Genomic DNA, 55,115 nt, shown 5'->3' on the forward strand with positions numbered 1-55,115 from the left:
ATCTGCTTTTAGTGTAGTCTTGAGAGCAATATCTTATTCGTGATGTGTTTGAACGCCTCAGGTATGCATTTTAGTTTCTTCTCTTTCTTTTCTTTTCTCTTATTTGTAACATACTTGGAGTCTGATGTCTTAACCTTTGACATTTCCACTATGTCTGATATGTCGTCTACAACTTTGCTCAATACTAATACCAAATTCTGTGACCGAAATGCATCTCTTTTACTATTACAGCCACCTTTTAACACATTCATTAAACAACAGAGACATGCACGCACAACATGATTAGCTTGAGTTTGAATTGAACTTCCATTTGTCCGTGCCATTTGTTACAGCACCTAAAAGGATTTCTCTATTTTTAGACGTGAGTAGAAGAAGATCCCCGTCCGAAAGGTCGATGGAGAGGCGAGCAGGGTCTCTGTGTGTTCGTGCTGTCCTCAACAAATGGTTGGGTGTAATTTAACACCAATATGATAGTATACGTCAATGGGAAACAATCGGAGTCAGCTGGGAGTCAGCTGGGTGGGACATGTGAGATTCAGGAATAACTTTGATTAACCTAAAACACTCCTGATGGCTACCATATTTCTGAGTACATCTACAGGTATATTGTACAAAGTGTCTGAGGGCTCAGGCAGAATGTCATACCGTGTTTATTTACAGCATCCTACAAGCACCATCTATAATTTAACACTAGATTTAATGAAATATTAAAGTGTGATATTGAAACAAACATAGACTTTGACTTGTTAATTATTATTCTCCACCTTCACTGCATCTTGGCAGTGGAATAAAAGCAACATAATGTAAACACCATTAAAATAAATAAAATAGAGAATTGAAGAACTTTCCTCAAACACACACCTCCACAGATTGTGATCCTTTTAGTCTGTTTCTCAATCCTTATTCAACCATGGTCCCCTATAAGAATATACTGAATATATCCCCTCATATATGTCCTTTGGAACAATTTGACGTAGCCTATTTTTTTACACTATTATTGTCTTGAGTCTGTGAAAGAACATTACAAGAGAAATGTATTAGAAAGATATTCTAAATGTATTAAACATATTTGCAGAGTAGAATGTAATATATGAACTATTATACTGAATAGATTTAAAAAATAAATATAGTATTTGTTGGCATAAGAAGCCTTTTGTAATATATATTATTATTATAAAAACTATATCATGATAATTTAAATTCATGTATCTGAAACTTTTCACGGACCCCACTTTGAGATTCACCGCCTTGCAATAATTTGACGTATAGCCCATTTTTTACACTTTTATTCTTCTTTATGTGATAGAACAATACAACTGAAATGTATTAGAAAGATATTAGAAATGTATTAAAAATATTTGCAGATTCTAACGGTTATGGATTTGTTAGATTAGAACGTAATCTATAAACTATAATAGATTTAAAAATGAAAATGTTATTCGTTGGACCATGAAAGCCTTTGGTAAAAAAAAATAATTATATCATGATAATTCAGCCTAGTCGCATAGCAGTACATGAAATAGTCACAAAATTTAATGTATTGATTTGTGTACATAGACGTGATGATCAGCACAAAATCAATCTGTATGTAATGCACGTAATTGTGAACCTTGAAGTATAAAGACTGGCGAACACCATGTAATGAAGAGGTTGAGGTGGATGGGTGGGTCAAAAAATTAGGACTTTTTCCCAGGAGACCGGTGTTTGTGTCCCGTGTGAAACCAGAATTCAAAGTTGATTTAATTGTCACGTAACTTCTATACTTAAGTTATGGCACTTATAAAATTATTTGAACCCAAATCACAATCTTTTCCTAAACCTAACAAAGTAGTTTTATTTTGAAAAGACTGGAGCAGAAATTGACACGTGCGTCACGTGTTGCTGGACATTCGTAGGAAAAAGCAAAGCAAGGAAAAATACATTGCTGAAAGTCGTGCTGAGCGTCATAAAAAAAGGGAAATTCATGTCTATGTACACGAATCAAATAGATTAAATTGTGTGACTATTTCAGGAACTGCCTTGAGACTGTGTTGGATAATTTAAATTAATGAATCTGAAAACTTTTCACGGACCCCCTGGCAGAGTGCTATGGACCCCACTTTGAAAATCACTGTGTAGCAACTACACATATATCAGACATCTTTTTATTTAAAGGCATTGTTCAAAAAAGTATATCCATTCTCACTCAGAAACCATGTCTCAGGATATAACGACTATGAGCAGTTAGAAAACAAACCAACCACAATTCTCACAATAATTGTGACTATTTTTTACAAAGGGATAATGAGCACAATTTTGCGTAAATGCTCAGAATACGTCTCATCTTAAACCCCCACTGAATGCCACAGATGACCAACATGTGGGTGTACAAATTGGTGATTAGCCAGCAGATCACAGCAGGTCACTGCAGAGTAGATCTCACATGGCTGCGGGTATATATGGGTGATGTGTGTGCAATTATTTTTGTGCACTTTGTGGGTAGGCGTTGGAAAGAAGGGAGGGATGTTTGTATACGCCAGTGTGTGCTTGTAAATCTAAATTTGAACCTGAAGTCACATGTGTATTTGCATGTGCATCTGCTGGAGGAACATTGTTCTGTTACACAATGCACGCCTTTGACATTCCAGCCCCACCTGTCAGCGCATACAAAAGCCTTTCTCCCGAGCTTTGACATGCGCGAATCTGCTGCTGGCCGGCAGAGATAGCAGAGTCCTGTATAGGACATGTGTGGGTGGACAGCCTGCAGAGTCCTGCCTGACCTCCTCCGTGATCTTTCTCTCACGCTGCGTAACTTAGACTGGAGCTCAGTGGAAAACAACACTAAGCAGGTATCTAATACTGAATCAGTGCCCTCTCACTAATAAAACAATCTGACATCTTGTCCCAGTGATTAATGACTCTGTCAGTGTGGCAGTAAGATGTATCGCTCATCTTCATCCCATTAAAATGTGACTGCTGATGCAGGTAATCACAGTACTTAAAATTTTAATTTGACTTTCAAAATGAATCAGGTCAAACAGTGACGTTTTTTTTTAACATCCAGAACCTAAACCAACATAAAATCTGCATTTTCAAGAACAACATAGAATATTGTGAAGATTAACGGTGCTAACAGTGAAAACAATATCAACAGTGCTGACAGAGCTAACAGTGTGAACCTGGGGGGGAACCAGAGGGTGGGTGCTACACTTCTACAACGGCGCCGTCAGTCGGGATGGTGTTATCAGCTGTAACCGCCGTATGAGAGCAGTGCAGAGTGGCGGCCGTGAGCTAGCCAGTGTGGCACGCTCACATGAACTAAAAAGGCACGTGCAGTCGGCCCGGCAATGTCAACAAAGCACGGAGAAGCTCAGATTACAACACACACAGAGGAAGAGTGACTTCATTCTCTGCTCAGGTAGACATTACTCCTCTATATCTTTACATAGACAATAGTTGTTTGCTGCTATATTAATGCTCTGGATATAGAGAACCTTTAAGTTTAGACAACTTTTACTCTTCAGCAGTGATTCCCAAACAGGGGTTCTTCTACCCCTGAGGGTAGCCTACTTTTACAGTTGCATATCAGCGATTCCGAGTGCATGAAAACTGGGTAGCAAGCAAGAAATCTCAACAGTTGTAGCTTAAAACTGTTTGAAATTGCTTGCTTAAAGTATTACCTTTAAGGGAACAGCGTGTAACATTTAGGGGGATCAGCAGAAATGGAATATAGCATTAAGTATAAGTATGTTTTCTTTAGTGTATAATCACCTGAAAATAAAAATTTTGTTTTTTCGTTAGCTTAGAATGAGCCATTTTTATCTACATAGGGAGCCGGTCGTCTTCAGGGAAGCCGGCCAGCATGTTTCTACAGGAGCCCGGAATGCACAAACCAAACACTGGCTCTAGATAGAGCCATTCGCGTTTTTGCATTTGCACTTTTTCATGTAGACTACCAAAGTTCTCCTACACGATTGGCACATGGGAGAAGTTTCCTTCGATTGCACTCTGCATCCTCACCACTAGATGTCACCGGATCCTACACACTATTTCAGCCGTTTATAAACCACTCCAAGTGGTAGAAATGCAAACTTGACCAAACCGACTAAAACAGAAACCAAAAAAATAGTCTACTTTTATAAAATCACACAATACAAATTCAATTAGCAACGTCTATTCTTTTATGGTAAGGGGTTGAATTCGGCTCACACAATTTATGTCAAATTACACACATTAAAACAGTTACTTATCCTACATGTACAATGAAGGCACAGAATATAAAGCATACTTACATATTGATTGACGCACATAACCTCCTGTACAACCAGCAAGACAACCTTTATCCCAGAACATGTGCATCGAACTCACTGCAGTGAACCAGCAGATCAAACTAAACTAAACGAGCCAATAAACCACTTAACCAGTCCAAGCAGCTGATTGGCTACCGACATGCTTGTACACATGCTGTCCAATGAAATCGAAGGGGCTGCAGAGCCTGAACTTGAGGAGTGGGCTGTGGAGGATAATCAGATTTTAAAAAAGGTTGGTAACCACTGCTGTACGGTTTGGCTACGGTGAGGGAAAGGATTAAGGAACACTTTGGTTAAATCTGAATATGTAGCCCACATTTCAGTTGAAAGTTGAACTCATGTAAGAGTTGAGAGCAAACATATCCACCCATCAACCACCCAAACCTCCAGGCTACCTGCTGCTATCAATACCTTCATCTTCTTCTTCTTCATATGCCCCATTTTTGGTGGGTGAACCACATGCACATGACATTATGCTCATTTCATAAAATATCACAAAATAAGACTGAGCACAGAAACACAATCTTGACATAAATCATCCCTCCAGGCACTGACATGTGAGACATTTGAATTAAATAAGTCCAATTTTAATTACAGCTCCCCTACTGTGCCAACTATTGTATTTCTAAAGATTGTTCTATTTGTGCAGCCGGCTTCATGTCACTCAGACTAATGGTGTAGGAGTTGAGACCTTTCAAACTGTGAAACTTTAACCTTTAGATAAAGTAGTGCCCATTAAGCCAATTCAGAGTGCACTTTTAAAACATGGGACAGTGTGAAAACGCAGCGTCCTTTCATCAAAATAAGAGCGGTAAATGCATTAAGACACATTTTACAGGCAGACACTGCCTATTGATATTCCATAACCTGCTGCCCTGATAATGCAGGATGAATTAATGAAAAGAAAGTCCCCATTATTGATATTTTTTATTTATATTCCCATCAGAAATCCTTCTTTCCCACTCAGACTTTCAGGTTAGCTGGCCTGCACTGTGAATTTTGAAGTTTAATAATTCAACCACTGGCAGTGTTGCTCCTTTCCCCTTCGCCCACAACTTGGTGGTCAAGTTATTCAGCTGGACCTCCGGGGAGGAGCAGAGTGGTGACGGCTGCTGCAACATTTAAGCCCATTTTAAAAGGAGCGTGTCCTGCAGCCAAGGAAGCTTCTGAAGTCCCCGGTGTTGATTACACGATCCTATCTGGAGCTGCTGCCTCGCTGCCTTTACCATTCCTGCACAGGAGATGGGTTTTATATCTGATATAGGACCACACAATCATACAGAAATTACACCGAAGGTCACCAGCAGAAAGAGAAATAAACTGCCCTGATGTGCAATATGTTGCTTTTATATTCTCTACCATACCCATCACCTATAGTCTCTAGTGTATCTTTAATGTCTTTAAAGTCACCTCATTGAAATGTATGGCATTATAAGTCTCCATCACTATTAAACACCAGCAGTTTTCCTTCAGTTTTCATACCCGTACACCCTTGACTATATTTCTCTTATCTCCTGGTGGAGCTACCAATCTTTATTGTAAAAAAAACCAAACACATTCATTGTGATATATATCTGTACAGAGGAGGAATAAGCTACAGTGCAGTCTACAGTATGAGTGCGAGGATTGGGGATGGGGGTCGTTATATAAGGAGCCTACTGGCTGTTCAAACAGAAGCTCTACAGGGAGTCACTGCGCCAAAAGGCACAGCTCATCAAGTCAATATCTCACACACATTGTGTCCCTTTAATAGGCGCGATTCCTCCAATGCATTAACGGTCCTTGGAGAGCATTACTGAACACCGTCCTGTGGCTATTTACAATCTCCAGTCATTAACCCTGAATGGTTAAAGGGACTGTTTGTACCTTTTTACACATATAAATCTACCGGGTCGGGATCCCATGCTCGCATATGCGCGCTCGCATATTGTGGTTTTAGCTGACGTCTGTCACCTCACTGTTTTGAGCGATGCTTGTTCATGTCAATGCAGAGCGAGCACAAGCGCGAACCCGACGCTAACTTCAGTTGACTTAACGGCCACAGGTGTCGCTGTCAACAAGCATTTCTGAAAGTTACAAATAGTCCCTTTAAGTTTGAATAAGTCAACATTAATTTGATGTTTTTGTTGTTTTATCTTTTCAGATGCCTTCAGTGTTTTCTGAGATGAAATATTCAGTGGCCTCTGCTGTGCTCTCAAAGCTCGTGTCCATGCTGGGAGTCTGGATCTCTGCAGCAGCTCCTCTGTAATCCTTCAGTAAAGGCATGTATACTGTATCGCTGTGACAGGAGCGCATGGCATTGTCACAGACCCCTGCTGCGCCACAAACATGTTTTTTATGCGCGCCGGGTGCAGCCTCCTCCAGCTCTCCATCATCTCCGGAGCGCAGCGTCATCAGTTCAATCTCATGCTTGGCAGCGGCCTCCAACACCTGTTGCTTGTTGTAGAACAGAACGAATTTGTTGATGATGGGGTGTATGGGCAGCGCAATGGCGATATCGTTTCTTTCCCTGCTTCAGCCCCAGAGGCTGAGGCAGGAAAAGCCAACACTAGTATTAGCAGTGATTCACAGAGAGACCTTCGTCAGGTCAGCCAAACTTTACTGCCAAGCAGGGGAAATATATAGTGATATAGTGGTTTTAGCTGACGTGTGTCGCCTCACTGTTTTGAGCGATGCTCGTTCATGTCTATTTAGAGCGAGCAAGCGCGAGCCCAACGCTGACTTTAGTTGACTTAACGGCCACAGGTGTCGCTGTTAACAAGCATTTCTGAAAGTTACAAATAGTCCCTTTAAGTTTGAATAAGTCAACAATTAATTTGATGTTTTTGTTGTTTTATCTTTCCAGATGCCTTCAGTGTTTTCTGAGATGAAATATTCAGTGGTCTCTGCTGTGCTCTCAAAGCTCGTGTCCATGCTGGGAGTCTGGATCCCTGCAGCAGCTCCTCTGGGATCCTTCAGTAAAGGGATGTGTGTGTCGCTGTGACAGGAGCGCATGTAGCAAACATGTTTATGCGCACCAGGTGCAGCCTCCTCCTCCTCCTCCACCTCTCCATCTCGCAGCGCCATCAGCTCGATCTCATGCTTGGCAGCGGTCTCCAACACCTGTTGCTTGTTGTAGAACAAAACAAAATTGTTGATGATGGGGTGTATGGGCAGAGCGATGGCGATCACTCCGCACAGAAAGCTGAGGGCCGCATTACACCGACCTAAAGTGGTCTTTGGATACACATCTCCATAGCCCACCGTGGTCATGGTGATCACAGCCCACCAGAAGGACTGTGGGATGCTGGTGAACAAAGTCTCCGGGTGACTCTGCTCCATAGTGTAGCCCAGTGCGGAAAACAAAAACACCCCCACGCCCATGTACATGAGGAGCAAGCCGAGCTCTTTGAAGCTGCTCTTCAGTGCAGATGTGAGCGTCTGGAGTCCGGCGGAATGACGCGCCAGCTTGAAAATGCGCGCAATGCGCATTATGCGTAAAGCCTGCACCGCCTGCTGCACATTAGCCAGCTCCATCACACCTGTGCCAAATTGTGTCAGAATGAGCACCACGAAGAAGGGCATGATGGCCATGAAGTCGATTATGTTCATGAACGCGAGGAGGAATTTGACTTTATTTGGAGAGGAGATGAAACGCAGGATGTATTCAATAGTGAACCATCCGATGCAGATTGTGTCGATGACCTCTAAAGTTGGGTTTTCTGTGAGATTACCTTCCGAGTCCTCCACCTGCAGGTCTGGTAGTGTCCCCACGCACATCACCACGGAAGACACGAGGATGAAGATGAAAGAAGCTATAGCGATGACACGCGCAGGCAGCGAGGACTCCGGCTTCTCCATCAGCCTCCAGATGTACATCTGGATGCGCTGCCATCCAGATGCGGACGGGTCTCCTCCTTCTCGGTCCACCAGGATGGTTTTCACTTTCTCTGCAATCTCAGCCAGTTCATCCTCCACTTCCTTCAGGTGGTATTTGCAACAGTCGTCTAGGAAATCAGAGTCGATTTTCCAGAAGTCCATCTCCTTCATGAAACAGATTGGACAGATGCCTCGTTTCATGTGGATCTCTCCATAATAATACAGCTCGATTATGCATTTAAATGCTTCAGGGTCTCTGTCGAAGTAAAATTCTCCTGTGTCAGGGTCGTAGTCGTCACATAATGAGGATATTTCCTCAGGAGATTTGAGGGAACAGTCTACCAGTTGTGCCAAAAGAGTGTCCGGGTATCGGTTCAACACGTCTCCATATAACACCTGTTTCACTCCTCCGATGTTCACAACTATCTCCGTGTCTTCACTGGTTTCAGAGCCGCTGCAGTCCGCGTACCGAGTCCTCCACATTATGATGCTGTCAACAAGTCCAACACAAGAAAACAATTCTGTTAAAGTGAAACACAAGTCACAAAGAAAGCCCTGGCTGCTGTGCGTAAAAACATCCAAAAATCCTCAAAATGTTGTGTTTTAGTTATAAAAAATGCATGTGTTTGCTCAGTGTTCTCAGCTCAACACAGAAGACGTGTTTGGAGCAGTGAACAGTGAACAGTAAATACGCCTGTGCGCTCCTCACAAAGTTGGTATTGAAGTGCGCGTAATGTCAAGTTAGACACAAACCACAAGACTTCCGGTGATAACTTTCAAATAAAATCCTTTACTGACCATTTTTTTTTGTTGCTACACCACCAAACACATTATTATTATTATTATTATTATTATTATTAGTAGTAGTAGTAGTAGTAGTAGTAGTAGTAGTAGTAGTAGTAGTAGTATTATTATTATTATTATTATTATTATAAATGTAGGCTATATGTGTAATTATACTTTATTATATATATATATATATATATATATATATATATAATTACCCATGTATATATATAATATATATCTCAATATAATATAATATATCTCAATTATAATTATTATAAATGTAGGCTATATCTGTAATAATATATATATATAATTACAGATATAGCCTACATTTATAATAATAATAATAATAATAATAATATATATGATATATATATAAAAAATCAATAGGCATATGTATCACTCAAATGACTCAAATAATGATTTAATATCATAATAAATTAATATCAATGAAATAAATTATATCTAGGCTCATTCAGTCATATTGGCAAAAAAAAATTAAAATACTGCCCAAATATCAAGATGTATCACTCAAAATAACTAAAAGGAGGAAAACAATAAGATTAAACAAATGTAGAAAAATTAAATGAAACATATTATAGGCCCTGTAAATCAGATGTTTTAATTAACAATAATGTAGCACAGCCCCATGCTTTTATTTTTGAGGCCATCTCCATGTGTTCCTGTCTCTCTCTGTCTCTGTGTGGTTCTCTTTACGCAGCGCAGTGCAGCTCAGCAGCACATCATAAATCTCCACTGCATGTCATGAATTGTGAAGTAGCAAATAGGGAAATCAGGAACACGAGCTCCTGCTGGCTTTTCATGGCAGAAGAACAACAAGTAGTTAAAAGGTAATAGATCAACAGGCAGCACACTAGAAAAACCTAAATCATCATTTTTTTTACAACAATAGCCTAGAATAATCTTGTTTTCATGCCCCTAGACGCATTATCCATCATCCATTTTGAATGCATTATCACCAAATAACCCAGAAGAGGAGACGTAGACTGAGTAATTAACACTTAATTTGGGAGATAATATAGGCTCTTTAGATGTTAAACCTACATTATATGCCTCTTTAGTGATGCCAAGTGCTAGATGTTCCTATTTTGTGCCATCAGTTGGAGCATTACAGGAATTTATTGTGTTTTCTGAGGTTTTACTTTAAAATATAAATCTGCAGAATCAGATTTAACTGATCAGTTCTGCAGCAGCTCCACTGAATGATTGATTGACAGACAGACAGCATCTCTACAGTACTTTACCTTGTTGTTTGTCTCCACCTAGTGACACAATCTTCACACTACAGCAGCAGCATTTTTTAAATATATATATATATATTTTTTTTCTGCTTGCAACAATGGTGCAAACCATTGAGGGTAGGAGTCCATTAATAAGTAATTTCATAAAAATCAATGTACTGTACAATAAAGTCCAGTGTTATGATAAGTAAAACCTGCAATGCAGTCTTGGAGTCAAGTCAAACTTTTGGTTGAGTGCCTTTATACAGTAGTGTTTTCATGTTCTTACAATATTATAATGGAAGAACATCATGTAGGCTTTCATTATTGGATTTAAATACATCATTTTGTATTACAAGGACTTTATTTACTTGAGAAATAAAAATTTTGTTCACATTAACTAAGGACATGTATTGTACATTTTGCTGTATCTATAAAAGTTATCAGTGGCAGCTTGATATTAAATACATTTTCATGTAAAAGTACAAGTTTGAGGTACTTTGCATGAGTGTTTCCATTGTATGGGCTACCAATTTCTACTCTACTACATTTCAGAGGTTAATAAAATGCATTTTTCTCCACTGCAATTATTCGACTGCTGGTTACTTTGCAGACTAAGATGAGTTTATAAACTACAGTGATGGAATGTAACTAAGTACATTTGCTCAAGGACTGTACTTAAGTACAATTTTGACATACTTGTACTTTACTTTAGCAGTTCCATTGCTACTGCTATACTCTCTCCTTCTACTTCACTACATCTGAGATGTAAATGTTGTACTTTTTACTGCACTACATTTTACTTGACACTTACAGTTACTAGTTACTTATTAAATGATCAGATTATAGGATATGATGCAGTACTATACTACTAATCTACCCAGTAGTAAACAAAGTATAAAAAAAATTGGCTCAACATTGATGAGTCACCACTGACTGATCACTGACCACTGATTAATAAGAAGGGTTAGTCCTGTTGTCACCACAAACTGTCTCCTTACTCTTTATTATAGTCTAATTTATCCCTATCTTTCATATTGTAATATAGTTGGGGCGAGTACTTTTCCTACAAACCTTCATAACACACATCTCCTCTGCTCCTCTATTCCAGAAACTCCAGATTCTTACTATTTATGATATCAATATTTCTCAAATATGTGTTTTTATTTTTATAATATTCTTTCTGGTGGGAATATTCCTGAGCAGTTCAAGACCTATTTTAAAACAAATTCTTACTCAACCCGTCAATCTCTAGACCTTCCTCCTCCTAAATTCCTCACTAGTAGAGGTCAATTTTCGATAAGATTTAGAGGAACCAAATTATGGAGTAGCTTTTCATTTCTATCAATAAACTGTTCATCTGTCAAATGCTTCAAAAGTCGCTTAAAGGGTCATTTAATTGCTGTCTTGTAATTGCTTTTCCCCCATGTTGTCCATGTATCTGTTTTTAATTTTTTTTTAATTTTTCCCACTGGTTACGATTGCCCAGAAGTCTTTATAGATATTTAAATCAATATCCTCCTCACAAACACTAACCATACACTTCCACGCAACACACACACACACACACACTTGTCTTTTTTGATATATTTACTGTATTGTTATTGTTGTTATTATATATATCTTGTTCTAATTTGTTGTTATCACTATTATGTAGTCATATTATTTCTTTATATTAATCTTGTCTCTATACGTGGAGGCTTCAGATAAGCCCAGTGTTTTTTTTGCCTCTTCCTGCACTATATATTATTCATTTTATTATGTTGTGTAGTCTTAAATTGTGCAAAATAAATAAACAATAAACAATGATGCATTATCAAAGATTAAACTACCCAACCGTCTATAAAGCTAGCTCATCTTCAACTGGCTACAACAATAAAATACACATTACATTACACATTATTGCATCAGTGATAATAATAATTCAGTGCACACTTGACAAAGGACAATTCTCCTGTGTATAACTACTACTTTCTACTTTTAATACTTTCAATACATTTTTACTGATAATACTTCCTGCCTGCTTTTCTGTCTGTATTTCCTACTTGTTTTAGTCCCTATATATTGTCATGTTTATTTATTGCATCTCCTCTATGATGACATGTAGCCTCCCATCTCCTCTATGATGACATGTTGCCTCCCTTCTCCTCCACTTGTCTTCAGTGTATCGGTCTAAACTTACACGGCGCACTCTGATTGGCTGAAGCGGAGCGTCACCGCCTCGTGGACCAATCAGCGCGGGCCACGGTGAGCTCGTTCCTATCTACTTCTTCCTGCAGCAGCAGTCTGTGCAGAGTGTGTGTTGCTAAAACACAGAAGGAGACCGATCACAGAGCATCTAACACCATGGGATCGCTTTTACTTGGTGAGTGACAAAAGCTACAGCTTTTCTACATTTATAAAAACATAAATTTTGTGTGCATGTGTTAGTATTAGGTGTATTTACACAGCCTTACTACTGTAGTTAGCTTGGATAGCTCAGTTAAGGTGCCAGGCCTCTATTGAATCAATGCATTAATAAACCTCACTTTCACTTGCTTGTAAGCTGTATTTACATATTCTTATGATGTCATTTCACTGCTTACTTTAGCTGCTTTTTAGAGCATACATTTGATGCATGTTGAGAGTAAACCTTTTGTGTTTTTCTTCTTCAGGAGTGCTGGGCTGCTCCCTGCTGCTGCCTGTTGTCCAAGCCTTTTACTCAGCTAGTGATGATGTTGTGGTGCTCACTCCATCCAACTTCAACAAGGAGGTGATCCAGAGTGACAGTCTGTGGCTGATTGAGTTTTATGCTCCCTGGTGAGTCCCACATACACTTTGTTTTGGTGGAACATTATTCATTCAGTGTGCAACAAGTGTCCTCAGATCAACCCAAGTAGTGACTACAGGTGTACAGTTTCCATAACAAAGCAGCTCACATGTGGGAGTCATGTGTTTTGTAAAATGCTCCTCTAGGAGGAAAACATGCACATTCTCAAAATTGTTTGTGGTGCTGGCAGTAGATCCCCTCCAATATGTACTTTTAAAAAGAAAGTACTTGCTCTCGCACACACTTTTCTCTGCTTTATTAGTCTGATGAAGGTCTTTTGTTGAGCGAAACGTTGACTAAAGTAAAAAAATGACTTTATTAGTCAACGTTTTGGTCAACAAGGACAAAAAGCTAAAAAAAAAAGGACCTTAATCAGGAGGTCAGAAGGTCCTTGTTGACGAAACGTTGACTAATAAAGCAGAGAAAAGTGTGTGCGGGAGCAAGTCATTTTATTTGGATATGTAAATACTCCTCACAGAAACATCAACCTTTATGATCTGAGATCTGAAAAGGAAGACTGGTGACTTGCATGCAAAGCTGGTAGTTTCTCCTACCACTTTTGTAGAGCGCAATCACATGTAAAAGTAATTCAAAGTGCAGGATAAAAAACAATTTTACATATAGACACACACTTAACACAACAAATAGCTAGTTAAACAGAAAATGAAATGAGTTTCTTCTACTAAAGTGACCAGATTTTGATTGAACAGGCCTTTATCTCAGCAGACACGTTGAACTTGTCATAGCAGGAAAAGCACAGGTGTATTTAATGACATTAATGATGACTACATACATTCCACTTAAGGGAGGTGCTCGTGTGTAAATGATGGCTCACTTTCATAGCTTGCAGGGAACTGTGCCAACGTTAATTATCTCAATTTCACCAGCCTACTATGAAGTGTCAAAATATGTCTGCTGTGAAAAAGGTCTGTTTTTAGAGAAAGCTGAGGAATCTGCCAGGTCAGTTAACTTGAAGCTAGGGCTGTCCTGAATGCCATCTTTTGGGCTTCGAAGCTTCGCGGAGCGGCAGGCTGATATGTTTTCTCTTTCAGTTTCCGCAACAGCGCTGGTGCCACACTGCTGTACACACACACACTTCTACACACAACAAACAGCGATATCCATCTGAGAATAACTAAAAATGTTGAATAATGAATAACGTTGTGGGACTATTCCTTGTTTCATGGGCTTTTTGGGGATTTATACATTATTATATACTTAAAAAAATTAAAAACGAAGCATTCAAATACTGATCTAGAGGTCAAATACCATGGCAACGGTCGAAGCTTTTCGAAGCATTCGGGTCAGCCCTACTTGAAGCATGTCAGATAGAGATTATATTCAGAGGCCAGACCAGTAAGGGCTTTATATACCAGGAGCAATGTCAATTCCTTAGTGAACAAGTAGCCAAGAGATGGACATGACTCAGTCTAAGCCTAAAGACAGTAAATGAAAGGTGTTAAATATTCACAGGATGTGTAAATATTTGGAGTTTGGACTATCTTCTGATGATAAATTAAAATGTTTGTGGACTAGATTACCGTTTGTCTAATATTATTTCTCATTTGCACAGATTTCTAACTCCCGAAGTGTGTCTTATTGTATAACTAGATTACTAGCAATTAATCACTTACATCTTTTGTTACTCCCCGCCAATTAAATCTTTTATTCACCTTCCTCTTCTTCGTCACCACAGGTGTGGCCACTGTCAAAGTCTAACGGCTGATTGGAAGAAGGCAGCCAGTGCCCTCAAGGTAAACGACACGCCTCTGGTCATCTTGCCAGTTGAGCTGCAGACTGACATTTAATAGTCCTATCAGGGCAATGAAGACAAAAATCAAACACCAGATTATTTGTAGTGAATACTACGATTGTTAATATGACAATCAGATTATGATGATGTGCTTTCACTGGGTATTTGCAATCATAAGAAACAGCAGGTACACTAGAGGCATTCATTGTTCATTTCACTCAGGGAAAAAACAAAACAAATAAAGACAAAACACTGAAGCTATGTCACGATTACGAAGCTCACAGCTTTGTTCCACCTACAAGTGTTTCAGAAGTTTGTAACTCGGAGGCGAGAATAACAGCAAACAGAGGCGTGAGCCGTGGGCAGAAATGGGACTGTAGTCAAACATTAGTGAGTCTTGTTTTGATCTGGAACAAAGTTAATACTATTCATTGTTTATTTCATGGAATGTGCTTTTCTGCACATAGTTATCACCTCTAATATTAGTTATCTAAACAATATTGTGTGTGTGGGCAAACCCTGCATGCATAAGTAATTGTTGCACACAAATGTTGCGTGAAGAAAATGAATAACAGGCTAATTAAAAAGTTGAGACTGCACACTCCAACTTTTTTTTTTTTTCTGAAATCCTTCAGGGTATCGTCAAGATCGGTGCCGTAGATGCAGACGAGCACAAGTCACTGGGTGGCCAGTTTAGCGTCAGAGGTTTCCCCACCATCAAGGTCTTCGGAGCCAATAAGAACAAGCCAGAGGATTACCAAGGTACAGCGACCGCACCAAACAAATGGCTTCTGTTTGCTGAATACGCAGCTTTGTGAATTTGAAATCTTCCTCTACATTGACCTCATCGAGCTGAATAGCTGTTCTGAAAATATACTTTCTGACTGTTACAGTTATTGTGACGAAAACTTTCAGGTTCTATATTACGTTTTTGGATGACTAACCTCCGTATCCCCTTCTCCCTTCAGGTGGGCGCAATAGCCAAGCCATCGTGGACGGAGCCATGACCGCTTTGCGCAGTCTGGTGAAAGACAGGCTGAGCGGCAAGTCTGGCGGCTCCGGCTACAGCAAACAGGTAGATCCATCAGGGAACCCGTGCAGTAGTTTGTTTTGTTGCAGTTATTTGAAATTGGAAAGATCACACTTGAGTGAACATTAAGTGACAATCACCTGCCTTCCAGCAGAGTGGTGGCGGCGGCGGCGGCAGTAAGGAGGATGTGGTCGAGCTCACTGATGACAACTTTGACAAGATGGTGCTGGAGGGTGATGCGGTGTGGCTGGTGGAGTTCTTCGCCCCCTGGTGTGGACACTGCAAAAGGTGAGTTTGGTACCTGACACAGTCCATCCAAACCCCCTCCTCCCCCTCCCACTAGAACAAGAGAGGCGAGGTATCCGTCTCCAATACAACAGAGGTTGTTTGAATGTTGTTTGTGGTGCTCAAAGCACTGGAAAGTGTTGTTTGAAAGTAAACAACAGTGTTTCTTTCTGGATGTAATGTCCCAGTAAATCTGGATAATCCACACACCAGACTGAAAACACTCTATTATTCACAGTAATCCTTATTAAAACTGTTTAGTGAGATCTGAGCTGTTTATTTTCCTCAACCATGTGAATCCAGTTTAAAACATTTTCTACATTTCAATCAGTATTTCAGAAACAGATTTGTTTTGGGTTGAAAAAAATCACACATCTAATTATGTATTTTGAATTATCTTCTGTGGAATTAGTTCATTAAGTCTATCGTAGTGTGTTTATTTTAACCATCGCTTTCTTGTGTTGTCGTCTACAGCCTGGAGCCCGAGTGGGCAGCTGCAGCCTCAGCGGTCAAGGAGCAGACGAAGGGCAAAGTTCGCCTCGGAGCTATGGACGCTACCGTGCACCAGGCTGTGTCCGGCCGCTACGGGGTGAGTGAGAATCGATAAGTTAATGCGGTGCATCGGTGCACAGTTCTGATACAAAGTGCTGTACTAGTAAACGCAAAACGAAAGTGAGAATCGCCACTGTTCACTGCACAATAGAGTATACTGTAGGGAATTTGGCCACAGCTGCTGTGCTTGTCTATTGCACCTCTTACCAAGTTTAACTAAATTTAAATAGCCAAATTAGTCGGGGAACATGACGATTCACTAAGCGGATAAACAAAAAGTTAGATCTGCTTTGCATAATGTAGCTTTGACCTTGTGAACATGCCTGCTTGTACAATTTGGAATTACAAGTCTCAAATATTTAAAGTCTGGGTTATGCTGACATGCTCATCTGACTGGTATTGCACATTAAATGAAAGTCTCTGCAGCCTTTTAGTAGAATAGGTCTGTTACTGTCCAAACAAAGCTATGAAACTATGTTTAGGTTATAATAGTTTTGAATTAGTTTATATTTTATTTCGTTTTAACTTTTCAATTTCAGTTTAGTTTCAGTTTTCAGAGTGCATTTGGTAGTTTTAGTTTAGTTTCAGTTTTTCAGAAAGGTTTAGTTTTTATGTATTTAGTTTGTTTTTGTTAGGGCCAGGTATAATGTCTCGGAAATGGCGGAAATTCATGCCAACTCCATTTTTCAGTAGTGATATATTTATTATACACTAAAAAAATTAAAACTGAAATTAATTTATGTTCATTTTTATTTAATTTGAAATAAAGTGTAAGTTTAATGGATTTAATTTTGATTTAGTTTTAGTTTTAATGAAAATATTTTTCCCTGCTTATTTTCATTTTAGTTTACTATAATAAGCCTGGTATGGAGTAAGTCAGAGCATACTAATTAAAAACCATTTAAACCAGGCCTGAGGAAATCTAACTTCAAAGTCAAAATGGAAAATCTGAATTTATCTCGTTTCTTCTAATGTGTATTTCTTGCTCCATGACACGCTGCTACAGCTACTGATAACATCTCATTTAAAGCACGCATTGCAACATCAACTAACAATTTAACAGTTGTCTTGCTGCTGAATGTCACTCAGACGTATTATCTTATTATATAGAATAATTAAAAGATGTTATACAGAATCCCTGATTTAAATATCAATATGCAACTGAATGTAATGCAACTGTTTGCAGAACTGGAACAATATGTGTGTTGTTGTGTGTGTGTGTGTGTGTAGATCCGTGGATTTCCCACCATCAAGATTTTCCGCAAAGGCGAGGAGCCCGAAGACTACCAAGGAGGCCGCACCCGTGGCGACATCATCGAGAAGGCTCTGGATCTGTTCTCTGACAACTCTGCTCCTCCTGAGCTGGCGGAGGTCGGTACACTTTCTGTATTTGCATCATACATTCATAGATGGAAGTTTATAGTTGTGTAATCATAAAGCCATAAACCACAACATTATCGCCTTTTATATATTTTGCTACTGTGGTGCTGAACACAATAGTGATTCAACTTGTAATCAGTTTACTAACACTGTAGCATGAGCAGTGACGGCGACCCTGACAGACGAGACAAATTCAGACTACTTCAACACAGAATCTGCTCTCTGAAGAGCTGCACAACAAACACACTTGTTACCAAAATTAGACCCAAAAGGGGAAAACAAAATCTCATGGATCACAGTTAGACGTTGTTGAGCCTTAACAATATTTGTCTATGTATTATGTGAATTCACATTAAAACATTAAACGTGTGTGTAATGTAAATGTTTGTCTCTCAGATCCTCAATGAAGGCATCTTGAAGAAGACCTGTGAGGACAGTCAGTTGTGTGTAATTGGTGTGCTGCCACACATCCTGGACACAGGTGAGACACACCGACACACCTCTGACTCTCAACATGTTCAACAGTTCAGAAATATCCCTATTTTTCATTTTTTACCAAATACCTCTATTGATTTTACGACGATATTGTAGGGCTGACCAAATATTTATGAGAATTTTGATAAATAATGATCAGTAATGTGGATATAATGAGTAAAGGCAAATAATAGAACAGTCTGGTTAGTTAATGCAGCCTTTAAAACCAGGAAAAGACAATATGACCAATCCAAAATCTAAGGCAATATCACAATATCGATATAATATTGATATATTGCCCAGCCCTATCTGATATTTTTTAACATGATTACAGTTCACTGGAAGTTTTGAGAACCTCAAACTATTTGAATTGATATACTGTATTATTCAATAGCTAATCAAAAGCAGCAGAACGGCTGAAAACCAGAAAAGATTGCCGCATTAAAAGATCCTTTTATTTCTCGAATCACTCACCATCCACTCCTCGCATCTCAACAGGCGCAGCAGGTAGAAACGGCTACTTGGAGGTGATGATGAAGATGGCTGAGAAGTACAAGAAGAAGATGTGGGGGTAAGGATGAGAGGCCACTCACTGATTATTGTATAAATGACTAATTACGCCTGTGACTAACAGCCTGCTGTCTCCCTCTGTCAGCTGGCTGTGGATTGAAGCTGGAGCTCAGATGGAGCTGGAGGCCGCTCTGGGTATCGGCGGATTTGGCTACCCCGCCATGGCCGCCATCAACGCACGCAAGATGAAATTTGCTCTGCTCAGGGGCTCCTTCAGCGAGAACGGCATTCACGAGTTCCTCAGGTAGGGCTTTCTCACCATTATAGGAATCAAAGTAAAAACACGCTTCAGAGTGAACGATGGCGCTCACGTGGTTTTATCTTCTCCTCAGGGAGCTTTCTGTGGGACGTGGATCAACTTCCACGTTGGGAAGTGGGACCATGCCCAAGATTCACGCTGTTGAAGCCTGGGATGGCAAAGACGGACAGGTGAGTGAGAGCATCACGGTGGTCTCATGGTCAGACATGTTACTTCTATATGTACAGATGATAATACCTTTCTGCACGGGCAAAACCCAACTCGTGTTCTACGGATCACTCAACCGGGTCTTGAGAACTCCACTTATGTTCGTTCAAACAAGACGACCTAATCCTCAACAATGTTGACAAAAAGAAAAAGTCAGCATTTTGTAAAATTGTTCAATGAACTGAAAGCAAAAAGCTAAATATGGATCTGCAGATGGCTGGGAAGATTCAGACTATATAGTCTGTCCGTTCCAAAATATCTGACATGCCAGAAATCCAACTGATAGTTGATCGTTCGGGCAATTAATCAGGCATCTTGACCCTCAAACTGAACATGCAACGATGACACATCTGGCAGACATTTGGCCAGATTGTAAAATGAGTTAGGGGGAAACCAATTTGGGGTTAAAATGGGGTTTAATGCGTCTGCCTGGTTTAATACAATAAACCTCTACCTCTTTCTTGCTGCCTCTGTTCTGCAATCACACACACAGAAGAATATATTAAGAAACACTGTTATGTAATATGGCAGTTTGAGTGCTCCCAAAATAAATCCAGATGTTCCTTGTCTCACAGAGTGAAAAGTCCGTCTATAATTATTTGTCTCAATTTAAGGAGAGTGCAGAATTATCTCTTTTTTCTGTAATCTATAAATGATTTAGAGTAAAAGTTGTCATCTCCGTTCTTTACTAACAGTTTCTCTTTTATTTTATACTCCTTGTCAACATGCAGCTTCCTGTGGAGGAGGACTACGACCTCAGTGACGTAGACCTGGATGACTTGGATAAAGATGAGTTATGAGCCCAAACAGGGGCGGGATCCGATCCAGACCGGCTCGGCTGGATCTGGTCTGGTCTGGTCCTGCGCGACCAACCTCCCTTCTCCTGTGGACGAATGGGAGGCCCAGTCGCCCAGTTACTGAAATATTCCAGAAAAGACACATGAGAGACACCTGCAGTTTCTCACATCATCTTTGTCAGTCACACAGGGACGGAGGGACGGAGGGAGGGAAGGAAGGAGGGAGGGATAGGGGGAGGTAGGGAGGGAGGGAGGGAAGGGGGCGTGTGTGGTGTCCCTGGAGTGAACTCTGCCTCACATACCTGCTGAACATTAGAAGCTGCATATTTATACGGCCGCCACCAGCTGCGACGGCGAGGGAGGAGGTTCTGAATGCGGCTTTCAGTCACGTCCTTTTTCAAACATTGTTCTCCTCTTTCAGCCACCCTCAAGCACCTATTTTAACATTTTGACTTGTCAGAAATAACACATCAATGTCCAACTTAAATGTGACTCTATATATTTTTTTTTTGTTTCTCTTTTTAAAACCAGTAAAGTGAGAATCTTGGTGGGGTTTGCTTCATGTCTGTCCAGGACAAGGGGGATACTGTGGGACTTCTTGTGTAGATTTTTCTTACACGACTTTATTTCAATTGTGTGAAAACAAAAAAAAAAATTTTGTTACAAAAATAAAAAGGAATAAAAACAATCACGGCTTCCTTATTCACGTAAACTGTTACAATATCAGAAAAAACTCATATCAACGAGCGCATGCAATACCAAAAGGCATATAGAAGTTGTTCAGAAGAGCAACATGTCAAAGCTAGAGTTGATATCCTGAACAACAATAAGCCACTTGAATCAAATTATAAGAAGTGATGTAATTAGTTTCCTCTTCGTGTAACATAATGGGATTCATAATACTTGCGAGCATATAATCCAGTCAGTATAAATATATGATATGGCACTTCACTTATGGAGAACAGGTAAAAACGGTTTCAAGGCAAGAGAGCTTTGGAAAAAAGCATATTATACACAAAATACCTCAACTGAAAGCATGTCATAGTCCACAGAGAAGGAGCCACATTGACAAAAGAGAAGTATCCATTAATGTAAACAATAAGACGAGGAGTGCTTCTTAAAATGAAAGGGTTGTGATGATGACCGAGCGATGGATGCGGGTTTGTGATTGTGTTTTTAGAGAGAGAGCGTGTGTCTGTTATTGTCTCTGTCCTCAGAACTGACGAGAGGCTCCCTGATCCGACTGCAGCAGTCTGACAATGGACGGGTCGCTCTTGGCACCTTTAATGAACTCCTCCAAAGACAATCTACCTGTGAAGCAGAGAGACCAAAAACAGATTCACAGTCACCAGCAGTTGAGCATGTGACGGAGCGGTGAATCATGCAGCAGCAGGCACACTCTGAAATCAGAAAACAGAAAACGCTTCTGATGTTTCCTTTTGAGCTGACATAATAATCACTGCTGCCCCAGATAACACAGTGCAGGCAAAGTTAAATAAATTACCCTGGACTTGCATTAACATTTCATGACTGAATGATTGAGTCATTCATAGCTGTCGAGACAAATCAACCAGCAGTTGTGCTGCTTTCATGTAATAAAAGAAAGTGCAAGAAAGCAGCAATGATTGGACAGAAAGTAGGAATGAATAACACTACAATTTTTTTATTATGTTTTATGTATCAATATTACTATTTCCAACACAGTGCATTGTTGTAAGATTATGAAAATAATAGTACATTTAGTGAGTAATTTCTAAGTAATTCATTTAGAATTTTTTTTTTAAATCATTATTGTTAATTGGTACTGGATACCTTATAAATATTAAAGAAAATATTAAAAAGAATTCAACAAAATAAAACATGAATAATTATATTATAATAACAATTATAATATTAAAATCAAATTATTTGTAAAAATTTCTGTTATGTGGGTTTCTGGGATGCTTGTCTAAACGTGGGACAACTACATACTGCACTCTTTAGCAGCAACATTCAAATGTGGAATTATTTGATTATTTTGTTTTATATGTGAAAACCCTGCAGAAGTATTTAAAATTATGAAATGTTTTAATAGCTATTAAAACCAAAGGAGCTGCACTTGAGTAATGACATGTTACAGTAATTACACTGATACTATTTAGCCATCTCTAACAGAATGCATCCTTGCACTATTTGAATATTTGAAATTTTACTTAAGATTTTCACCCAGTGTGTCTTACCAACCAATAGTAAGCATTGCAAAAATAAAACATGGCAATGAGAACATTTATTTAGGTTTTTACTAATCTACCACAAATGCAACAGTACACCATCATTTGTTTAAAATAGTTACCACTTTCAATCACACAGCATGTGTATAAATTGCATTAGAAAGGAGGGTTATGAGCAGCTGTAGCCGTAGGCCTGGTCTGTGGTGCCACATGATGTTATAAAACTAAAAACACACAGTTTGACCTCCAGACTTTCTGAACCGTCTGCTTCAAAACAAACTGAGCTGCCCACTGTCATATGAAACGCTCTGAATATCTTACTGAGATGTCGAGAACAGTCCGAACAGAAAGACTTGGGAAATGCTCAAGTAGGCCTACACATCACATGGCTGTAGCATCACCTTTTCACGCTAAATGTCAAACCACTGACGTCGAGGTGGCTCAGCAGGAAGAGATGCAAAAGGCTGTTAATGATCTAGTGAGTCATGTTCATGTTATGTCATGTTGTTATACGACATCCTATTTCCTGTTACTCTCCAAACTGCTCTGTGGTGGTAACTGTTTAATGTCAAGGACTAAGAAATAACTAACCTTTCATGATATGTCTATATTTGGTAACGCTTTTTACTTTAAAGGGAAAATTCGCCCAATTTTTTATGTGGATGTCCAATCAGTGTTGATGGTAAAGGTAGTCCACTGAAGAAATAAATTCCCTTAGTGGGTGCTATATTGACCAAGAAAGCTAATTTCTCCTGCTGCGGAGCCGGTGTTGTGATTAGGGATGTCACGAGAACCGATACTTCGGTACCAAGACGATGCCAAAATTTTAAAAAAGTAACGGTACTCTTTTTCTCTCCGGGAACCATCACCTTAACGTGGTGGAGAGGTTTGTGTGTCCCTATGACCCTGAGGGCTGTGTTGTCTGGAGCCTCGTGCTCCTGGTAGGGTCTCCCATGGCAAATTGGTCTTAGGTGAGGGGCCGGACTAAGAATGGTTCACAAAAAACCCAATGACGACACGAGGCAGAGGAGGAGTTACCCGGCCCGGAGGAAGCCCGGGGCCCACGTCTGGAGCCAGGCCCAGACGGAGGGCCCGTCAACGAGCGTCTGGTGGCCGGGCTTGCCACGGAGCCCGGCCGGGGATACCCCGAAAAAGGAACGTGGCACCCCCCTCCTCTCCATCCTGTGGGCTCACCACCTGCAGGAAGAACCGCTTGGGTCGGGTGCGCTGCCACACGGGTGGCAGTGAAGGCCAGGGACCTCGACGGACTGGACCCGGGCGGCAGAGGCTGGCTCTGGGGACGTGGAACGTCACCTCTCTGTGGGGGAAGGAGCCGGAGCTTGTGCGGGAGGTGGAGCGCTACCAGTTGGATCTGGTAGGGCTTACCTCTACGCACAGCCTCGGTTCTGGAACCGTACTCTTGGATAGGGGTTGGACTCTATTCTTCTCTGGAGTTGCCCATGGTGTGAGGCGCCGGGCGGGTGTGGGGATACTCACAAATCCCCGGCTGAGTGCCGCTACGTTGGAGTTTACCCCGGTGGACGAGAGGGTCGCCTCCCTACGCCTTCGGGTTATGGGGGGGAAAACTCTGACTGTTGTTTGTGCGTATGCACCAAACAGCAGTTCGGAGTATTCGGCCTTCTTGGAGACCCTGAATGGAGTCCTGTATGGGGCTCCAGTAGGGGACTCCATAGTTCTCCTGGGAGACTTCAACGCGCACGTGGGCAACGATGGAGACACCTGGAGTGGCGTGATTGGGAGGAACGGCCTCCCTGATCTAAACCCGAGTGGTCGTTTGTTGTTGGACTTCTGTGCTAGTCATGGATTGTCCATAACGAACACCATGTTCGAACATAAGGATGCTCATAAGTGTACGTGGTACCAGAGCACCCTAGGCCGAAGGTTGATGATCGATTTTGTAATCGTATCATCTGATCTGAGGCCGCATGTTTTGGACACTCGGGTGAAGAGAGGGGCGGAGCTGTCAACTGATCACCATCTGGTGGTGAGTTGGGTCAGAGGGTGGGGGAAGACTCTGGACAGACCTGGTAAGCCCAAACGCGTAGTGAGGGTGAACTGGGAACGTCTGGAGGAGGCCCCTGTCCGAGAGATCTTCAACTCACACCTCCGGCGGAGCTTTTCTGGCATCCCTGTGGAGGTTGGGGGCATTGAACCCGAGTGGACGATGTTCAAAGCTTCCATTGCTGAAGCTGCGGCGGTGAGCTGTGGTTTTAAGGTCTTAGGTGCCTCAAGGGGCGGCAATCCTCGAACACCGTGGTGGACACCGGTGGTCAGGGAAGCCGTCCGACTGAAGAAGGAGGCCTTCCGGGATATGTTATCTCGGAGGTCTCCGGAGGCAGTTGCAGGGTACCGACGGGCCCGAAGAGCAGCAGCCACTGCCGTGACGGAGGCAAAGCAGCGGGTGTGGGAGGAGTTCGGAGCAGCCATGGAGAAGGACTTTCGGTCGGCACCAAAGTGCTTCTGGAAAACCATCCGGCACCTTAGGAGGGGGAAACGGGGAACCATCCAAGCTGTGTACAGTAAGGATGGGACACTGTTGACCTCAACTGAGGAGGTAATCGGGCGGTGGAAGGAGCACTTTGAGGAACTTCTGAATCCGACCAATACGCCCTCTATGGTAGAGGCAGAGCTGGAAGCTGATGGGGGACCATCATCAATTACCCTGGTGGAAGTCACTGAGGTAGTCAAACAACTCCACAGTGGCAAAGCCCCGGGGGTTGATGAGATCCGCCCAGAAATGCTGAAGGCTCTGGGTGGGGAGGGGCTGTCTTGGATGACACGTCTCTTCAACACCGCGTGGAAGTCGGTGACAGTGCCTAAGGAGTGGCAGACCGGGGTGGTGGTTCCCCTTTTCAAAAAGGGGGACCAGAGAGTGTGTGCCAATTACAGGGGTATCACACTGCTCAGCCTCCCTGGTAAAGTCTACTCCAAGGTGCTGGAAAGGAGGGTTCGGCCGATAGTCGAACCTCAGATCGAAGAGGAACAATGCGGATTCCGTCCTGGCCGTGGAACAACGGACCAGCTTTTCACTCTCGCAAGGATCCTGGAGGGGGCCTGGGAGTATGCCCATCCAGTCTACATGTGTTTTGTGGACTTGGAGAAGGCATATGACCGGGTCCCCCGGGAGATACTGTGGGGGGTGCTGCGGGAGTATGGGGTGAGGGGGGCACTTCTCAGGGCCATCCAATCCCTGTACGCCCAAAGCGAGAGCTGTGTTCGGATCCTCGGCAATAAGTCGGACTCGTTTCCGGTGGGGGTTGGCCTCCGCCAGGGCTGCGCTTTGTCACCAATCCTGTTCGTGATATTCATGGACAGGATATCGAGGCGTAGTCGGGTGGAGGAGGGTTTGCAGATCGGTGTGCTGAGGATCTCATCGCTGCTTTTTGCAGATGATGTGGTCCTGTTGGCATCATCGGTCTGCGACCTCCAGCACTCACTGGATCGGTTCGCAGCCGAGTGTGACGCAGTCGGGATGAGAATCAGCACCTCTAAATCTGAGGCCATGGTTCTCAGCAGGAAACCGGTGGTTTGCCTACTCCGGGTAGGGAATGAGTCCTTACCCCAAGTGAAGGAGTTTAAGTATCTCGGGGTCTTGTTCGCGAGTGAGGGGACGATGGAACGTGAGATTGGTCGGAGAATCGGAGCAGCAGGGGCGGTATTGCATTCGCTTTACCGCACCGTTGTGACGAAAAGAGAGCTGAGCCGGAAGGCAAAGCTCTCGATCTACCGTTCAATCTTCGTTCCTACTCTCACCTATGGTCATGAGGGTTGGGTCATGACCGAAAGAACGAGGTCGCGGGTGCAAGCGGCCGAAATGGGTTTCCTCAGGAGGGTGGCTGGCGTCTCCCTTAGAGATAGGGTAAGAAGCTCAGTCATCCGTGAGGGACTCGGAGTAGAGTCCTTGCTCCTTTGCGTCGAAAGGAGCCAGTTGAGGTGGTTCGGGCATCTAGCAAGGATGCCTCCTGGGCGCCTCCCTTGGGAGGTGTTCCAGGCACGACCAGCTGGGAGGAGACCACGGGGAAGACCCAGGACTAGATGGAGAGATTATATCTCTACTCTGGCCTGGGAACGCCTCGGGATCCCCCAGTCAGAGCTGGTTAATGTGGCCCGGGAAAGGGAAGTTTGGGGTCCCCTGCTGGAGCTGTTGCCCCCGCGACCCGATCCCGGATAAGCGGTTGAAGATGGATGGATGGATGGTACTCTTTTTCTACAGTACCGACGGTACCAAACAATGCCTGTAATGGTCATTGGTAGGGATGTGACAGTGAGAAAAATGTTCCCGCCGGTTAATAAACTTGTGACAACACCGGTGTTACCGATTACACCGGACATTTTACAAGAAAGATTACGGTCAATATGTGCAGAGCGTTGACTGTGATCTTTACTGTCGGGTGGCGGTGTGTCTAGCCTCTCCGGTAGAGCTTTTGCTGCAGGGCTCCGCTTTGGGGGTCTACCTGGCGCCGCTGCTCCGTGCACACCGGCTGTGACGGCGATTACCTCATTAATGTTATGGTTCCCTTATAGCGTTGAGATTAAACGTGAAATATTGCCAAATAGGTGCGTTTGCTTTTCACTTCGACAACAAATCCTCTGCCTCCTGCTCCTACTACTCTGAGCTGACGGACCAGATGCGTTCACGGTCAGTATGTAGTGTCCGTCGTCTGACTATCGATTGATAGCGTGCCGCTGATACGCCAAAATGAACAAAATGGGTCAGTTCTTTTTATTTATTACTTAAAGGATACATGCCTGTGTTTTTGTTCAAATGTTTTTAATAAAAGAGTGCATGTTGAATTACATGGGATTTATTGTTGTTGTTTTGTTTTGGTATCGAGAATCGTGGAAATTCACTAGTATTGGTATCGACTACTAGATTTGGTATCGTGACATCCCTAGTTGTGACGAATAGCGTTTACCGTCGATATGTGTTTCCCCCTACCTAAACCTGAACCATCCCTTATCCCTAACCCTAAATACCGAGGGGGGCGCTGTCATTTTAACAGTTGGGAAACATTATTCAACGGGGACGGGGGAACATACTTCAACATAACACCGGCTGTGCCTAAATGTACCAGGAAAAACATAAGCACGTAAAAATAAAACACGAGTCTTACCATCATTGTCAATGTCCATCTGTCTGAAGATCTTGTCTGTCCTTTTCTCTGGTGTCGATTCGTCCTCAGGCATCTTCATCACCGATGATACCATCTTGTAAATTGCCTACAAAGGAGAGCGAGAACGATTGCTGCTGTGCGCATATTCATTTTGTTGGTCGTCTGCGTGAAGCTTTTTAGGGAGCAAAGATAAAAACAAAATAACTGTTCCCACCTGGCACATTTGTCACATCTTTTGTTTGAATGCTTTGACCTGTTTTCTGTTGCTACCTTGTAGTGATGGTGCTCTGGCAAATGAAGCTCATCCTGCTGTTACACTCTCAGTAAGGCACTCTGAACTCGTTTCTAGATGTGTCTATTTTCCACAACTACACACATCTCAGATAAAGGTCTGCGGTGAGAGAAAGAGGTTTTGCTGAAAAATAGAAAGCATTCACTAATAACAAAAGCACTGATGCTTTTGCGTGTTTTTTTTTTCTTTCACATTCATTTGTATCCACAAACACAACGGAGTGAGCCAATATTGATATGGCCCTGCAGGCTGCTCAGCTCACCATATTGGAAGAGTAAATATAGCCACGGTGATAAGCAAAAGACAGAAAGGGCAGCCTGCATCAATGATGTGAGGGGAAAATATTGTATGAATTCAGAATACTGAGCCGAAAAACAGCCACAGACAGAAAGCTAAAGGGCTGAAACCATTAGTGGTTTAATCAACTATAACTATTTTGATAATTGATATTGTTTCAGCAATTTATCAAACAAGAGTATCATACAGTCCTCAAGTCCAGCTGCTGAGATGTGAGGATTTGCTGCTTTTTTTTGGTCTTATTTCATAGTAAACTGAATATCTTTAGGTTTGTTGGCCAAAACAAGACACTTAAAAGACGTCACTTTGGGATTAAGGAAATTGTGACGGCCTTTTTCGCAATTTTCTGACATTTTATAGATCACACAATTAATCAGTTAATCTATAGACAATAAACGTCAGATTCATAGATGAGAGTAATCGTTAGTTGCAGCCCTATTTGGAATTATAATCTGTAGAACAAGTAATCATTTAAGAGCTGATTAATCGATGAGATGTCAACTATTAAATTAATCACCAATTATTTGATAATGGATTAATTGGTTTTGAGTTTGAGTCATTTTTTTAAGAAAAAAAAAAAGTCAAAATGATCTGATTCCAGCTTCTTAAATGTGAATATTTTCTGGTTTCTTTACTCCTCTATGACAGTTAACTGAATGTCTTTGAGTTGTGGACAAAACAAGACATTTGAGGACATCATGGGGACATTGGGAAACACTGATCTATATTTTTCATCTGACATTTTATAGACCAAACAACTAATCGATTAATCTAGAAAGTAATCGACAGATTAATTGACAATGAAAATAATCGTTAGTTGTAGCCTTAAATAATTTAGTTTTGTCTTTAGTTATGAATAAATTACATTTACTATTTCGTTATGGAAATTTTGCTTAAAATGTGCTAATCTAATTAGATATATTCATTTTATCTTTCTTTTCTGGGTTCCAGATTTTTACTCCATCAGATGTAAAATTCTGATGAAGCAAAACTAGAATAAAGTTTTAAATGTACACTAATTATTGTATAATATAAGCTACCTTTTAAGGTCTGTATGAAAGACTGATGCGCTGCTAGAACCTCCCCAGGTCACATTTATATCTCAAGGGATGCAGAATAAGTGTGATCCTGACCAAAACTATATCCATTCTGATATATCTGATATATCCATTCCTACAGTGTGTCCTCACCTGAACTATCTCCAGCATCTCTGCCCGGCTGATGTACCCATTCCCGTCCAGATCGTACATGCTGAAGGCCCAGCGCAGCTTCTGCTCCAACCCGCCGCGAGACGTCACGCTCAGGGCGATGATGAACTCCCTGAAGTCGATTGTGGCGTCGCCGTTGGTGTCAAACGTGCGGAAGACGTGCTCAGCAAACTTTGAGGCGTCTCCGTAGGGGAAAAAGTTGGCGTAGATCTTCTTGAACTCCTCGACGGTCAGGTGGCCGGTGGGACAGTCCTTGAGGAAGCCGCGGTACCACTCCTGGAGCTCGTGGTCGGTGAACTCTGTGTTTTCTCTCAGGTCGTTCAGGACCTCGGGCCGCAGCTTGCTGTTCTGTTTCCCCATGACGCAGCACTCTCAGGCGGGCAGATAGCTGGGGGGCTGGTGTTTACCTTCTCCTTTCACTTCTCCGCTCGCCCTGTGCTTTCACTCTCCACGTCGCCGTCTGCTCGGCTTCCTCTGCTCCTGCAGGAGACCAACAATGCTCATTAATATCCTTGTGTGAATATCATAAATGATTCATTGGTTCAATAATTCCTCTCGGCTTGCAGCAGTGTTTTATCATAAAAACATGTGCTGGTGATAACTTCTCAGGCAAGCAAAGATGAGGGATAAATCTGGACAGTTGAGGCCATACACAGGAGATAAAATCAGATGTCATGAGGTTACAATATGTGTGTCTATGTGTGGAGGAGGCGTGGCCGTGGCTCTGTGCATACACTATTAATCCTCTGGCCTGGTGATAATTTATTGACCCTTAACTGCATGGTGGAGGGAGTGTCCTGGGGCATTGTAATTCTCAATAAAGCCACTTTCTAAAAGGTCAGGCTGATACTGACTGTTGTTACCGAGAAGGCCAGACATTCACATCAACAACTTCACCTTTATGTGAAAATGAATATTCTAATTGATTATTAAGCAGTTGGAGTTCATACAGTGATTAAAGAGAGAAACACAAATGATGGATTAAAAACATACCAACGCAAACAAGGACGCTGAAGCATTCGACCACCTGGGCCTATTCACCTCCGTGGTTTGTCTAAATTCGGTTTCCATGGTTATGTTCTGCTTTATATCTGTTTATTCATGTATTCAGGGGTATTCATGATTGAGGATATGAGGATGCATAAAAACAACACATCCGGGATAAACCATAACAGCATAATAAGTATTAGATGGGACACTCTGTGCATGCAACCCAGCGATGAAGCTGAGGCAAACATGGGTGTATTGGTAAGCAGAAAGGTTACGACACTTGCATATTTTTTTCTCAAATAAGAGGAGAACGTATCTGTTTCGTATGTTTTGTCAGCAGGGGAAAGGCGGTATAAAACCACAGATGTATTGTCAATTTACATGAGGAAATAAAATCCATCTGCTTATTCTCATTTTCGGTATCAACCATCTAAAATGTGTATTTCATAAGAGGTTTGAGAGCAGCGACTGTATGAAAGAAAGAGACCCAAAGAAAATTTCAACATGGTCAGAATGTAAAAAAAATAATAATTTAAAAGAGTAACAATTAAAAACACGTGCCAGCTTTTTTTTTTTTTTTGGAAATCAAAAGAAGAAATTTGCCAAAAACCTGAGCAAATCTTTTACAACACGAATCTGGTAAAGTGTGTGTGGGAGGGACAGAAAAAAAGAGATGTGCGAGGGCAGGGAGGAAGAAAGAATGGAAAAAAGTATGACACATAGAAAGAAAAACTATTTCTAGCTAATACCAGCGGTTCAATTACATAATAATCCTTCTGAATAACACCTCCACTCCTCTGTTACGTATAGGCCTAATGAATTTACTGGAGATAGAGAGATGTATTATCCCCATGTACGCTCTCTTCCAATGATTGAAATCCCTTTTGCTCCCGTGTTATTGGCGCCAGAACGATTTTATCTGGCGTAGAACAAATGAGAGCAGCGTGAGTTTGGATGAGGTCTTTTCTACACGCCCTCATTTCTCATAATTGTAACACGGGTGTAATTTCCTGCAATTTTATGAATAAAAGTCACAGAGTAACATGAGAGGCAGGCAGGTTTGAGAAACAGCCAGTGACGTCAACTTTTAACAATGTCACTCGGGCTTAGGGATGGAAAAGAGATCAATGAAACCAGATGCACGACACACTAATACAGTATCTCTTACTCCAGTTTTCTTATTCTAGGACATTACATTTTAAAATCAGCAATGGCAGAGGCAGAATATTTGTTAAAGGTGTGTCAAAATATGATTTTAAATGAAATATTGTCGTGCTGCAGAGATGTCCTGTCCTACACATCATATTCTACAGACTTAAAGGGGACATATCATATTAATTTTCAGGTTCATACTTGCATTTTGGGTTTCTACTATAACATGTTTACATGTTCAAAAACACATTATTTTTCTTATACTTTGTCTGAAATCCTCTGTTTTAACGCCCGTCTCTTTAAGCCCCCGAGAAAAATATGGTGCACCTTTGCAAAGGTGGTTCTCATAGGTAGTAAATATTATCATTCCCTCTAATATCGCAAATCATATCTCAATTGCAATATCAGTCTAAATAATCACAATTAGATATTTCTGCAAAATCGTTCAGCCCTAATCAGCAATCCTGCAAAGGGCACAGCAATAAAAGGTTCCATAAAGTTGGAATGAATGATGCTAAACATGTTTTCAGCCAGTGTGGTGGATACGATTTTGAAAATGCCAATGCAATAATATTTAATTACAGATTGTTTCATTTTTTGTTGGAAGTGTTTTAAGATTTAAGAGTCTTAAATTTAAGAGACTTTAAGAGTGTACTTAGGCACGGTGGTGCTTTAAAGGGACTGTTTGTAACTTTTTAAGCGTATAAATGTAGCGGGTCGGCACACATGCGCGTTCACATATGCGCGCTCGCGTGTGGCCGGAGCCTTGTCTCCGCTGCCTGCTCTCCTTCACTCAGACGGCGCGCGCGTCCTCGCTGTCTCGCTCCACCTCTAGACGTGAACGCGCGCTCACTAAACACTGCAGAAGAGTTAGTTTAGCTCTGAGAATATCTAGTGAATGTAGAGTGGACGTTTGTGCAGAAATAAATGCTGCAGCTCCTCCAGACCAACAGAGGTTTCCCGTGTCTTGTGAAGTGACGGGCCTCCTCAACGAGTTACGTTATCGTCTCGTTACCGACCGTGTGCCGGTTTCTTCGGCTGCCGGGTGCGGTCGGGAGGCGATAACGTAACTCGTTGAGGAGCCCCGCTGCTGAAGCCTGCGCTGAGCAGGAAAAGCCAACACGAGGATCAGCATTGATTCATGGAGAGACCTTCGTCTGGTCAGCTAACATTACTGCCAAGCAGCTGAAATATAGAGTGATATTATGGTTTTAGCTGACGTGTGTCGCCTCACTGTTTTGAGCGATGCTCGTTCATGTCTATGTAGAGCGAGCAAGCGCGAGCTCGACGCTGACTTTCGTTGATTTCAAGGCCACAGGTGTTGCTGTTAAGCAGCATTTCTGAATCTTACAAACAGTCCCTTTAAGCTAAATGCTAGAATATTCGCAAAAAAAAGTCTGTACAAAATTCTACTCAATCGAATAGAAATTGAAATATTTCACTTGATAAGTGAAAAACTTTGACATCCTGGAGGTACTAAGGGAAAAGTGATATAAATGATATTGTCGTAAAACAGAGCAAACGCCTTCTATTGCATTTTGAAATAGTAACTACACATTATCATATCATAGGATTTTGTGGTGCCTTGTGTATGCTGCTGTGCAGAAATGACCAACTAGAATAGAAGTGATGCTCATTTTGAGAATATATGTCTGCTGACTGTGTTTTAACAGGGCTATGGTATAAATTACACACCGCCCTGCAGACGGGACTGTCGTCCCTCCCCTCTAACACACAACAGGATGAGGAAGCAGCAGCATCTCCTCAGCTCTGGGTCACATGGACTTTTCCAGGACAGCTCAGTCGGAGAGCAGCCTGAGCAGGAGCAGACACAAATATGGGCGTTGCTATTTATTCCCTCAAAAACCACATGAAACCCAGAAGATTCCAGGCTCGGAGACTGAAAAGTGCTGCCATGATGTCTCAAGAACGTCTGCTGCTAAATTAAGACTTTGCTTCCAAGAGGAGATAGCTGTAATTTGTGTGTACTCTTGTCAAAAGAATGTTAGTTAAAATAAACACACTCGCAAAACATTTTTTTACGGATTCTCCTGGCCTCTGAAATGCTCATTAAAGTTAAACTATGTTCCCACAAATAAAATATGGGTTGCAACTGTGAGGCTTATTTCATATTCTTTTACTACTTACTTCTTAGAATAAAAAAAGAGGAGAAAGTAGGACAATGTCTGCAGCAGGGACTGTTGCTTGCCTCAATACGACGGACAATTAGCTGTATTGTTGTTCCATTGGCGCTTATAAAATGTAAGCAATGCATACAGGCCTGAACTTGAGACGTCACAGGATGTTTTAGCTGTTTTCACAGCTGGGAACTGGGCAAGTCGCTTTTTTTAAAGTATCTACTTGGTGCAGTGGAAAATGTTTTAGAAATGTGGTCAGAAATAACTGCTAGATATTGCTCTGACATCTACATGACCTCCTTTGCAGAGAGACTCACGCTCTCACTGCCTCAACTTGCCTGGAGATGCAGAATAAGTTTCTGAAACGCCGAACGCTGTCTGTCTGCGAGCGTCGTTTGATACACAACAGATTGCCATTCCGGATTCAATGTTTGCAATTCCCCTCAATTACACAGCAACAGTCTCTCTTCTTGTCCCCAACCCCCATAGCCATTCCTGCTCTGTGTGGTCCACTTTTTCCAGTGGGTTCCCGGCCTAATGAGACTGGTTCACACACAGGCTATCCCCCTCCCCAAGGCTACAGAGGAGATCTTGTAAACCTCTCTGACCAGGCTATTTTCACTGCTTGTTTGTTATTACGTTAGGCCCACTTTATTTCCTGGATAATGGCTTGTCACAACAAAGAAAGCCTCCATTTCTTTTCCCAGATGCTCATTACTTCTTGTATCAGCAAAGAAATCCCAAAGACGGTAAGGACAGGAGAGATGAAGGGCATGTGCTTAGACGCATAGTCTATCGATCCATAACGCATGACACATAGCTGATGGAGGTCATTATGCTTCTGACAGTACATCAGGTGGTGGAGTATACAAAACAAAATCAACCGGTGTCAATGTTTACATCCGAACGTTAAGAATGAAAAGATATAGTCAATGGATAGAATTAGTTGGTAACTATTTTTGATAAATCATTTTCTAAGTCATTTTTAAAAGGAGAAAGCTCCCCTCTGGTTCCAGCTTCTAAATAGGGCTGCACAATTGATTAAAATTTTATCAAAATCACAATATGTTATACTGCAATTTTCAAATTGCAGGACGAGGAGGAAATCGCAATATTTGTTAAAGGTGAAATGTGTGTCAAACTACCATTTTAAATAAAATATTGACATGCTGCAGAGATGTCCTGGCCTACACACATCATATTATACAGACTAAAAGAAAACATCTTTGTTTGGTGCAGATCCCTGCAAGAATCACACCATAATCATTTTAATGTTTTTCAATGAAAATGAGAGTAACAATGTAAAAATGATCATTCCCTGTAATATCGCAAATCATATCGCTATTGCAATTTCAGTCAAAAATAATCGCAATTAGATATTTTTTTTAAAATTGTGTAGCCCTACTTCTAACTCAGGCTACTATGACCAAAAATATCATATTTCAATAATCAAAGTACATCTATCTATCTACCTACCTGTCTGTCTATCTATCTAATCTTATCTTATCTTATCTTATCTACATACCTATCTGGGGTTTGGACTGTTGGTCAGACAAAACAAGACTTTTGAAGACGTCACCTTGTACCCTGGGAAATTGTTATTGATGGACATGTTTCAGTATTCTCTGGCATTTGATAGACTAAACGATTAATAGATTAATCCATAATAAAAAATAAGCGTTAGCCTTAAACAGACATTAATCGTCTGATGTCTGTGTTGTGTTTGTATCATCAAACAAACGATGATATGGCTCGGTGCACAGAAAGAAAGCAGAGTTACCATTTTAGTGATGAGTGAAGCCTGCTGGGCCTTGGATGAGCCGCGCAGCACTGCGGCCTGAAGTTCTGTGTACTACTGGTAACTAAGACTGCATCAGGTGGGTGAGGAGTTAGTCCAGTGTGAGAGGAAGAAAAAGAGAAAATTAGCTATCAAGTTATTCTCGCTTTCAGCGCTGCTTCGCGGCAGTCTCTCTGAACTAGAGTCGGAGAAAATCATGCGGCGGATCAGGATGAAGTCCCCTGACACACCAGTAGTCAAGGCAACAGGATAGTAGTGCTGAGGCTTATGAGAGGGAGGCGGTGTAACTATCAATCTGGGCCAAACACAGGGCAGGAGATATCTATCCAGACTCAAGAGAAACAAGAACATATTTTGTGGGTTTGCATTTCAAATTTCAAAGGTTTGCTGTTGGTTACAAAAACAGTTTCATCTAATACACCATTTTTCTTCATCTGTTTAAGGTCCTTCACAATGATTTCTGCATCGTATTCATTGCTCAAAAGTTCACTACTGCAAAAATCATTATGTTTATTTTTATTTTAGCAGCAATGTTGTAAGAATGCATTTTGACTGGTGAGTGGGCTTATTTAATTTTGGATACACTCTTCACATGCTGGCTTTGGTTTTGTTATTAAAAAGTGTTAACAGCAACAATAGTGTGGAATAGTAGCTGAAATTAGCGTTGTGGCAAGCATAATTATGGCAAGACACAAAGATTTAAGAGATGGATATTCCCTAAAAGGAGCTTGACACATCTTTGTTCATCAATACTGCGTCATTACACCATATATTTATATTTTCTAACGGCTGGGCAATAACTCAATATTATCATTTATACACTTTCAGCAGAATCATATTAGGGATCTTCTGAATACCATTTTTTGGGCACCGAAGTTTGGTGAGAAATATTCGAAGGTATTCGAAGCTTTGCGGCGCAGAGCAGCGCGGCGCAGAGCAGCGCGGCGCAGCAGGCAGACTTGTTCTTCTGTCTGTCTGTCTCCATCTCCCCTGTTTCAGTGTCTGGGACAGTGCCGCGATATCCGTCTGAGAATATCTAATAATAATTAATGTTGAATATGAATAATGAAAAATGTTGTGGGATTATTTCATGGGCTATTTGGGGATTTAGACTTTATTATTAGATACTAATATATACAAAAAAAGAAGCATTCAAATACTGATTTGGAGGTCGATTACTATGGCGAAGGGTCAGACCTAAATCATATAATGATTATAAGAATTTATCATATCACAGTTCTACAAATATCTGTTTTCCAAATATTTTTTTCAAGCAAGCTGTGATTAAAAAATTACAAAAATGAGTTAGTTAAATCTCATTGAGATCAACATCTCTTTTGTGAGAAAGAGAGACCTGAGAATAAATTACATATACACATCACAAGACAAATATATTAACAAAAAAGAATCATCACACACACAGCTACACTATTAGTTAATTATCATATTAATAAGTTATTGAAGTGTGTGTTTTACAGATCTGAAAGTTTGCTCCAACAGTGGACCACAGATCACTGCTCTGTATAGTTGTATTTATTTATTTTACGTACATTTGCCATATTGTGATATGATATATGAAAAAGCCCTTAAAAATATTGTGATAATAATTACAAACACATTGCCAAGCCCTATTTAAAGGGACTGTTTGCAACTTCTTACACGTATAAATCATTGCAGGTCGGTGTCCCATGCACGCTCGCGTGTGGCTACGCTGGTCAGACAAGACTCCAACACAAACTACACTGAAGCACCAAAACCTCAAAGTTATATCTAGTGAAGCCCGTCTATTAAACAGTGTTGGCCGCGGTCGGAGGACGCGGGGGAGACTGTAGCTTTGGTCTCCAGGACCGGAGTCTCTGCTGTACTCTGCTCCTCTGCTCCTCTGCCTGCCTGCTTGGCTTTCACTCACACACCGCGCTCGTTCTCGCTCGCTCCACTTCAGGGGCATGCGCGCACACTCCACACTGCAGAAGACTTCGTAGCTCTGAGAATATCTAGTGAATGTACAGTGGACGTTTGTGCAGAAATAACTGCTGCAGCTCCTCCAGACCAACAGAGGTTCCCATGTCTTGTGAAGTGACGGGGCTCCGCAGAGAGAAACGTTATCGTCTCCGACCAAAACTCCGGTGTCTTCCCTGTTCCCTCCGACCGCGGTCGGGAGTCTGAGGCAGGAAGGGCAAACACTAGGATCAGCATTGATTCATGGAGAGACCTTCGTCTGGTCAGCTAACATTACTGCCAAGCAGGTGAAATATAGAGTGATATTGTGGTTTTAGCTGACGTGTGTCGCCTCACTGTTTTGAGCGATCCTTGTTCATGTCTATTTAGAGCGAGCACAAGTGCGAGTCCAAACAGGTGTCGCTGTTAACAAGGACTTCTGAAAGTTACAAACAGTCCCTTTAATATAAGGAATCTGCCATCGTGGCAGGTGGCCTGAACTTTTTACCTGCCACAGCCAACATTTCCCCTGTTATTTGGCAGGTGCTAATCTCATTCCCTGGATATGATATAGGAAAATGCCCTTAAATAAATATTGTGATAATAATTGCAAACACATTGCTAAGCCCTACTTTGTCTTCAACTTTAATATATACATGAATAATTGTAATTTGTTTACAGTGTGTTTCAAAGCTACTTGCAAACAAAAAAAAATATTTATTTTTGAGTGTGCCTACAGCCGGATAAAACTTTAAATCAGTTTGATTCTCGTCGTTTAGCAACTTCTTTAAATCTAATTCTCAAATTCATTCACATAATACTAGACAGGTTAATCATCTTCACCTGCCTTTTTACAAAACAAAACATGGCCAGTACTCCCTCAGATATCGTGCTGTACAAATATGGAACACCAAAAATACACGTTATCAAGAGCTCGTTATCCTTAGAACATTTTAAAAGGAAGATATTAGATATATTTTATTTTATTCTGTACTGTTTTTTTTGTATGTGTTTCATTGTTTTTATTGGATTGTTTTCCACTGTTTGGTTAGGGTATTTCTGCACATTTTGTGTCTACTTCTTGTTGTTGTTTAACTTTCGTTGTATTTTTTTTAATTATGTGAGTTTAGATCTTTTTTCCTTTTTGTTATTGTTTTTTTTTTTCTCCTCCTGGAGTTGGGGGGGACACATTTCTTGTTTTTTTTTTCATTTACTGGATTTTGTGCAGTTTTTAATTTGCAAATAAATAAATAAAATAAAAAATAAAATAAAATTCTGAAGTGTAGGTGCTCCACAATGATTTCTGCATCATATCCATTGCTCAAAAGTTCACTACTGCAAAAATCATTATGTTTATTTTTTATTTTAGCAGCGAGGTTGTAAGAATGTTTTTCGACTGGTGAGTGGGCTTATTTAATTTTGGATACACTCTTCACATGCTGGCTTTGGTCTCGTTATTAAAAAGTGTCAGTAAAATAAAAACAGCAACACTCGTGTGGAATAGTAGCTGAAATTAGTGGTGTGGCAAGCATAATTATGGCAAGACACAAAGTTTTAAGAGATGGATATTCCCAAAAGGAGCTTGACGCATCTTTGTTTAACTTTTGTTGTATTTTTTTAAAATTATGTTAGTTTAGATCTTTCTTCCTTTTTTGTTATTGTTTTTTTTTCATTGACTGGATTTTGTGCAGTTTTATATATGTGCAAATAAATAAAATAAAATAGAATTGTGAAGTGTAGGTGAGATGTAGGCTGGTCTATGGGTGTAGTAGCCCACAACTCCCTCCTCTGTGTTGGGGGAAATTGCCACAGCAGACCCAGTATATACTACGACACTATAAGCACTGGAGCAGACAGATATATAGGAAAAAGCCCTTAAATAAATATTGTAATAATAATTTCAAACACATTGCCAAGCCCTACTTTGTCTTCAAATTAATATATACATGAATAACAATTCAGTATTTGTTTACAGTGTGTTTCAAAGCTACTTGCAAACAAAATACATTTTTTTATATTTTTTAAAATATTAAAAATGTATTTTTGAGTGTGCCAACAGCTGGATAAAACTTTAAATCAGTTTTATTGTGAAGTGTAGGTGAGATGTAGGCTCATCTATGTGGGTGTAGCCCACAACACAGCAGACCCAGTATACATTACTAAGACTATAAGCACTGGAGCAGATGGGACATTATAGTATAGTTTTAACCAGTATTTGTTTAATAAAAGTCATGTGTACTTACCTATTTTAGGAGTTGTTTATGAGGTTGAAAAGCCCACTAACCAAAGTTACAGCAGTCTATCCTTAACACCTCCTCCTCCTTACTGATAATAAACTCCAATTTAAGATGCTCAGGGTGAGTTTTAACAACAGTCCTATACTCTCAAAGGAAACAACAAGAGATGAAGTTTGACCTTAATAGCCTAAATGTTGTTGTTTTCTTTAATCTAGCTTCTTATTCTAGTCGTTCCTACCTCCAGTTTCACGGTGCATGTTTGTTGGTTTTATCATCTAGTGGAAGATGTGGCACAGAGCTCGGTTTTCATCCTACTTGCTCCATTTTACAACTAAAGGGGTTTTCTTTTTTGAATGCGATTAAAAATATACTTCATGTGGATGCTGTAGAAAGTGAGCACAGTTTTGTAATTATATATAATGAGAATAAGTGTCAACAGTAAATGTAGTCGCTATTTAAAAAGGTATTTTATAATTTTGTCGACTTGTTGTATTTAAAATCCCCCCTCTACTGGCACACTGAATGGATCCGTCCACACTCACTGCTTTCCATGGTAGAAACAGTCACAGCAGCAGCAGCAGCGTCCTGTGGAAAATTATCACTGGAGACTATTATTAGCACTATATCTAAAATAAACGGTCACATTTGAGGGAAAATGTTGATACTAGGAGAAGTACTCTGCAACTACACCAGATATGCATATTCCCATGCAGAACCACATTAAAATAAGCACATTTAGAGAAACTATTTGAGGATAAAGTACAGTATTTGACATCCTAGCTAGATAGATAGATAGATAGATAGATAGATAGTAACTTTATTGATTAATTTATGGAAATTCAAGTTTCCAGTATCACAGTTCCATAGTGCAAAACATGTTAGTAAAAAGGCAGTAAAAAAAGTTAGTAGTACAAAGTACAAAGTACAAAAAAATATATACCAGATATACAAATACAAGGAGATGAAGAACACTGTTAAATCTGAATATAGTGCAGGGTAACAGCTGTGATACACGACTATTAAAAAAGTGAATATAGTGCAGAAGAGACTGTTAAAAATGAGTATATTGCAGGGTAACTCCAGTAGTTTAGTTAATGAAAGTGCACTAGTGATGCAATAATGTGTAATTTTTTATTTATTTATTAGTTTATTTGACAGGGACAATACATAGGCATTGTTACACTTAATTCAAGTGCAACTGATGCAAGGTATATAGGCCCATATATAGCCATAGCTAATTTACAGACATGGTCCCTGGTTAGGCTTTTATGAAGAAGAAAATAAAAAAAATAAAAAATAAATAAAGATAGATAGATAGATAAATAGATAGATAGATAGATAGATAGTAACTTTATTGATCCCGAGGGAAATTCAAGTTTCCAGCATCACAGTTCCATAGTACAAAACATGTTAGTAAAAAGGCAGTAAAAATGTTAGTAGTACAAAGTACAAAAAAATATACCAGATATAAAAATACAAGGAGATGAAGAACACTGTTAAAACTGAATATAGTGCAGGATAACAGCTGTGATACACGACTATTAAAAAAAAAAAAGTGAATATAGTGCAGAAGAGACTGTTAAAAATGAGTATAGTGCAGGGTAACTCCAGTAGCTTAGTCTATGAAAGTGCACTGTATGCATTATTATCTGTTCTGCAGACCTATTGTATTTGTATTGTGGCATACTCCTATTTTTTAAGAAGTAACTCCCCAGAGAAATATACAGAAAGTGTGCTGATATCTCCTTGGTGGGCAATCTTTTTTAATTACAATCTACAAACACCAGCATCATTATGTGCTCTGATATATTTAATCCATCACAGATCCCTCTAATGTTGTGGTACAAGCTGCACTATAGAAAGTATTGCATAATGTATATATTATTACATATTAATAAAGTTATAACCTAATTTTTCCCCCAGTATAACTTCTCTCTCAGCTTCTCTGAAGATGTGCACTGGTCCATCATGACAGTATAACCTCTCTCTTGTGTAGGCTAAAGTGACACTGCATGCGGAGCGGTGTGTATGTCAGCATTTCAGTTAAGTGGATAAATAATTAACTGTGTCTGTGTGTGTATGTGTGTGTGCGTGTGTGTCTTCCTGAAGCCCGACACCTGTTTCTATAAGCACATGGAGTGTTTATCTCTACCTAAGGGTGAGTACAATACAGACTAGGTGGGGGGTTTGAGGCACTGATAAAGTAGTCTGAGGTTGCTTTTGCTGCTGTTGCCAGTTTGGAACGTAATACTGTCACAGGCCTGTCGTTGCTGGAGTAATGATGAAAAACATTGTTGTGACTTCATTAAAAAGTAATACATTTTGAGGGACAATTTACCATATATAAAACAATTTAAAAAAAATAGCTTATCATATAGCCACTACAGGTCAAACCATGTAAAATGTTCTAAAACACCATGTTAAGGCCAATATAAGGTAAAGTTTAAACTGTATATGGATGTTGTTATTGGGTATCACATGCAAAACCTTAACCAAATCAAATAGACACAACAGAGCCTTCATTTTGAGATTGGAAACATTAGTTTGACCAAAAAAACTTCACTCAAGATCCGTGCAATTTATATAGCTTGACCGTGAGATACAGTTGAAATGTCTGGGGAAAAAAAGCTAATAAGTGGATCTTGATGATCTAAGTCTTGAATGCTGACCATTATCATACATGCATTTAACATGTTAGGTTAAATATTGAATTCTTGTAGTAATGAAATTGGTTATATTTTAAGATATTAAATATTGACACAACACCGTCTCCATGGCAACTGAACAAACTGCTGATGAAGACAGTGAGATGTTGCTGTAAAACTAATAAGGAGACCTTGAGTTAAGATGTCAAAAACAAAAAGTTACTTTTTTCCTTGTTGTAAAATCTATTTAGTCTTTTCCTAAATTAAAAGCATACTGTAGAAGTTTCCGTCTTTCAGAGGTTGTAGCGGGCTCAGTTTTAAAGCTACAGTGAAGATACTGATATCATATGAAACTAGAAAACCTAAGGTACCAACCAATTTTCGCCTATTCTAAAAATGGTGTTTTTGCATATTTCTGATTACTGGGTTCCCTAAACAGTGTTGGAATTACATAAATTGGGTATCACTGTAAAGCTGAGATGCTTGTGGACCAAATGAGCCCAACTGTATTCATGTGTGAAGATGTTAGTCTCCATAGTAGACATTTCATTATAGTGAGACAATTTTTTGACATTTGACCTCCCTGTATAAAATGACCTGTGGTGACCTCTAGGATAATCACAGCCTCATGAAACTTTACAACCACAAACTACAGACCTAGAGCATTCAGAGGATGGATGGCTTTACCAGCTAGAATGACAACAAGGGGGTTTCTGAGCAGGTTACACAACAGAAGTGCTCGCCATCCAAAAAATGCAATTCTTGCAGAAATCTCCAAATGTAAAACGTTTTTGATACCAAATCACAGCATGGCTTTTTCTACGGTGTTCCTCAAGGTCTTGGTGTCTTTTGGTTTTTTTTTCGGAGGGTTTTTAGATAATTTTTATCAATTCTTGATAGGTAAAAATGGTTAAATATTGCACTAAAGCTTTGTAACAAATGGTATCAACCCAAAAATTGCTGCAACAACTCATGAGACATAATAGAGCATGGGAATACCATCACATACTTATACCATAATGTTTTAAACCCTTATACACTTTCTAAATTTATTTTAAATAATAATTAATTTGATTTCTATTAATGGCTAGAATAACTTGACACAGTGCTGAGCAGCACCTCAAATTAATCTTCAGGTTCCCAGCTTTCAGATGATGTACACCACTTCTATGTGAAATCTACTGTTGACCTGTTATCGCCCCCCCTGTAAAGACCCCACCCCCTACCCCTCAAGGACACTACAACAGGACATAATGACTGCTGCTGGGATTGAACATGAGACACTGTAGTTATGTAGGAATACTGGGGTAATTTCGATGTTGTTCTGCAGAAACATTATGATCCACTAGAGGTCACACTCTACTCTGCTGCTACTGTAGTGTTGTTGGTTGGTAGGTCGGTCCTAAAGCAGGTGTCTTCAACGTTTTTCAGGCTAAGGACCCCCAAACTGATGGAGAGATGGAGCAGGGACCCCTACTATATATATTGTATAAAATTGTGTTTTATATTAAACTGGGCCTAGTGCCATGTATAAATGTACCGTGTTATTGTGCATTCAATACTAAGCTATTCAAATAATACGCAGGTTCATATATTCATGTTTTTATTTTAAACATGTGCATGGTACAGTGAGTAGGGTGGCCATGCCACTGCCATTTATAAACATACCTTGTTAACTGATACCAATGCCAATATCAACAATGTCTGTCAATTGCATGATAATCATGCATACCAGCTATTCAAATTGACATTTTTATTTTAAACAAATGTGGAAACGAAAATGAGTGATGGCCTATTAGTGCCACTGCCATGCATAAACATACCTGTTATCTTGCATACAATACTGAGCTATTATAATAACTGACAGATTCATGTTATTTTAAACATACATGTAGTAGGGACAGTGAATCCTCAAGCCATCTGTGGATGGCACACATACTCCCACATTAGTGAGATGTATTTAAAAACATTTCAATTTGTGGGGGGAAAAATTGGGGGGGGGGGAATAAAAAAATAAATAATTGTCTAATCAACCAAAAATGTATATAAAATAATAATGATAAATAATAATAATTAAAAAAAATAATAATAAGAAAATTTCTCGGCCCCCCTGCAGTACCTCTGTGGACCCCCTAGGGGTCGCGGACCCTGTTGAAGACCTCTGTCCTAAAGCTTGAGCTCAGCTGATGGGTGGACTTCATTGGACCAGACAGGTCTGTTACTTTGTCATAGGGGTGTTTACAAGCACAGTCTCCTTCTAGCCATGTTGTCATTTCTCCACACTGTTTGTTCTGATAGGACATTACAATATGTTGCACAGATACACACAGATATTATGTTAATCTATATACAACCACATTCATACATATACAGGTCTCATACTGTATCTAAAATGTTTTGTCTTTTGCTCTCAAACTAAAAAATTATGCATGTTTTCTTGCAAGGTATTGAATTTGTACAAGTTTAAATACAATGTTACTACTGTAGGTAAACATATTTTTTGTTACAATGAAACTTAATAGATAATCATTTTACTAAGGCTGTCAAAGTTAATTTTAATGCCACTAATTTCTTTAACGCATTAACGAAACTTGCGATTTTTAGGTTGTAGCGGGCTCAGTTTTAAAGCCATGTCATACTATAGCTTGTGGTGAAGGTGAAGCTAAATAACGCTCCAAACTTAGGCAACATTTTGGCGAGGAAAAACTGTCATAGCCATTTTCAAAGTGGTCCCTTGACCTCTGACCTCAAAATATGTGAATGTAAATGGGTTCTATGGGTACCCACGAGTCTCCCCTTTACAGACATGCCCACTTTATGATAATCACATGCAGTTTGGGGCAAGTCATAGTCAAATCAGCACACTGACACACTGACAGCTGTTGTTGCCTGTTGGGCTGCAGTTTGACATGTTATGATTTGATCATATTTTTTATGTTAAATGCAGTACCTGTGAGGGTTTCTGAACAATATTTGTCATTGTTTTGTGTTGTTAATTGATCTCCAGTAATGAATATATACATACATTTTCATAAAGCAGTATATTTGTCCACTCCCATGTTGATAAGAGTATTAAATACTTGACAAATCTCCCTTTAAGGTACATTTTGAACAGATAAAAAATGTGCGATTAATTGTGTTTAACTATGGGCAATCATGTGATCAATCGCGATAAAATATTGAGAGTCCTAAATTTTACATATTAATATAATATATTTTTTTAAAAATACATTAAAATGTACCCCTTTTTTTGAGCACAGGAATCCTATATTTAACCCAGGATTTGTTTTAACAAAACAACATTTAGATCATCATGGGACATTGCAAGCCGAAGCAATATCTTACTTTTAGGTGAATTAGCAGGTCTATCTGCACAGTTTCCGCAAGAAAATTACTATAATTTCAGAGACAATTCTTACTTCATATACTATTTTCTGGTTACTTGACTACATACAGTAGCCCCTTACTGTGTTGTAATGGATGAACCAGTAGGGTCTCATACTGTCCTGATGTGAAAAAGATTAGATAAACTGAAGTTCAAGTCTACATGTGTTGCAAAATAGTGTTAAATGTCCTCATAAATAAACTTGTTGACCCTCTGTCCTTTCTACCATGGCACACATGTACATTTCAACTTTCACATGATTGTTGACCTGCCATCACTGCAAGCTGCACCAGTCCTCAAATATGGATTTGCCTGTCTTTACATTACACAGAGTGAGGGGCAATGCTCCCCTCTATGGTCTTCTGTCAATATTTAAGGAACATGTGGCACTGAAATCAAAGTTTAACTTGATTGAGGCATAATAACAAACCAATTTTACAACAAATATTGCAGGTTTAAAGGAACAGTGTGTAACATCTAGTGGATCTATTGGCAGAACTGGAATATAATATTAATAAGTATGTTTTCTTTAGTGTATAATCACCTGAAAATAATAACTGCTGTGTTTACGTTACCTTAGAATGAGCCGTTTATATCTACATACAGAGCGGGACCTTGCTCGTGACTTGCTTCGGAGTTAACCCCCGTCACTCCACTCAGCTGCTGGGAAACAAGAAACCTCTGTTGGTCTTGAGGAGCTGCAGCATTTATTTCTGCACAAACTGCTACTTCCACTGTACATTCACTTGATATTCTCAAAGCTAAACTGCTCCACTGCACACATTTGCCACCGCTTTCTCTTTCTCTTGCTTCACCACTCACTTCCCAAATACACACATACATTCAACGCACCGGCTCTGCTATTCTCCACATGACCTACGTTACTCTTACAACAACTGGTTTGAGAGATGGTCATTCGCGTTTTCACGTCGGCCACCGCAGTTCTATTGCAATCTGCAACCTCACCACTAGATGCAGCCAGCTGTTACACACTGTACCTTTAAAGCTGAGGACACACCAAGCCGACATCAAAGAACTAGCGGCGACGAAGGCCCCCAGTTGCGTCGCCTCACGTCACCTTTCTCTTGGCCAAAAAGTTGCCCTCGAACACACCGACACATCAGTGCCTTAAGCAAAAAATCATTACTGGTGATCGAGAAAGGCATCTTATAAAGTAACTCCACTTTGTCCAATGTGAACACTGTAGTGACAACTTTAATAAACTCAAAGTTGACAACACTGTTGCACGTATAAATAATAACAGTTTAACAGTGATGGTCTTATGTTAACGGCCATGACCATGTATATTTTAAGCTGTGACCAACAGTCTGGAAAAATGGATCAAATTTAGCTTTGATTCTGATTATTGTCATTAACAGGTTTTGTATAATCAAAGCGACTCTGTTTTCAACTTCTTCTTCATATGTTGACCATGTAAGCTCTGTTTTTGGAGAAATTGTGCCATTTTTCCTTTTTGTAGGAAGGCTATCCAGCCTTTTCCCCACAGAGTCAGTCCCTTCTGTGCATTGTATACGTTTCAGTTAGAAACTGCTAGATAGATGCTATCAGTCATCTTTGGTAATAATCTACAGCAATATCTCAAAATCCTTGATTTGAAACTTCTATACATAAGCAGTTTTTTTTTTTTGTGTATGTTTCAATAGAAAGAACATGATAAAGCTGCAAACAGTATGATCATGTGGACATGCTGATGTACTGATAAGCTACATGTACTGTAAAACTACTACTTCACTTTTTATTGAGCGGTGTTGATAGTGGCAATGCTGAGTAGACCTTCCTATAAGTTTCTAGGTGTAGATTGTAAGTGAATGACATTGCAATGGGATTAAATTTGGGTTTTAAAATGTTAAAATTCTCATGATCATATGAATCATATACTGTATATACAAATACACTTAAAAAAAAAAGCATTATAAGGCCAAATTGTGCCAATGCCTTTTTTTAAATTTGTAAAACATGCACAGCAGATGTCTGTGTCCTAACGGCAGACTTGCTTCATGTTTGCAGTCTCATGTTGAGAGTCCACTGGTCAGCCCGATCACTGCCCTGGTTCCCCACTTGTTATCTCAAGCTCTGTTGTGCTTGCACTCTTGGCCCTTATGAAAGTCCGAACACCACGCTGCTGATTATATCTGCAGTGATTGTATTATTTTAAGAATCCTGTGTTTGTCTAACCTTATTCAGGCTCTTCTCTTGTAACCTCAAAATACACAAATCTGACACAAGTATAGTAAATGTAATATAATATATACCGTATTAATTATCACTAATGGTATTACTCTAAATATTAAAATATTATCTAATATCAAAGTATTAAATATTACTATACACATTAAAAATGTTATTGAAAAATGCATTGCTAATACAATGCACTTGTTTCCAAATACTTCATATTTAATTGTTAATTTTTTTTTAAGAACTGAAGGCAAAAAAAAGAACATCTGCACTTCAGTTCGTCTTCACTTATCATTGATGATTGTGGCAATACTATGTAGACGTTCCTAGAAGTTGCTAAGACGAAACAAGTTATTTGAACCTTGGGCATAATAACCTTTCAGCATATTGTAAATCAAGTGTTCTGAGAGAAAACTAGATGTCTGCACCTCCTCATGGCTCCTCTGTTTTCAGGCTTTAAAAAATCTAGCCTGTGACTGGAGACTTTGACCATCACAGGTCATTTCAGAGAGAGAGAGCGTTCCTATTGGCTGTTCATTCAACGGAGGCAGCTGTCAATCACTCGCAAACTCCGATCAAGCGGTCAACTGGGGAGCGTTGATCAAATATGAATTAATATTCTGTTACTGTAATGCCTATTTCTCACCTCAAATGTTTTCAGAAACATCTTGTAGTGTACTGTTTAGCTGTAAAATGAGAAATTTGCTCCAACTGGTAAGCGGTGCTTGGTAGAACAAAGGTCAAATCCAACACAATTTTGCCAATCAAAGTCCAATGACAATGTGTGTGTGTGCGTGTGTGTGTGTGTGTGTGTGTGTGTGTGTGTGTGTGCAAATATATGCATATGTCTATTGGAAGGAAGCCACATGTTCAGTGTATATGATGTACAGTACAGGCTGATACTGTACAAGTGGAGTGATGTTTGTGAGTGTCCTGCAGTCGATAGGAAAGTGTCTTTCAACTAGGAGGTTGGCTAAAATAGATTGTGTGTGTATACTGTATGTTCACATACATGTAGGTAAGTTCTGTGATTGCAAGAAACCTTTCAAAACTTCTAAACTCTTCTGAAATGTAATTCAATGAAAAATATAATTCAATCACTTAACTCCCCTTTTTAAAATGTCAAGTTTATCTTTGTATGCTATAAACAATTCAGTCAGTAATGATATTGATACAGGATTTTTAATGTATTGACCCTTTGGTAATTTGGACATAATGCTCACCATTATTATCTCATCCATGAATGCATCTGCTTGCTTGTTTGACCATAACACCAAACTTTATATTAAAAAAAAAAATCTCCTCACCTATGACTCATTGACAAAATTAGCTGTGCAAATTCATGCACAGTGTGTCCTATATTCAGTGCTTTCTTCTGTGATTTCTTTCCTTACAATACTTTGGGTACACGGTGTGAAAACTGACATAAAAACCTGCGCAGAATAAGGTACTCTAATGCACTAACTCTCCAAATAATGCTACCCTTGTGTCAAGAATTACAAAAGCGTTACATTTCGCAATAATTTTAACAAAAATGTTGGAACCTGGTAGGTTGAATGTCAGTTAAATATAGCATAATTTCTCTGACTTGTGGGTCCTGAGACTCTCTTAATATTTGAACATAGGGACCTTTATGCTAATGATGCAAAGATTTAAGGATTCCTGCATGTGTTCACTATGCTGTGCGGTACATGATCAATTAAGTTTTTTATCAGGTTTGGTTTAAAGTGCTATCTGTAAGTCAGTTCCAGATAAAGCTGAAGCACAATATCACTTTGAGGAACATGGTGGGTTATGACACAGCGATACCCTGTGCATGACTTCATTGTGTCTGGACTTTCAGCCAATGTTTGCTCAACCGCATTGACTAATACTGTAGGTCAGTAAACTGCAGGATGATATATTACAAACTGTATTATGCAGTTAACAGTGTTGCAGGTTTTTTGTGCTAAAATATACAGATTGTATTTTCTGAATATAAAATACAGGACTGCATGTTAACCAATGCATATTCGATATACAATAATACGACACATACTGGTCGACAATAATGTTGATATTTGGAGAATACATTTTAGATTTAGATTTAAATCATTTATGGGTTATATATTATGGTTTTCTCCAACAACAAGTTGTGCAAAATTTCAAGTGAGACAGACTCATGATGAACACTGAGTTACAGCCATCTAATCTATCATGTTGTTGCAGCTCCACCTAAAAGCGAAATGCCATCAAATTTAGCAGAATAGCTCGGAGTCGATTTGTGCATTTGTCTCCAAAATGTTGTTGCAATAGCATAATGCACTCAAGACTTCTGTCAGTTTATGCAAGCAAATGGCAACCTTTTTAAAGGGCATGCATACAAACATGTTCTCTAACAAACTCGGTGATGTTCGGAGGAAATTATGAAATGTGAAAGAGGAGTGGTGAGAAAACTGTTTTTGTTCAATCTTTTTTGGCCAAACTTTGTTACAATAACAAAATTGACGCAAAACAATCTGCAGTTCACTAATCATGAGAATAGATTTAAATTTTTCAACAGATGATGGAAGATAGAATTAGCATAGAATTTAACTTCATGAAATAATTTCTGTCAAAGGTGGTAGAATCAAGAATTATAGATATGCAAGGACAGAGTTAGAGCAAAGACAGAGTCTGAGACTTCTGTCATGCTTCTTGCCACCCAGCATGTAAAATCCTCAGGCAACAAGGCAACACCGACAGGCAACACTCGGTTTCAAGGAAGGTACAGTAGTGTATCATCTGCGTAACATGCTCCATTTTAGCTAGAATAAATATAGAGCCCAAATTTTAGTTGAGTATTCAAATAGAATAATAGGTCCTAAAATAGAGCCTTTTGGTAATCCACAGGAGATTCTCAGAGGATATTTGCTTCATTTATGCTACCAAATGACAATGATGATGATGATGAATGATAAAGTTTTACAAAGATATTAGTAGTTTTGCTCTTTAAAGGTTTATCATAATTCTTTTTGGCATTTCACCTTTTATTGATAGGGATAGTAGAGACAGATATGGGGAGAGAAAGGAGGATGACATGTCCTGACTGTTGTGCTATGCTGTTTTTTTTTTTGGGCATTTGAACATCTTTTTCAAGGCACAAAGTGCAAATTACTCTCAGGGGCACAACGTGCCAGGGACATGGGCTATGACTGGATGCACGTGGCAAACTTGGAAACAGGGTGGTGCTAGAGGGTCCAGATTATATGTCGATAGCGACCATAGCCAATCGCATGAGCTCCTCTCATCTCTTTTAAAAGCATTGCCCTGCCCACCATGACATGTTGATAGCATGTTTTTAGCAGCAAAATGTATAGCAATCCAAACAACATCCTTTTTTTTTAAAGTTGAATTGCTTTTTCTGATAGTATTGAAAGCCTGTTCTCATGTTTTCTATGTATAATTCTTAAGTTGTATCTAATAAAAAATTATGCACAGAATTACCTCACATCTTTTGAGGTTATTGTATACAGTGCTGGGCAGTAACGCGTTACTCATTAATGCATTACTGTAACATAATTACTTTCCCCAATAACGAGTAGTGTAAGGGATTACAATTTCCAAAGCAGTAATTATATTACAGTTATTAATCCAAGTAATGCTGCGTTACTTCTTAACCAGAATGCGATTTGTTTTTTGTGCCAGGTAGGCTTGTGTTACGATGACGTGAACGCGCAGCAGGCCAGTATGCATCTTGGCATCGGGTCGAGTTGAACTTTAGTGAACTTTCAGGTGAATATCACTTTGAGCGCATGTGTGCACGACTTCACTTTTTATTGAGCGGTGTTGATAGTGGCAATGCTGAGTAGACCTTCCTAGAAGTTTCTAGGTGTAGATTGCTGGGGGAGAAGAAGAGACAGGCCCAGCTCTACAAGGGTGCAAAAGCATGCATTGCTCCCTCAGTTTAATATTTTGCACCCTCAGTTGAAATTTGAATAATAAATGCCAAGGTGGTAGATCTTTTAGGTGCACAGACTGTGTGGGTGTCTCCATGCGCACCTTCGATTTTGGTTCATGTATGTGCAGCAGCGCAATGTGCACAATTGCTGGGTGAAGGTGAATATAGATCAGTTGGGGTGGTGATTATTACTCTCAGCCATCTCATCACTGTCATAGTTGCAACACTGATTGTATGTTATTGTGTGGTCTTGATTAAAAAATATAATAAATAAAATGTCTATTTTAATTTTGATTTGAAGGGCTACTGAATTTTTAGGTTTGCAAAAACAAGCAGTCAATGCGTGACCTTTTTACCCGATTGAATAATTTTGACAATCTTGTTTAAAGTAGTAGCACTCAAACCTTTTGTGATGACAAAGCTGGGGTGTTTCCTGATTTGGCGTACTACTCAACACCACAATCTATACTGAGGGGTTGGGAAATGTGATTAAGAAGACTACAGATAACCACTGATTACACAGAGCGAAGCAGCCGATAATATCTGCACTACTGGATCTCTTTCAACTTGACATGTGTTATAGTTGTCGGACAGCTTGAACATGCACCGTCAGGAAGCTTTATGTACTTTTCAGACTACTTAATGGGAAATAAATAAATAATAAATTTGAATGGTACTTAGAAAATACAATCAGTGTTCAAACAGTTGACCTTTATTCCCAACAATTGATTAGGCAAGAGTGCCTACAGCTGCCCTGCTGGGGGATTGCACATGTTTGTCTCCTGTGATGTGGGTCGCAGAGTTTATAATCACCCTCATGGGCCTCATCAGGTGGAGAGCAGGATTATGCGCCATTTTTTCACTTCGTTTAACTGGAAATAACAAGGCCAAAATTGATGTGATCAGCTGTGGCCTGGTGTATTTCTTCACCATCTTCTACAACATAAAATGCATAAATAAATACTCCACTCATGAATTTTGGAGCTGTTATGTGTCTTGTTGTTTATACTCACGTTCATGCGACCATGGTGAAGTTCGTCTATAGCCTACCGTTAGCTTTTTACTTCTTGCGATTGCATTTACACGTCAAAAATCATAGCTGATCGTAATGCTTAAAAAAATTCCTGTATCCGGATCATGATCCGGATCGCCACCAAAATCTAATGGATTGTTCATTGTGCCACACCCCACCCCTCAAATCCAACGCAGACTTTTGGAGTTATCCTCCAAATGGACAAACCAACAAACCAACAAACCAACGCCGGTGAAAACATAACCTCCTTCGTAGGCCTTCAGCCTTGGTTGAGGTAAAAATGATCACCACAGCTGCTACTACTCCATCCTCTGGGAAACACTGTACATTTATATAAATATATGAAAATCTGACATGTTGGATTACAGGAATAATGTGTAATATTTAGGGGGATCTATTGGTAGAAATGGAATATATTACCAATAAGTATGTTTTCTTTATTGTATAATCACCTGAAAAAAAGAATCGTTGTGTTTTCGTTACCTTAGAACGAGCCGTTTATATATACATAGGGAGCGGGTCCTCTTCATGGAGCCAGCCACCATGTTTCTAGCCCAGAACGGACAAACCAAACTAATAACAATAACATTACTCACTCCAGAATTAACCCCCGCCGTCACTCTACTCAGCTGCCGGGAAACAAGACACGTTATTTCTGCACAAACTGCAACTTCCACTGTACATTCACTTGATATTCTCAAAGCTAAACTAACTCTTCTGCTCCATTCGCTCACTTTTTCGATCACACACATTCGCCGCTGCTCTCTCTCTCTCTCTCGCTTCACCACTCACTTTCCATGTACACACACACACTCTACACACTGGCTCTGCTATTCTCCAAATGACCTACGCTACTCTTACAGATAGGGCCATTCGTGTTTTTGCATTGGCCACCGTAGTTATCTTATACGCTTGGCACACGGGAGAGGTCACAATCTGCAACCTCATTGCTAATTGTTGCTAAATCCTACACACTGTTCCTTTAAAGGGTAAACTAAATGTCTAAAGAGACTCAAACCCCCTTTGTACCCTATCTGTGTGCATGTCTGTCAGTGCAAACACTGTCAGTATCTGACAAACTTTTAAAAGGTCCTTATGGTGATATATTGCAACAGACTATTACACAACCTTCAAAATGTAGTTATGTGATCGATGTGCAAAAGAGAAAATATAGACTTCAGCCAATCCAATGTTAGTGTTATTTATTTCTAATACATTTGATTTATTTACAATAATCTGCATGTGCTGCACGTGCCACAAAGTGGACTGTAGTCCAAATTTAAACAGCAAAACAAACTCTGAATTAACCTTTGAATCCCTTGTAGATGAAAGTTCATCATCTAACCCTGTATAAAAATTTGGCAAATGTTTCCACTGTTTTCATTTTGGCTTGTGGCAGTGGAAACAGAACAACAAGGATCTAACTATTTTACAAGGTATTGTACTGTAAGTACTATAACTACAGCTATTTTAACTGTAAAAATTAGCCCATTTAAAACATTGAGTATAGTCTTAATGTGTGTAGTATTGTGTTTAGTAAATTTACATAAAGATATAATTCAATTTATGTATAACTGACCACTTTTGCATAACTCTGGCAAATTAGCAGTGATGTTTATTAATGTGCATTAACTCTGTTAAATTAAATGAAAGTAAATCAAATTATATAATGGAGACAATGCTGCTTTAAGTGTGTTGGTTTGTTTTTTGGTCAATATCAACGGACAAAGCATCTGACAAGTTTATCACCTTTTCACATCTAGAGGGACTTTGTGTTTGGAGCACACCTTGATCACTCAGTGTTGACTAATGAGTGTTTATAAGTAACCTAATTTACAGGGGAGCCGTTAGATCGTTAGCTTAATTGACTGACTTTGCATTTTTACGGCAGAAGTTCAAGAATATCAACTTCTGCCTGATTATGGACCTTTGAAACCTGAATTCTAACTATGAATCCAGTGAACTGTGAAATATTTTACCCAGCTTTTTAGTCCAACCCTTTGTCATATGAATCTTCACAATGAATAACAGTAAATCATAAGAAATATAATATTTCTTATAAAAATAAATGGTTTATGTAACCAACTGCAAGCGTTGCTTCTTTTATCGAAAAATGGACGACACCAAGAAAAGGGCATAAATATGACTGAAATCGGTCAAATTCATGCATATCTCAAAAATAATAGATGTAGTTATAAAACCACCAGTATCTGATAAGGCTAAGCGTTAAGGTGCTGTAATTAATCAAA

General features: G+C 39.8%; 3 protein-coding genes across 6 annotated transcripts; 1 reads left to right on the forward strand and 2 right to left on the reverse strand.

Moving 5' to 3' along the window:
• Nucleotides 1-6,889: 6,889 nt before the first annotated feature.
• On the reverse strand, nt 6,890-8,874 carry LOC141756395 (voltage-gated potassium channel regulatory subunit KCNF1-like). The gene has a single exon (XM_074616069.1). It carries the CDS (start codon nt 8,628-8,630, stop codon nt 7,101-7,103), a length of 1,530 nt encoding a protein of 509 aa, XP_074472170.1. The 5' UTR covers nt 8,631-8,874; the 3' UTR covers nt 6,890-7,100.
• A 3,510-nt stretch (nt 8,875-12,384) lies between these two features.
• On the forward strand, nt 12,385-20,981 carry pdia6 (protein disulfide isomerase family A, member 6). 2 transcript variants are annotated; one of them, XM_074616227.1, is made up of 13 exons: nt 12,385-12,542; nt 12,832-12,976; nt 14,683-14,740; nt 15,375-15,501; nt 15,708-15,814; nt 15,921-16,057; nt 16,529-16,643; nt 17,837-17,977; nt 18,383-18,467; nt 18,959-19,031; nt 19,116-19,274; nt 19,363-19,459; nt 20,228-20,981. In XM_074616227.1, exons 1-13 carry the CDS (start codon nt 12,524-12,526, stop codon nt 20,294-20,296), a joined length of 1,332 nt encoding a protein of 443 aa, XP_074472328.1. In that variant the 5' UTR covers nt 12,385-12,523; the 3' UTR covers nt 20,297-20,981. The 2 variants fall into 2 exon arrangements, with proteins under 2 accessions (XP_074472328.1, XP_074472329.1); XM_074616228.1 differs by having other exon boundaries at nt 15,924-16,057.
• hpcal1 (hippocalcin-like 1) lies at nt 20,889-40,068 on the reverse strand. 3 transcript variants are annotated; one of them, XM_074616230.1, is made up of 5 exons: nt 39,695-39,977; nt 35,496-35,583; nt 29,418-29,915; nt 27,639-27,744; nt 20,889-21,604 (listed from the first exon to the last, which is right to left on the reverse strand). In XM_074616230.1, exons 3-5 carry the CDS (start codon nt 29,793-29,795, stop codon nt 21,507-21,509), a joined length of 582 nt encoding a protein of 193 aa, XP_074472331.1. In that variant the 5' UTR covers nt 29,796-29,915; nt 35,496-35,583; nt 39,695-39,977; the 3' UTR covers nt 20,889-21,506. The 3 variants fall into 3 exon arrangements, with proteins under 3 accessions (XP_074472331.1, XP_074472332.1, XP_074472330.1); XM_074616231.1 differs by lacking the exon at nt 35,496-35,583 and having other exon boundaries at nt 39,927-40,068; XM_074616229.1 differs by lacking the exon at nt 35,496-35,583.
• Nucleotides 40,069-55,115: the final 15,047 nt, after the last annotated feature.

Source organism: Sebastes fasciatus, chromosome 18 (genome assembly GCF_043250625.1).
Source record: "Sebastes fasciatus isolate fSebFas1 chromosome 18, fSebFas1.pri, whole genome shotgun sequence".
Taxonomy (NCBI): Eukaryota; Metazoa; Chordata; class Actinopteri; order Perciformes; family Sebastidae; genus Sebastes; species Sebastes fasciatus.

What these genes read in the sequence shown, in the direction of transcription:
- LOC141756395 (XM_074616069.1), bottom strand. Translation starts at nt 8,630, where the DNA reads ATGTGGAGGACTCGGTACGCGGACTGCAGCGGCTCTGAAACCAGTGAA.
- pdia6 (XM_074616227.1), top strand. An exon ending in CAAGCCAGAGGATTACCAAG is followed by an intron (nt 15,502 to 15,707) that starts GTACAGCGACCG and finishes TTCTCCCTTCAG; the next exon opens with GTGGGCGCAATAGCCAAGCC. An exon ending in TACAAGAAGAAGATGTGGGG is followed by an intron (nt 19,032 to 19,115) that starts GTAAGGATGAGA and finishes TCCCTCTGTCAG; the next exon opens with CTGGCTGTGGATTGAAGCTG.
- hpcal1 (XM_074616231.1), bottom strand. Translation starts at nt 29,795, where the DNA reads ATGGGGAAACAGAACAGCAAGCTGCGGCCCGAGGTCCTGAACGACCTG. An exon ending in AGATGCTGGAGATAGTTCAG is followed by an intron (nt 27,745 to 29,417) that starts GTGAGGACACAC and finishes TCTCCTTTGTAG; the next exon opens with GCAATTTACAAGATGGTATC. An exon ending in GATGGACATTGACAATGATG is followed by an intron (nt 21,605 to 27,638) that starts GTAAGACTCGTG and finishes TCTGCTTCACAG; the next exon opens with GTAGATTGTCTTTGGAGGAG.